General features: G+C 43.6%; 4 protein-coding genes across 4 annotated transcripts; 2 read left to right on the top strand and 2 right to left on the bottom strand.

Moving 5' to 3' along the window:
* Positions 1 to 26,829: 26,829 nt before the first annotated feature.
* Positions 26,830 to 27,454, bottom strand: LOC128719355 (general odorant-binding protein 56d-like). The gene is made up of 3 exons (XM_053812978.1): positions 27,332 to 27,454; positions 27,116 to 27,259; positions 26,830 to 27,042 (listed from the first exon to the last, which is right to left on the bottom strand). The coding sequence occupies exons 1-3, from the start codon at positions 27,407 to 27,409 to the stop codon at positions 26,830 to 26,832; spliced, it is 435 nt and encodes a 144-aa protein (XP_053668953.1). The 5' UTR covers positions 27,410 to 27,454.
* A 3,459-nt stretch (positions 27,455 to 30,913) lies between these two features.
* On the bottom strand, positions 30,914 to 31,393 carry LOC128719228 (general odorant-binding protein 56d-like). Its single transcript, XM_053812851.1, has 2 exons — positions 31,343 to 31,393; positions 30,914 to 31,258 (listed from the first exon to the last, which is right to left on the bottom strand). Exons 1-2 carry the CDS (start codon positions 31,391 to 31,393, stop codon positions 30,914 to 30,916), a joined length of 396 nt encoding a protein of 131 aa, XP_053668826.1.
* A 3,837-nt stretch (positions 31,394 to 35,230) lies between these two features.
* Positions 35,231 to 35,799, top strand: LOC128719949 (uncharacterized). The gene is made up of 3 exons (XM_053813592.1): positions 35,231 to 35,296; positions 35,380 to 35,496; positions 35,572 to 35,799. The coding sequence occupies exons 1-3, from the start codon at positions 35,231 to 35,233 to the stop codon at positions 35,797 to 35,799; spliced, it is 411 nt and encodes a 136-aa protein (XP_053669567.1).
* A 785-nt stretch (positions 35,800 to 36,584) lies between these two features.
* Positions 36,585 to 37,273, top strand: LOC128719948 (uncharacterized). Its single transcript, XM_053813591.1, has 4 exons — positions 36,585 to 36,659; positions 36,734 to 36,850; positions 36,934 to 37,041; positions 37,151 to 37,273. Exons 1-4 carry the CDS (start codon positions 36,585 to 36,587, stop codon positions 37,271 to 37,273), a joined length of 423 nt encoding a protein of 140 aa, XP_053669566.1.
* The last annotated feature ends 34,421 nt before the right edge of the window (positions 37,274 to 71,694 follow it).

The raw sequence follows: 71,694 nt of genomic DNA on the forward strand, positions 1-71,694 counted from the left end.
CGAAGGTTCGGCAGGGACGTATTGCGCAGCCGAGCTATTTCCATTTCCGCACTGTTTTTCCCTTTAATCGGAAGGTTTCGCTTAAGCGTTGTACTAAAACCCCGTAACCGTAAGAAGTCGTTGCATGAGCATAAAGAATGGAAGATTTTGTTGTGTTGTAAAATAAATACACTCTCGTACACGCTTACACTTTCACCCCCGGGGGACGCTAATAGCGAGAGGGAAAAGTAGAAAAGGAAACGAAGAAGGAAAAAAAAAACAACCACCGTGGGGAAAACGCTCAATAGAGTGAATCAACAATGGAATTAATGAGAGTGCACGCACCATAAAAGTAAACGAAACGTACATGTGATGGGCCGATGGCCAATGGTGGAAATCGTCAAAAAAAAGGAAAGGAAAACATAAAATGTCTCCCTCCCCCGCCTCGTATCAAACGTTTCGGAGCGATAAAAACTTTTTCCCGAGAATTGAATTCTGAAGTGGAGTGAAGGATTTTTTCCTTCTTCTGATTCTTTCAAATTATTCCGATTGCTCAGACACATTTTGCTCATTTTTGTCGGGGTTTTTCCTACTCCTGTTCGGCTAACGTTTGTTGATTATTTGACCGGTTTTAAGGGGTGGCCTGAACGCCGTTCACCCCGGGAAAGGGAAAGCTTTGGTTTCTGCTAGCGGAGAGAGCGGACAGGAACCGATGGTGGTTTGGTTAATCCCCATTTGTTGTATTGTTTTTACGGATGAAAATTCGCTCTTCACTTAACACATCACCGGGGAAATGAGCAGCGGAAAATGGTGGACATAACATTAAGAGAAAAGTTCCCTTTCGTTGCAGGGTTCGTTCGCCGGTCTACATTGCGTTCTATACTGTTGTATTAAATTAAACAACATTAAACCTTTAAATGAGCGACTTCTATGTATTTGCTACAGAACTATGTTGACCAACGTTTATTGATGAATGCAACAAATTAAAACGGTATTATTCAAAGATAAAAAGGAGAATCAACTGCTATAAGACTCTTTTTGTATCAGAACAACAATATTTTATTGAAATCAAATCTAAAAACGTAATGAGGTTTAAGAATAAATGATAAATTATTATATGTTTAGCGTTAATCAAATAATTGTATAATAATCTCCTTTGGGGCGGCCCGATGGCATGATGGTAGCGGGGTCGGTCTTCACACAAACGGACCGCACCAAAATCCTATCCGGGCTGCATAGTAAAATCAGTCTATATGGCCGGGTCGTTGTAACGAAAACAAAAAATTATTATCCTTTGCAATATTTACGTTCATCAGCCTACAAAAGAATTTTGAACCACTACTTTGATTATGGGTATTCAAATAAACGAATTTGATAAATTGAAAACTTAACTTCAACACACCTGTTTCATTGCTCTACAATAGACTCCTAAATGTATGCAACTCGATGCTGGAGCGTATGGTCAGTGTCATGTAATGCTTTCCTATATTATATTTATTTTACTAAAAAAATAGTACTGAAATAATTATCATTATTTCACAGAGTGTTTGAATAGAAGTAGCTTAGATCTTTAGATGCTTTCGGGAAAACATTAAAAATGTGCTCGCCCTCCTCGAGTAACCCTGCAGCATCATCTAAATTTCCCCATCTTATAGCTGCGTGAAGCAAATGGAGAGAAAAATTAAATTTGCTTTTTAGAAGATAATTTTCCCACCATCTCCTCCCCATCCCCATCCTTCCTCCGTTCCCGATTTCCCTACCGCCAATGGACGTTGCTTGGTCCGTTGCATTGTGTGCGGCGCTGCCCGGCCAAATGTTTGCGATAACGTTTACAGCAATTACATTATGTGCGACCTCTCCACCAACACGGATCGATGAAGGATGTGCCACACACACACACACACACACACACACACACACACACACACACACACACACTCGCCCAAAAGTGAGCGTTCGGTATGATTAAAGGTACACATCGACGTTTGTCCCTATCACTATCAAACGGCATCAAAAAGGAACGAATCACGGAAGCAATGGCGATGGCGACCGGAATGGCATACAAACAGTACATTTTGCGCTCTCCGGCACGGGGAGCCGGTTTGTTTGTTTCACTTTAGTAAAATCAATATTTACCTTGCTCTCTTGTTCTAGGAGCGAAAAATTTACATTATTCATTAGAGAAAACCGAAATGCCCGAAATGCCGGCCGCCCGACGGCTGGTGTTAGAGAGATATCACCAGCAGCAAGCTGGGACGGTGAGGGTTGGGAGCGAGCTAGGTTTTCCAATTTCCTTACACCACAGCACGGGCCCGGGCTCTGACTAAGGACATACGTGTACGACTGATTTGTTTCTTGGCAATTTAATTGGAAATTTTAATCGCCTGTGCTCTTGAGCATGGTTCGACTTGGCGAAATAATGTTTACTCGGCTGCCAATGTGGCCCCCCTCCCCAGCTCTTTCCAGCGCCATGTGAGTGGGTGTCTGTGTGTCCTAGAAAACGGAACCAATTTGTGTTCTAATTAAATGGGCTGTTGAACAATAGAGCGAGTGTTTGCGGAGCGTTGTAGCAGTAATGCTAGATTTATTCCCGAATGTTGATGTTTGACAGCTTAAGCGTAGTGTTTGATTTCCGGCTTGAAGCCGTTACTTGTTAAAGAACATGTTCAATGTTTAAAGAAAGAAAAAGATGAACCATTTTCATATACTAAAATAGTTTGCTGCGAGCTTGAGCTTCTCATTTTGTGGCTGATTTACATGCGAAACCACTTTTGCTGTGCTTATCGAACGACAACAAGAGCTATGATTAGCTTTGCCAATCGCATCTGCCTTTCTTGGAACGCTTGAAGGGTGGTTGCCAAATCCTTCCCAAAGTTGCCCACTTTTGACGGAACGAAACACACCGAGTTTGAAGCAAAAAAAGCCGAACCAACAAAAAAAAAAACGAACCTTTTGTTCCACCCCCATTTTAGCCCGCTAGAATGTGCGTCATGCCGGAAAGTGGACGAAAGAAGCAGCCAACTAAAAACGAAAAGTCCGAAGTGGAAATCCAATTTGATTTATTGGAAAAACATCGATTCGGTTTGCAGTCGCGCAGCAGCAGGCTTACATTTTTCAATAAATTCTGCCGGACTACCCGGCACGACCATTCAATCATTTCGGTTGGTTAAGTTTGGCGCAAAGGGCAGAAGTTTTTAGATGGAACCACGCGAAAACGGTGGACTTGCCAGTGCGTTTGCGGGAATACGCTGGACGAGAGCACCCCCCCTCTGTAAGAAGCTGGAGTTGAGCTTTTGAAGGAGCGACGCCGAGGAACGGCCGCCTGGAAAACCATCTTTCATCAATCTTCAACGTACCGTTCCGTTCGATTGGCAAACATTTTTCCAGCGATATCGAGCCCGCTTCTTTTTGTTGTTATTATTGGACATTTCTCTGAGCGTTCTTCCATTCATTGGTTGCAGATTTCAACGGAACTGTGTCCGGTTTTGTTGAAGCGCTCAGCCCACGCGCCAGCAGCCGCTGGAAAGCGATTCCATCTGGCGCATTAAATAATGTATGCTTATTTACTTACACATTCCAAACCAACCGGGCCGGGCCAAGAGTGGTCGTTCCAAGTACCGTTCGGGGAAGTGCTGGAAGAAATAGAGATGGAAAAAAGTCCTGCGGTTGTGCTGGACGTATGCAGTGCACAGCAAACAGCGAAAAAAAAAATCTAATCTTGAACCTGATAAAGAAAAACTTTCGAGCACCAATTCGCATTTTTACGACCGACTACCGACTCGTACGAACGGCGCAACGGTTTAATCCTTTTGCACGTATGGTAAAGAACCTGACCGGTTGGAAAATGCACACAGGCAGGCAAAAGAGAAAAAGTAAACCGGCGTTGAATATTCATCATCCGGCCTTGAGTGCTCGTCTGGAAGGCACGAAATCGGCATGCACCTCAATCAGATTGATTTGTTTTGATAGATCTCGTGGGTTTGGTGCGATTTTCCTGAGTGGGCTTTCGGATCTGGTTGAGAGCTTTTGCGAGCGGAGGAAACGATCGTTTGCCTGTGAGTGTTCGTGTTTTGTCGCTTTGAATAAATTGTACAGAACCAGGTAGACTTTAATGGAATTATTCCATGTCTGGACGTACTTAGCAAAGTAATTACTGTGGGAGCCTTTTTTCTTGTCCAATAATTTTATTCAATCGAATTGAAAGGTTCGAATAAACGAAACGGTTATGTTTTCTTTATAAAGTAAAGATATGATTTGATTCCACCTTAGTCTTTGAAGACTACGGATGGTCAAAGTGAAGACAACGCAACATAGATGGTGAGGCGCTTTCAATATTATTATTCGATTTTTGTGAAACTTCTTCGTCGACAGCTCGTTCCCCGAAAAGCCTTGTTGTCTAAACAGTCAGGGATTTATAAACATATAGAATACATTTATACAATTGTCAAGAAATGCAGCGCCAGCGAATTGCTGCTGTCAACCATTGATAACTTGGAGGCTGGAAGGATCGCAAAAGAGTATTGTCCAAGTAAGGCAGTTTCTATCCACGTATTCTAGAATATCCAAGCTCTGGATAATCTTTCACTTTTGTGTTACGGGGAAATGGAGTTGCGTTGTCCAGACGAGATCAACTCTTCACTACGTGCAACAATAGAGTTGATCTCTCCTTTAGCGCTCTCTTTTTCTCGTTTTCCCTCCAGGCTATATGAAGTTCAATCGAACCCCTCGGCGAATTCGTCAAGCGTCGCTCTTTGAAATTGACAATCAAACCTACCAAAATTAGTGAGCAAGATTATTTCGATCGTAGGAAAATTCGACACAAGTTCGCAAATGATTCCCATCTGTTGTGGGAAACTACAAGTTCAGATTTGCAAGCAACAGCAAATTCGATGTGTGGAAAGAAGTTATAACACAGTACAGAAGTTATACACAGTGAAGTACAGAAGACTTCAACGATATTTTAGCGTACAAAAAGGAGTAGCACAGGCGATCTACAAATCATGATGGCATCAACATGATTGTCACCAGAAGGTTATATTTTAGGACATTACATACATTACATCAAATTACCCAACCTATTGACATTATGTACTTAGGACCACCATTAACATCAAAGATCCCTTTCGCATTGGGAGCCCATGTTATTGCAAGGCTTCATCATTAGATTACTTTAAACCACTATTTAAAAGAGCTCAACTAGTTGTTAAATGCTATTTTCGACACATAGTTAAACAACTAGACCACCTCGGAGGGATAAAAGATACCTCTCTTCCCCGATACAATGTTTTACTTGGAATTATCGCAGCTTCTCAAGGATGGTTTCAAAGATATACTTCCTATCTCTGGATGACTTCTAATATACATCTAATATACATCCTGTTGCAAACTTTCGGACTTATGTAATATTTTTAATAACCTCGATTCGGTTAGAGACGTTCAAAATTAATTACTGCCTTTTTGTGTGGTCTGCAACAGGAAAGAACTCGATCCTCGCAATGCATCCCCTTTTATCCTACTGACGGTGGCGCCCTCTTCCGTCATTCGTCCCGAACTCCTATCGTTGCTAATGGGCAGGTTGTGTCAATACTTTGACACATCCCGTCCAATAACGATCCCTTACATGATCTACGATCTAAAGTATTAATGTGGGGATACCATTACAGTTTTTGAAAGAATCGTCCATCAACAACTTGTTCTTCTCTGTGGCTAAAGTTCTTGCTTTCTCTCAAGTCTCAAGTAGTCTTTCTGTATTGTCCTACAGGTTTTTTGATAAGTAAGGGGCTTAAAGATATTCAAGTTGATGTTCCTCAATGTGCTTCAATTGCCTCTACAATATTCTTATCACAATGTTTTGTATACCAAAAAAAAAAAATCATTAGAAACATAAGATGTAAATTATAAATGTTTTAAAGTTATTCCAGTTCTTGTACAGGTTTAGATGATAAACATTAATGGCAAGAGTTCCTGAACTCAATAAAGATGATAAATTCTTAATGTACGTTTATACATGGCACGTTATGTTGCACTATAAGCTTGCACAGCTGATCCAGCTAACGTAAAATGTTATCTTCCCTTATCGTTTGAACAATATCGAACCCGGTTGCCATTGAATTTTGCCTCCGGAAAACTGGCAACTGCAACGAACATGTGCATCTGCATAAGACGACTGACATAAAGGAATAAAAAGCAAAATACACGAAACTGAACGAGACGGGAAAAGAAAACTGAAACTCACCAACAAAACTAACGGTGGGCAACAATTTCTTACACGCGGAAGCATCTCACCGTGCACGCCGTGCAATATTGAAAAGTTTTGTTCCACTTCCTACCGCGGACCCTTTCTTACTCCCGCATGGTCCCCCGGATTCATTGCAAGAATAGGGCTTTCCTTTGAAGACCACCGGTGTACCGGTGTGCTGGAAGATTGGCTGTAAAAGTGGCTCCAGTTGGTAAGGATAAAAAAGGCGAATCCCAACACTGCCGACACCAGCACGCGATTCCGGAAGCTGAGTCTAGTGAGTGTGCCCTATTGGCATGGTACTTGCTTCTCGCACGGTAAAGAAACGCGGGCAAAAGGCGAGGAAACGAATGCTTTACAAAAGGAAACGAAAGCGAAACCCCTACACGGCGCGGGACGGACGGGATGTTAAGCGAACCAGATGGTCGGAAGTGGTGCAGTGGATAGTGCCAACATGCCAGGGATGCATATAGACGATGCAACGAAGAACAAGAGGTGTTAAGAATGGGACTGAGGATAGTAAAAACCTGCGACCAGCTACCGGTTACAACCGAGAGGGAAGACTTGTTCCTTCGCCGATTCCAAAGCACAAGAAAACTAAAGCGAAATGCATAATTCAAAAGTTTTCCTACACTTCCGGCCTTCTTTACACTTCCGTGCCGCTGGGTGAACGATGCAATCGAGGTTTTCCTTTTTTGCTTTTGCCGGCTCGCCCTACCGGGATGCTGTTGCTACTGGAGCGAGACTCGGCGAGACTCGGCGAGACTGGGCGGCAAAAGCTTGCTGCCATGCTCGGTGCAGCTTTTCGCTTCCGCAGTAGCGTAAACTTTGATGGAATTTGTACACAGCTGCGTTTTTGTTCGTGTTTTGGCGCGCCTTGTCCTCGGTTCCGGTTTCACTTATCTGTGTGCTAGCGAGCAAGGCAATTTTCATCATTTGCAGCACTAAATGATGGGATGATACTTTCATGGATGGATGCGGCGACGATGGTGGAAGTTTATCGATACAAAACACACTAATGAAGTTTCTGTCAATTGCTTGAATTTAAACGTTTCTTCGTTGTTTTTTTCCTGCGAGACTAGAGACAGTGTTTAGACAGAAACAATTGACTGTGGGCACTGAGTTCAGTAAACTAATGTAAAAATTCGGAGTGATAATTTATTAATGTTCTTTTAATAGAATAATATTCATAATTCTTTCTCAGTTTTTAATTATTTTTTTAGTAATTTGAAACCTTTTTAAATGCACAATCCCACGCCATACACTACTTGAAGCAGGTCTTTGCAAAAAAACGCCTTGAAGTATGCAAAACGCATAGCATGCATTATGAATTAATCGGATAAACGTTTCATCCGTTCAACTATACAAAGAGATTGTATTAACATCATATGCCAAGCACCTTAAAAGCGATTTTTTTTATTACGAAATTCAATACTTTTCTATAGTAGTCGAAAATGTATGTTTTGTTGTTCATTCCTAATTTTCACTCAAGAGCTTGTTCAATTGATTTCGTGCCAAAAGTGCAAACGAATGCTTTACTCTAAGTGTTCCAGAGCGTCACCAACATGTGGATAATGCGTGTCCCTGGGAACAATTTGCGTCACCCACTATTTGGCGTGGCGTGGTATGGAAGGTATTAAAGCAGGGCCGACTACTGACTGAAAGCGCCATGTATTGGCATTTCTAGCTAAAGGAATGAAAAAATAATTCTCCACATCGCACAAGTGGATGGCAATAAAAATGATAATTAATCGAGAATACTGCAGTAATTTAGTGAAATCACGAGCCAATTGATGGATTGGGTGTTGAAGTATGTATTTATTCATTAGAGATACACACACACGCGCGTTTAGCATATCTCAAAAAGCACTGACCAGCACACCAACACACAATTGGGACACGCGTGGGCAAGTCCCCAGATCGATATCCTTGCGAGGAGGCTTTCTTCGCACGAAAACCGGCCACAACAAACAATCTAAGCCACCGTGCATTAATTGCTCATTTCAAGTCCGGCCGCGGCCGGGTTTTGCATTTCACGGGTGGCCCCCCTCCGGGCTAATTTATGGCTCGATTGACTTATCGCCGTGCGACGGTATACGGGCGTGCGTGGGTCGTTAATTTTACCATTTATTGTTTCATATTTCGAACAAATGACTCCATTACGCGACACACACACACACCCACACACAATCATACACGAGCCACAAAATGTGGCACTTGAATATCTGCACATTAATTTCCAGCGCAAATCGTGACGGAGAAAAACCCCCATTCCGGTGCGTGTATGAATCGGTGGGCCAACCAACCATTGACACGCCATTGACCGGGTGCGGTGTGGGACCGATGTGCGAAAGGAATCACGCATAATAAACCCATTCAGGAAGGCGTCTTCGAGGGATAAAAATTCCCGAAGGTTGGAGGTGCTTCTGAAGGGGTTTTTTTTTGGCGTGGTCATAAAAAAGGGCCAATTATTTATGCATTCCATGACCATTCCTTTCTTTTTCTCGGCCCTAATTAACATGCTTGAAATGTTGTGAAGCTCTCGATGGTGGGTCATTGTTTATTTCCGTGGTGGTTTGTGGTCGTTCCCTGTGACTCGTCGAGAACTCTTCAACCTACAGCCGATTTCCATTGCATTAGGTGCATTGCTATCTTTGGCTGGATAATGTAGACGTCCAGGTCAGTTCTGGCACTAAACCCTGCCAACAGGGGAGGCAAAGACGAATTTTTAAACCCAACTCTTCACGACTCAAGTGGCCGCACGTTGCTCTTGCACGCCACTTAAATACCTGCTAGGAATGGAAACGATGACGACGCACGAACCCTTGTGGGGTTGGTTTGGGTTTTCTTTCTGCCCCTGCACCAAGATTAGTGTATTTATGACGTGCAGGGAGGTCAGGTTCAATTTTTCAACTTCCTGCACACAAAGCGATACGGATGTCGGGGGCGCAACAAGACAAAAAAAAAAGCAAAATAAAAGCCCCCCTTGGTTTCTCCGTCAGCTGCCCAACCCAACGCTATCGGACAGGAAATAGCATAAGGTGTTTATATGCACGTTATGCCGGGAAACATTTCATTTCCACCCGCCCGAATGGGGCGCATTGTGCGCGTGAAGTGTAACGCATCCAGCGGTCAGACGAAGGAAATGCTTGAAGAGTTTACGTTTAGGGTCGCATAGACGACGACGGTGATGAAGGATATCCTCTCGCAAACAAGGGAATAGTTTTCTTCCCGGAAAGTAGGAAAGCGCCACCTATCGGAAGCTCCGAAAACCCGCCATTAAAATGAGAGTAATTTATGTATTTGTTTTGCAACCGCCGTCGTTCACAGGCCTGCACGGTCCCAATTTGGATACGGATCGGAAATGGACCAAATGCTTGCCAAAGCCCGAACCTGTCTTTCGATTCCCACCACCCCCAAACCACGAGTAGGAAGTAGCTCATTTTTAGTCGTCCAAATCGACACGAACCGGCGGTATCCTTAGGCCTTAGGTGGCCTTCGTTCCTGGTGAAGGTATTTCCCTTCCAGCATAGCACGTCCGATTTTGCGTCCCTTTGGCTCGCCATAAATAATCGTCCATTCGTCCTGCGGAATGGAGTGAGCGCCGGGCGAAAGCTCGAACGCTTGTTTCCTTTCCCGGGGTTTCATGTTTGCCTGGAGACGGAAATCGGAATTCATGGGTGGCAAAGTATGAGCGCACCACTTCCGGCTGTGGTTTGCTTAAGGTGGCAGTGGCAGGCTGAATGGATTTCTTTGCAAACAATTTTCCCTCCTGCTTGTGGTGTGTGTGAGTGGACGTTTTTTATATTTATTGTCCCCGACACAGGGCTAATTCTGTGTCGAAAATATACCGCATTGTCCATAATCAGTCCAGACGGCGTCTAGCCGTTTGGTGTGTGGTCGACCATTTTTCTTGGGGCGGATGATTGGTGTACAGGGTGTTCGAAACTATCGGCCACTTAGACAAACAATGCGAAAAGCTGAACGGAAAACCACAATGAAGCGTGCAAGGTGGAATTGACAAACGGTAAAAACGGGGGTGAGCCCGCTTGCTGTGAAGCTTATTAATTTCTGTGCCGGTGATGCTGAAAAAAAATGGAAGTTTATTTGGAGAAGCGAACCTCACACAAACAATCGAAGGAAAACTGGAGGTGGTGCTTGTTTTGTAAAAGTAAAGGGGTTTTTTTTATCACTTTTTGTATTTGTTTTGCCAAATTTGTTTGCCCTTTGGCACAAGTTTATGAGTCAGCTTATTTGCTTGCGCCCTTCTGGGTGGGTATAAAGTGAGAGTTTTTATTGGAACGGCCGAGAGCACTCCTAGAATTAACCAATGTTTTGCGTTCGAAAAAGAAGAAACAAAACTCTTCCATTTAAATGTTTGATAAGATCCGAGGCTTGGGCCCATTTTGGTACACTGATGGGATTATTTATATGTGCACGTAAACTATTGCTCTATTGGACAAGATGGAACACCCTTTTGTGCGGAGGAAAATGGAGAAACTGTAAAAAGAACCATAATTTTTTAACAGCTTTAGCCTATTGTTAAATTGTTTGTAGTATGAATTTGAATAAAAGTTTAAATTTGTCATAAATTTTGTATTAGTTATTAGCAAATCATTAGATAAACATTGATGTAATGACCCAAATAATAACATAAACATTAAAAGTTCCAAATGGAGCTGTTAACTTTGAGTCAATAAATTAAATTTAATTAAAAACCATTGATATTTAGCTTACAGGACTACTCATCGATAGTTAGTTTGACCGTATGAAAATAGTCGTGATATAACTAGTAAACTCTGTTATATGTTCAATAACTAATTTAAAAAAAAAATTGTTCGAAACGGTCCTATCGCCTAATTCCCTGTAAGACTAATCGTCTAAAAGTTATAATTTTTTGGGAAAAAACAGCCCGAAACTTTTTTGTGAAGTTTTAGCTTTCTGTTTACTATTTATGTTTTCGAGATTTTAAATATATTTATGGCAGATTTATTGTATGACGGCTTCTGAATTACCAATCTTAATGGTTACTAAATATGTATGAAATCATTTGGATTTGTGATTTTCACATCCTCCATATTACAAGTACCTATCGAAATGCTAATAGAAGCTCACGTTAAAATCCAATCGAAAGTTCTTTTTGTCTTTATAATAAATAAAAAGTTGTATACTTCATATTGGTATACTCAAAAAGAGTTGTAATCAAAACAATTTCATCGTATGTAGAAATAATACTTCAAGCAAACGAACTTGAAACATTTATTTATTTTATGCGATTACTCACAAATAATTCTAAATGAACAAATAACTGTGACTGTATTTATTTCCATCACTGTAGCAAGATTAGAAATTTCGAAGGATCTTTTGTTCGAGAGTGGCGCTGTAAAGAATGTTAGTTTGGCTGGCCCTCCTCCGAAAAAAAAACAACACGGCAAGTACTTTTCGCATTCAAATGCAAAGCGATTTGTAAAAACGATTGTCAACGGAAGCTTCGAAGCACGTCCATTATTGACTGCTGAATGGGGCAGCAAAACTCTTTCCAGCGTTCCATTCTAGTAACGGTGTGGTCCTACGGTCCAAGCAGCACTGGTCGGGATTGTGTGTGTGTGTGTGTGTTGAACTCTTGGTCGGGGAGGTTTGCGTGGAAGCAAAGGCAGCAAAGCACTCTTTAAGCTGTACAGCATCCCTTGCGGAGTGGGTGACCAGGCGACTGCCTAACTAAATATTTACCAGCCGATTCCATTCCCAGCGAGGGGGGGGGGATCCTTGTTCGAATGAAGGTTAAATGGAAGTAAAACGATTCTGGCAAGGTGTTTTGCCAGTTCTCGGTACGAGGGGTTGATGTGTACCGTAAAGAGGGACCGTGCTGGAGGCACCAGCCGCCACATATACGTCAGAGGAAAAGAAAACGGACATTGGAATGGTCCCTTAGTTCTGTTGGAAATTGGAAAAGAAAAGCAAAAATACAGAAAAAATAAACCCCTCAACCCCCGCCGTACACAGCATAGTTACAAATCGCCAGCAGCGTTTATCCTTTCTCATTTGCCTAGCCTTTATCGGGTGTTGGGCGGCAGCCGTTTTCTTCGAGTGGTACAAAATACACCCATGGGAGATGTTTTCCTGTTTTCTCTGCTTCCTTCTGCACGCAAAACCTTCACGCTTTTGTTTGCAAGCTTTGCAGGAGTATGGTGGATTTTGTAAGGAAAAAAGGGTTCTTACTCGCTCTACCCACTCACTGTGCAAACAAACACACGGAATAGTTTTGCTCTTGGTCCGAAATATGTAAAGAAACCAAAAAAAAAATCCCCACCAAAACGAAATACACACACATTCGATTTGTTAAATAATTTCTCATGTTTGTTTGGTGTGGGTGCAGGAGAGTTTTAAAAATTAAACACTGTACTACACATTCCTAGCGTCAAATACTCGCTAGAAAAAGGGCCCTTGGAGATGAGGTTCTCTTTCAGCATGGTTCCTTAGTTCGGTGTTATACAGGCAATAAGCTTAAATAGGTGACGGTCGCCATTTTGATTCATCGCTGTCAGCATGTGTTGTTTACACTTCATCTTAGTAGGCTTCCGGTTAGGCATACTTGCTTTCTACAAACATTCTAGTTTTATGCATGGTAGCGAAACCTTTGATAACCCCTGCTTTTTTTTGTTCGTGGCCTTGCTATTAAATAGAACACTCACACACGAGAAAAATGCAAAAAAAAATGAAAAAATCTTCTAGGTCGCCTAGCACCGATAACTTTCAGCACGCGCCTGTCATCAAGTTTTGTTTGCACAAACTTTTAATGTCACCAACGCACACGAAGGCTTTGCATTGGGCCGGCTTGCTGCCTAAACAAATAGATAATGCTGTTTAATAATTTGTTGACACACTTGAACATTATACGCCTTCCGAAAAACAGTAGCACACAATTTCGCTTTGGTGCCACCCAACACACAGAACTGCATCCAACTGCTGGAGCAACCTTATTTGTAGCTCAGTCGCAAATGACAGGTTGATGGGTCTCTCAATTGTGCCGTCGTTCGTGCGCTTGAGACGAGTTTTAATGATTGCAGTCTGCAGAATTGTGCGGTAAAGTGGTCTCCATTGGAGCACTGTAAGTTTTTGATTCCACCCGGGGACATTTCTATATCCACCGAGGGCGGAGTGCGTAGTATTCTGAAGCACCGGTACGTTTCCTTGAGGTGCGTTTGAAAAGGTTCTCGGATGTATTGAAATCCTCAGCAGTACTTTGGACGACATTGCACAGGCTGGAAGCTGGAGGCTGGTAGGGATATTCAATAAGCGCTAATATGAGCACTGGCAAACGAAAAGGATTCACTTACAGTAGTGGTGTCAATGGGTCCCGCAGGGCACTCACAGCGATCCGGTAACGTCTGTTGTAGCAGTTGTTGAAACAAATAAATAACTCGCTCGCGCTGTACAGGTGAGGTTTTATTTACGCCACATTGCCATTCGACTGGCTTTATCCGCAGCCGGTTGTAGTTTGAAAACATTCGCAGACAGATTTCAAATTACGCGTATGACTTAAAGGTAGGATGTCAACAGAATGGGGGTATTGTAGAACGGGTAGAACGACTTCTTGCCCGCGTTTCCCCGTTGTCTCGGAGAAGGTCGACGCGACAACAACGGCCAAGATGACGACGGCGCGATCTTCTATCCGGTGTCGTAAGCCTGCCGGCTTTACCCGGGATCGGCTCACTGACATAGTGTTATTATTTACGGGTAATTTATGGCAACGGTGGGATTTCCACACGCTACACCGGTATGCATTATCGCAAAAGCTTCGCCTGTCTTCGACCCGGGTGTGCCGCACATCGCGCACCCGCAATGTTACGGGGGTTAAGGTTGAACGATTGTTGTTATTCTACCACCGGCAGAAGATTCATGTGAGTTTTGTGTGTGCCACTCAAAAGTGGAATTGAATTGAGCCGGAAAGTCGTCGTCGTTGTCACTGTGCAAGCGGCACCTCAAGAGGCACCTCGGTACTGCGCTGACGGTCTTCGGAAGCATGAAAGTTTAATGAAGCACAGCAGCATATGCCAACGGCGAATGGAGAAGAAGCCGCTGTACGGTGTGACATGGTGGAGTAGATCGAAACAATTGTATTTGGCTTAAAATATGATGTCACTTGAGTGTTACTTTCGCGAGACACATGTGTCAGCGCGATGACGTGTGCTGGGTAGAGAAGAAAATTAATTTGCGCCAAAGAGTAAGTAACGAGATGAAATGTGAAATGGTGTAAACATACATGAAAAAGTGTTCTAAACTTTTATAACATTATAATAGTATTGGTAAATATAAACGCGAAGAAGAATTACACACGGAAAAACATGTAGATGATATACGGATTGCATACTTAAATACGAATATGACTTTCAGGATAAACTATACTAATCTGCTCATCCTGTTGCCTACATTTAGGCGTACAAATTGTTTCAGCGTCAATTGCATGTTTATGCCACAATCCCCGCAAACCGTGGATAATTTTTTCTATTTTGAATGTTTATTAAATATTTTCACAGTTAATTCATGTGTAGATTATAGTTCAATGATTCGTTTTTATTACGAAATATAATTGAAAACTGAAGGTGCATATTTTAAAAGTATTTTGTATTCATTAGGAATGAGATAATTGCAGTCGTTTTGTTTCAAAAATGCAGTTATTTGAGATATTTTCGATTCAATTATTTTTAAGTAGAATGTATGAGGCACGATTATTTAATTTATTTATTTAATTTAGGCGTGGAAAAAAAAATCAGAAAAGGAATGTTTTCCACTTACGGAATGCCTTAGAGTGCAGAGGTCACTGACATCGGTACTTGCGCACCGAATTCTACCGACTCGTGATTCATACTAAACGATGTCAACAAACGAATGCAGTTTTATGTTTTCGCTGATGGTTATTTATGTTGTTTACGCTACATTCTTGACAAAATGATGAAGCACCAGTCGCTGGGCCCGGACTGTCGCCGTAACGAGGTCCCAAAGCGTTAAAGTTGATGGCATATGATGATGGTTAGCAATTTGTCATGACGCTTTGTTTCACGTCAGGGGACGTTCCGCTAGCGAAAATGAACAATCAATATAAGAGACCAAATGACGAAGAAATGAAGATACTTTCGCTGTGTGTGTGTGTATATGTTTGTGTGGTGGCAAAGGTTCACCACTTCATAGAAAAGCCGATTTGTGCCCGTGAGACGTGTACTGTAAAGGAACTTGTCTCGGTACGATTGGCTTGGGCAAAAGTTTTTTCCGTCTGTCTGTCTTTCTTCCCACCGCAGTACCGTTCCCTCCATTTTCTTCCCAACCAAAAGCGAGAAAAAGGCTTAAATCACTTTACCGTCATCATCATCATCATCGATATCGAATCGGATAGAACGTCGGTACGCAATGAGAGGAGAGGAGCTTAGAAGAGGAATATTTCAGTCTGGCCGTTGTTTGTGTTTTGTTTTGCCTTTATTTTTTTTTTGTTGCGTTTCGTTTGCCATCAACTTCCGGTTTCCGTTAAGCCACCCGCTTGGGGAGCGAAACCGATTGAAGACGATCCGGAAGAGTGACTCTCGAAAGCCATCCACCTCGCTTGCTCTTCCTTCCACGACTGCCCGCTGTCGAGGACGACCGTTTGCTGCATTGGGAATACTTTGCAGAACCTTTGCCTGCAAAAGAACCAAACGAACGTGTAACGGAAGAAAAACATTTCTCTGCTTCAATCCTTGCTTATTCGCTTTCTTTTTGCTTCTGTTTTCCCCTCTATTCCCAATCGGAAAATTCCGACGGTGGACGCAACGTTTTCCGGGGTTCATTCCGTTCTTTTTGGAAACAGACAAAAATAGTCAGATTTTCTGTGTTCTTCCTAGCCAGCGTTCTTTTGCGCTACTCGGCAGGGGTGTATTAAAAAGTTTCAAAACCTGTCAAAACTGTACGCTGTAATGAAAAGTATTAGAATTTATTGGTTTTTATTGTTATTACTTGAGTGGTACGTGGGCTTCCTGTGGGAAATTTCATCTTTCATTTTCCATTTCCCGCGAGTCCCGTTTGTCGGTTGTTGTTTTATTTTCATAATACTGGAACGGAAGTATGAAAAAGAAAGTGTTTTTTTTTTGTTATTGATGTTCTTGCTTTCTTTTTCATTATCATAAAGGTGCTAGTTTCAGATTTGAAAAATTTTGATCAATATTTTAGAGTTTTTTTTATATTTTGTTTTGCTCGTCGTACTTGTCTTCTCAAATTATCTTATTTATTAACTCATATTTATTAATTGATTTAGCTAATAAATGTAACTTTCTTTTGCATTCGTCTTTTTGTTTAGCGTATCTTTAATCGAAAATTCGTTTAGTTTTTGTTATTTGTCTGTTTATTGTTTATTTTCCGATAGGTTTTGAATTATTTACGACTGCAGAAAAAAAACAGATTCATGGTTTCAAGGGATTTTAAAAGTTTGTTGGCGAAAATGTACTTGAGAGATAAACAAGGGAATACTTGAGAAAATTTTCAATAACTACAATAATGTCGTCTCGAAAAGAAAATGATGGTCTGGATATAAAAGAAAAGAATAATATTTCAACAAAAAATACCAAAACGAAACCGTGCACGACGTTCAACTCCCAGGAACGGTCTACTTCCGGTGTGCAGAGATGAAAAATTGCCCGAAAACAAAATTTTGCACTACAGCGAAAGTACAGCAGAAGCGGGCGGCCATGTATTGAAAGTTGGTTATCCCAACGAATTATGCCGGAAGTCTGCCTATCGGTGGGATGGAATCGAGCTCCATTGCCTACTGCAAACCGTAAGAACGTAGAAGTTTGCTGGGCTGATGAGTTTTGTAATTTTCGTCCATTGGAAGATTGGGAGGAAAAAAAAAGATTACTGTCCCACTCCAATGTGTTTGTCGTGCGCTTCCGAAGAGACAAAGGCTGTTGATGGGTTCGGAATCATAATTTGATTGGAAGAAAGTTCCGACGGTACGGTCACCGTTGATGAGTTGTTACTGCAGGAAAGGGACTGTGTGTGATTTGGGGGCGACTTGGAGAAAGGGATTCATTTGAAGGATCAAATTGTAATGGCAGTCAGTCACAGCATACTTAGACCAAATGTTTATATTCTGCGTAGTACAGTGACGCACGTGCAGTGTTTTCGTAAAAGATCTTAACAAGAGTGAAACTCATTTGAAGGCTATTATTGGGGAGCATTTTGGAGGATGTACGAGGAGGGAAAATAATGAGGCGAGGAAAAACTTTATCACAATTCCTTTCTTCCATGTCTGTCGATAAAACATCGTTAATGATCACATTCATAGATTATTAGAGATGATTGTCTTTCTCCAACATATTTGTTGACTTGGAGCCGGGTATATTGCTTCGTAATGGTTAAAGTTTGAAACATTTTAAATCATAATTTTGACATTTTAAAATTTAGTTTTTTGCTTAGATTCTTGTTTACTAACACAAATAAATATTCATAAGACATTTTTGTTATACAAATGGCATATCTTCAGGCGAATTGAATACCTAACGAAACAGAGGGGTCTGCTATAACTTCAGAAATTGTTAAATGCGTGTTAACCTTCAATAATAAGTTGCTAACTTTCCATTTTAATTAAAACAACTGTCAGTGTGTAAATTACATGTTTCATTATTTTCCCCCATTAGATAATTGATTTACAAGAACCGCTTGACAAACAATTCAACAGAACATTTTGTGAATTGGTTTGGCATGTTTGGTCATGTTTTCAGTAGTGCGCGATAGTCATAATAGTTAATTAATTATAGTTAATAGTTAGCGATCAGTTATATTCAAGTAGATAAAAAAAACGTACTCGAAATTAAGATAAATTTGAGATAAAACATCCCTGTCTGCGAGATTCTTTGTCAAATTGCATCTAAAAATTTTAATTTCCTTACTACAATTTTCAATAGCGCCTAAATGCATGCAATCAGCATGACATTATCATCTTTTGTGTCAAGTAAAGCTACTGAAGTATGTACTTTTGTAGTGTAAATAGCATATTGATGAAATAATGCGTCTTGTTTCGGCATTTTCATTTTAAATTCCTGCTTTTTCTATGTAACTCCAACCCTTAGCATAAACCGTAAGGAATTTGATTTTGCGTGTGGAATGTTATTTGAAAAGTATGTACCAATCAAGAGCCCTTTACATGTCGAAAACGGACCGTTTGCACCGATGTTCCCTTTTTTGCGTGACACGTACATCGTTGTACGCATGAATGAGTAATAATAATGCGCCACTACCCGGAGGCTACTGGCTGCTGGAATCTTCGAGCCCATCATAAAGACGTTCCCGGATGTTTAATGCATTATCCAAGCGACAGACCAAAGCCGAAGGGGTCGATTTTCTCCCCGCAAACCGTGTGTGCGGGGCGTGCTGTAGGGAAATCTAACCCCAAAGGAAGGATCGATCAGTGTGTTCTGACGTGCCGGTTAAAATTTCGTCGGGCAGAAGGAAGGATAGGAAGGTCGTGCCGTTAGCAGACAGTACTTTGTATTGACTTTCTTGCGAAAGGTGGAAAAATCCATTCATAAAAGGGGAAGCAAAAATGGCTTCCTCCCCTCTTAAAGGATTGACTGTTAGGCACTGGTGCTGATAGTGAAGGGTGGAAAGTTTCCTTCCTTCTCCTTCTCTAACGCTATCACTCGAGATACTTTACACGGGACGCGCACGCACACACATCAGGTGTTTTGTGGCTCTAATGCGATTATGATGAGATTTAATGATGATGATCGAATTTGAGAGGATTTTTTTTCTTCCTCGTTGCAATTTTGTTTGCTCCCACATTCGGTGTTGTGGTACTAAAGGGGGAAGAAATCTTGATCACCACCGTAATGGGTGAAATGGGATACCGCAGGCGCGCGGAGAGAAGTTGCAATCGAACGCAGTTTTCGGTCGCTTGGAATTGGCTTCTTTCGATACGGTGAGGGTTGAAATTGATTTTGCTTCGTTCAAAAGAAGACGAGACACAAGCTTCCGGTGAAACCAACCCATCGGAATGTGTATGCCTGCAAAAGAGGGGCGAAAGCCATCGCTTCCGATACAAACCCAGGTGGTAATGCCGAATAGTGTTGAAAGAATAAATCGAGCAATGGTTTTTGTGGGATGATAATTTTACTCTGCTCACTGTGGCCGTTCAATATGATAAGGCTGGAAATTGTGATAAAATGTTGAAAAATGAATTCATCCCTCGTTTGTAGGGGGTATGAGTTCTGGGTATCGGTTTCACAGATCTATCACTTCAATGCAATCCGGAAAAAGAAAACTGTTGGATGACAAGAAAATTGATGAAGGACCAAAATGGTCCGGTCGTTTCTTCCCCCCCCGGTGTTGATGTGATTCTATTTGTTTTAGTCTGTTTCTGAAAGATGGATCACTTTCAGCAGTAACCGAGCCTACCTGAGATGATACGAGGCTGATCTATTTCCATGGTACAGTTCCATGTAAATGTGCGTGGAAAGGAAAATACGAATGAAAAAATCAATTCAATACGGCCGTGTTAAGTGATAAAAAAGGCAATGGAAAATTGGACACCGAGTGTGAACGATATGGCAGTGGTTAACAGATTTCCTGCGAAATGAATGCTATTAGGAGGCTTCTTGAGCAGAAAGCGATTTGGCAGATCAAAATTTCCATTATAAATTTCCATTCCTTTAATACATTAAACCCTATATTTTTTTGCAGAAAGAAAACAGTCTAACGCATCGTTAACGGGCTTGGTACTGCACACTAAAAACAACAAAGGAGTCTCGGCAAAGTTAGCCCTACTCGTTGGTAAGTTAGGAGTTTTCGCCCCCGAATGATGATTCCAATCGGAAGTAAAAGCAACATGTCTTGCCTCCCATCAACATCCCGTAATGGATGACAGTAACCATCAATCCGTCCGCCGGAACACAATGTGTCACATTCGCTGGTGTGCGTTTTGCGCATTTGTTTGCTGCCGCACCGGTTCCATTTTTCCTTGGTGATTCATTTTCACCTCATTCATCGTGGTGGCGGTTCGCTTCCCAACCACCAGGCGGCTCCATCCACGCTGACGATATCAGTACACATCCGCTTCCCCTCGTTTGCTAATCAACGCAGCGAACATCTAGTCGCCCAGCCTAGGGCCTGTTCATCGCATCGAATTATGTTTGGCAAACCTGGACCCACCCCGGTCCCCGCTGCCCAAGATGCAGCAATAACGAACTTTCATTATCCGCAACATGAATTAGCTTTTATAAGGCTCGGTACGCAGCACCCAGGCGTTGGGTACAAGGGCCGGGAGTTTTAGAATTTTATGACTTCCATTAGATAAATGGTTCCGTAATAAAGTTTCAATTAAAATTATTTCATCTCCTTTTTCGGTTGGGGTGTTTTACAACGCGAGACCAACCGGTCCGGTTAGGACTGACGATGGGTTGAAGTTGGCGGTGTTGGTCTCACCTTCCCGGCAAGTGGAACTTCTTGCCGGTTTCCTTTGTTCCGCAGTGAGGAACAAAAGTGAAAGATTTGGGTTAGCAGCTATGCCGGTGCTACAATCCTTTCCCATAACAGCTTCTTACGAAACTGACCGACCGAACGGTACCAGAATGCGTATTTACGTCGGACCAGTTCCGATTCACTCGTTGGCCGGGCATTGTCTAAACAAAAGGAGTAAAGAACTCCCCAGGGAGGGGTCGGAAGATGTTTTATAGACTTTCGTGAGGTATTCTCTTTCAAGCACTCAAAGAAAGATGACAACGAGTGTCTACCTACGTACCTCTTGCTATGGGAACCAACAACAACAACAAAAAAAGCCAAGTCCTCCACAATGATTCCGTTTGTTGTGGCTTTCGGTGGCGAAATCTGACCTTTAGAAAGTGAGCTCTAGCTATAAATTATGATTCTTTGAAAGTTCTTACACGTGCGCGCGGGTTGCTAGAAAAGTTACCAAAGGAAGAGCGTAATTTGTTGTGCTACGATTGCAGTGGCCAGTGGACCGGACACGGGGAAGAAGGACATCTTCTTTGCGGCTATAAATAGTATCGGATTACGGATTGGGGGTTTTTTTAAGCATTCGGAATGGGGACCCTGCGGCCGGTTCGCCGTAAATCTATTTAATGGTTTGCTGATGAAATATGAACCAGATTGTTAGGCCGGATGATTTGATTCCCGCAGATCAGCAGCTTACAAGAGCTGTAAGACTTTTCATTGTAAACATAATATTCAATCTTGTAGTCGGTAATGCGAGGAATCAACTCTCCAGAATTCCCTGTCCAACAATGTCCAAGATTTGGAAAGCATATTCTGTCCCTCATTTTCTCGATGCCTTGTATAATTTTATTTGTTTTATTTGCTAGTCCCACCGGAGTAATGTCCCATGAGCGAGAAGGATCCCTCCCCGCCCGCATTAAGCCGGTGATCCAACCATTAGGAGGAGTTCCCGTTTTACTGATAGCCATCCGCATCCATACCGAGTACAGCAAACGGAAAAAACATGTTTGGAGCTGGAAGTTTTATTGCCCATGTGCTCGTCATAACAATCAGTTTGAACAGGGAAGATATGGGACGCCTTTTTACGACGGTGGGACCCATTACGATCGACCATCTCTACCACCTTTAATACACTATTGAACGTGATGACAAATACGGTGCGGTTTTTATCGACTTCTGGGCCAGTAACTACCATGGGCCAGTGAGTGGAGTTTGTTGTGTGTGCTCGGGTGCACGATGTTGTGAAAAAGTTTTGCTCTCTCTCTCTCTCTCTTTCTCACTCTATCTCTCTTGCTCTGCTGTTCGAAAGTGTGTCCTGATGACGATGATGTACACCGGGTAGCCGAGAAGTTGTTCAACAGGATGTGCCAAATTACGGGGTACACCAAATATTGTGAACACAAAATTGACTAATTCACCCAAAGTGCTCCCGTTTGGATGTTTTCGTCCCAGTTATGCACCAGCTGGAAAGAGACTGTATAACAACTCTACCGAAAAAAAACAAGCGCTGAAGGTCCCTCTGGGCCACAAACAACAACAAAAAACGTGATGCGACGAGTACAATAAATCTGTAATTGAACTACTTTGGGGCACTGTTGTCCGGGGCTTGTTTGGCAATCAGCCCATAGCTTCCGCCGTGCAATGTGCGGGCGCTTGCGAGTAGCGACTGGTACAATGTTTGGGGTCCTCATTTTCGGAAGAAATCCACGGCGACCCGCGGGGTTGGGTCGAGATGGCAGATAATGTAGCAAGCAGGGCCGAGAATTGCCGTTGCGTTCACGAAAAGTGCAAACATAAACATATTAAATTTGAATAAATTTTTCGAGTTTTTCACCGCTGGCTATAAAATGTCGGATGGGTCCTCCCAACAACTCCCGGCGGTCCACTGGAGAACTCTGAAATGAGAAGATGGAGGCATTCGATGGTTTTCCTTTCGGTTTGGGTGGTTTTTTTTTTCTTGATCTATTTGAGCGGAAGCGCATTTTGGTTGGGAGATTTTATGAAACGGCCGAAGCGGTTTGGGGCAGTTTCACGGGAGGAAAACTTTTAATTCGATTTCACTCTGAACTCGGATCGGATCGGACTGAGCCGGGATGCTTGCTTTGACTGGGATGGATTCTCTCTCCCTCCCTCTGTTTCTCTCTCCCTCCAATTCGTCCAGTGCCTTTCCAGCCGTGAAGTTCACATCCTTCGAGTGGAAGATAAGCTTAACAAACACAAAAGGCGAATTGATGCCGGTGGCGAAAATGAGAATTTATGCTGCTTCTTTGTATGAAGTCCTGCCACCAGCACGTCCTCTGCTCCCATCCAGAAAGGGGTACAAGGTGCAAATTGTGTGCGCTCCAGTTTTGGCCACGAGCAGCTTTGGCGTGTTGCAACTTTTCCGCGCAACTCTGTTGCGGGGGAGGGTATCAAACTTGCCCCATTGGAATGGTTTGCTCCATGGGAGTTTGCCCCACTGTTGGCAGCGTTGCAGCGTACGCGACTCGAGCGTACACGTGGGGAATATAAGGGGAACCCATCAGGAATGGTGGTGCGATTAATTTGACATCATTTGTTTGCGGTACGGTGATATATTGTTTATTACATTCGGCAAATAGAACGGGAACGCTGGGTGGCTGGGTGGGTAGGAGAAACTCTCTTCAAACTTCCGTGCTATCTGTACTGTTTCACCCAGAACTCATTAGAACTTTCGCGAAATGGTGTGCGAAGGTGGTAAATGAGTGTACATTTTTGGTGCGATTTCGATTCTTTTCCGCTGTTTCTCCGTTTTACAATACGTTCATTACGTTTCACCATCTGGTTTTTTGGCTGCGGGGTGGGATTTGTTACACAGGCCGAAAGCTCATTTACTGAGGGAAAGCTTTTGGGTTTTTGTTTGCAGTGAAGTTTGTAAATTATTATCGCTGTTCAATTTGGGGTTGGCTTGGTGGCCGGTGGGACACGTGGGATGGTATGTTGATTTAACTGATTAAGCCGATTGTTACTTTCGCTTACGTGTGGTATCGTTTTAGGGAGGGATTTACAACCTGCCCGTGGTGCTCTTTTTACATGTCGAAAAATACAAAATATTACGCTCTTCAAAAGGATTTCTGAGCGTTGCAAAATAAATCCGACGATGGTTACAAAAATAAGCACACTAATTAGATAAAAAATCATTAAAATATTGCTTCAAAGGAAAACCTCATCAACGTTTCTTTTGAAATAATCAAACAAAAATTGAAAACTCCTTTAATCAAATGTACGCCGAAACGGTAACCTTTCCACCATACCAATTCATTAAGAATAACGTGCCGGCAAACGACATTCGCTGGCTGGTAACGAATTATTTAATACGATTAACAAATAAACCCACCCTCCGGCAAAACACCCGGTCTCTATCCGCGTGCCGAAATTAATGCCATCAGAGGCACAGGTTTGAAGGTCGCCAGGTTTTGCCAACTTACGCAGCCGTGCAACTTCAAACGACCTGTTTCAACCTGCTTCGGGGGAGGGGGAGTTTGAGCACGCAGGGTTCCCCAAGAGCAATCCCGTATTCTACGTACATTTTGCTACGTACGGGAAGCCGCATCGGTTTTCAACCCCGTGGGTCCTGGGTCTTAATTATGATCTAATCCAGAAGTGCAAAACTTTTGGGATGAGCTCTGGCGGAATCTGTGTGACAGTTTTTTGTTCCTTCATTTTTTTTTTTCTGTGTCTAAATCTCATTCAAGGTTAGATTAGTTCGCTGGAGCGGGCCTTGGCTGACTCCGTGCCACACTGTCAGGTTCGCATCTGATGTTGGGCGTGAGCGTTCCACTGGGAACTTCTGTTCGAGGCTGTTCGAGCTTGACAGTGTTGTTCTGCCTTCGAAAACACCCAGATGGTAAGCTTTTTATCGAAAGCAAAACAGTGCTTTAAAAAGGTAGTATTAAGGTACAATTGTCGTGCGAAAAGCATTACTTTAGACGCATTTTTACTACTAGCCATAAGTGTAAAACGCCTAAAAGTATGCAATCTGCAGGAAATGTGTTTTTTCTCGCGATCCTTATCGTGTTCCTGTCAACGGGGGGTAGTTGGGGTAAAAAAAAACTCATCCACAGATTGTGAGCAGATCCAGTACCGTCATAATTCGACAGCAAAGGGATGAGCATGACAGTGTTGCTTTCCTGCAGCTGGCGAGAGTTAGAATAGAACTCACGTGCAAATCTCTCATATGGGATTTGTGCGGGCATGACGAATTTTAATTAAACGAAAAGAACTTTCGTGCCTTTTCGCGTACGGGAACTGCGCGAGTAGCTCAGTGCGGGTGCCAAGCGCTTTCTCATCAAGTTGTACGAAAATTAAGAACTAAATTTTTAATAAACTACACACTAAGCGATGATGTCCACGTGATGGTTACTGGATTTTTTTTTTGCACCCCGAACCAAATGTTTCCCGCGTTCCGTATGCAAGCTTAACGCTGCCTAGATGTGCTAATAAAAGTTTTATGTGCTGTTGCACGCGCTCCGTGTTGGAACGTGGCTTCTAGCACCAAAGCGACCAAGTTGTTTAAAATTCGATTTGTTCTGTCGCACGAAGTGTTGCCAGCGTTTATGTAGCGCTTGCCGATAGGACGAAAAGCATTCCAGCGACAAGGATTTCGGTTACAAGTTTATCTTTTTTTACGACCCGTTCCAGCCCCGCCAAATGCTGTTCGGTGGGTATCGATCGTTGGTTTTCTTTTTTGCGCACATAAAACATAAACAAATCGGTGCCGCACCATTTTCTGCGCTTTGTTCCACAAAGCGAAGCGATCCGATTTATGAGCGATAACTATAAAGTGTGTGACAAATTTGGTCGCTTCTTTGGCAGCGTTCGGGCAAGCGCATGGTTTAGAGGTTCTAAAGCATTTTGGGGAGAAATTTTGTAGAAAATCAGTGCGTCCGCCTTTTTTGCCCGGGGTTTGTCCGTTCATGAAAACATTCGATCAAAACGTTGGTTTATGGTGGGATGTGCTCATAAATTGTTTCTGGTAGGCCGAAAGGTTTTGCCATTGTCTTACGGGATGGTGTTTAAAGTTTATCACCATGTTGCCACGTTGACGTTGGCCAGGCTGCAAACCGGAAGCTTTTGCCCTGTACCGGGATAAAATCATTGACCGAACTTTACGATCGGTAATGGTACGGAACCTAGGCAAACTGGGGGGTACGGCCGTGTTTGTACAGTGACTCGTGCCATTAATCGAAACGTGCTTTGGTTGATGGATTTCGCCACACGCCAGCCGGTGAGGTTAATTGAAAAATTTAACCCTCCCAAAATGGGAAACGAAGTCATTCGGGAAGAAAAGAGCGTTCGAGTTTGTCTAGCTTTATGAGTTGTTAAAGTGTATTTTGTCAATTTTGTATTCTTTGGGAACTTTCGAGAAGTATTCGGAAGCCAGAGTTACTCATTTCATCAGCAAGATTGATACGTTTAATCGAATCAACAAATTTACTGCAGATAGTAAAAAAGGTTGTAGTACAGAGTGCTGGATCAAAAACTGCTTAAAACCTTCATAAAGAAAGGTGTCCCGTTTCCGGGGGATCGCTTTTTTTTACAAAATAACAATAAATATCCCTTTCCGCGATTGTTAGCACGTTCGTCTATAAACACGCAAAGGGGGTTTTACGGTTTTATTGACAGGTTGACTCACTCATTACACACTGCTAATCAACACGCCATTAGCAATTTTCTCATTTGCTTAAACTGTTCGGCAGACAATAATGACTATTTTTCCATGCCAGACAAAACCGAAGCACTTTAATTGTTTGCGTATTCGGGAACCCTTTCTGTGATTGCGAGAAACAAACAAATTGGCTTCATTTCATAACAATCTGAATCATTGATGAGAACTATCCGCACACGCACAAGCACCTTACAATCGCCAGCATTTAATCAAGCTCATTAGCGTTACCATTCTCGTCGGACCAGTCGGATGAGTTGCGGGAAAACCCCGCATAGAATTCATCCCAACACACAGTGTGTGCTAGTGACATTAGCGCACATCACAAAACCCACCTTATCACACGTAACGCACACGTCACTCATTCGCTATGGAATTTATTGAGCTGAAACACATATAACACAACGATGGCGTAGTGCACGCGCACCTCAATCACATGACTGCACGGTTCGCATCAGAACAGACCCGCCTTATTCTGGAAGTAACACTCCGTCACTTTGTAGGCCGTTTCACACGCATCCGGCTCCTGGAAGTTGCAGTTCTTTACGAGCGACTCGATGCGATCACGCGGCATAAACTTGGATAGCTGGTCCGTGATGGTTTTCTCCTGCAGCTGACCCTCTTTGTCCATGAAGCCCGTTTTCTCGTAGAAACATTTCATCATGCACTGGACATGGGGGGGTTGCCATTTTAGTGGTGATGTTTAAATCTTTAAGCTTTACGAGGCTCAAATGTCTTACCTTAATCTTGCCTCCGTTCGCGTCTAGATCGCTGGCGGAGAGTGATGCAAGCGAGTCCAGCTTGAGCCCACTTTCAATTAGACACTCCAGTGCGAATGCTTCCCCGTTGGCTATTTTGCTGACATCTTCCAGATTTGGAGGACCCTTTTTTTTGTGCAAAGAAAACCGTTTAACAACACATGGATTTTGGAGATATCTCCTCCACTAGACGCTTACTGTTGCTGGGTCTGCCGCATGGACGAGCGTATCTAAGCACACCACACTTAACACACTTGCAAACGCTAAGAACTGCATTCTAGCGCATCTGTTGCTGGAGTATCGTCCGGCAATGCATCTCTCGCGCACTTTTATACAACACACACACGCACCCCGCCCTGAACCTGCAAACCTTGGACGAGAGACATTCGATGTTCTTTCTCACCACAATACAATAACAACAATGGAATCGAGAATTTATTCTAGAGCTGCGTTATCTTAACCGCTTGTTCCGTTGCCTAGAGGCAACGCGGTGCAAACCGTGGAGAGTAACCTTCCGATCGCGAGTAGGGGCATTGGGCCATTTGCATTGCAAGTGGCCCGTGAAAGCAGCAAAAGGTGTTTTGCGAGGAGAGAAGGAGAAAAAAGTAAACCGGATCCATCTTCAATAGAGGAGAAATAAATATACTAACCTGCAGCAAAACGGTTTCAACATTGATCATGGTGGCTTTATCATTGCAATTATTAAGCAATGCATTTTAGATTTAGCTGAGATTAAGCACAACTTACAGCTGATAACCTGCGGGATCTGTCTGATTCATTTCTTAATGCAAATACGCACAACCACAGTAGCAAAGTGCACGTGGAAATTAAAGCAAACATGTTGTTTTAAACGAATCTGGTACATTCAATCAAAATCGTATCATGCACACAAACATTCACCATTAGAGACGTCCCGGACGAGAGTTGACTGTTACATCTGGACATCTGCGTTGTACAAAGTCGCATTCCCAACAGCAAACTTTCGCATGCGGTGATATGCAGCGACGAGGTTCTTCGGACCTCGTTACATCGTTGCACAACGATTTACCTTCCAAAGCTCAAAGGCAAAGGTGACGATTAGACCGGCACTCGCCTGTCGTCCATTTCGGAAATTAGCTCTCACTGCACTGTGCCGAAGTGCGTTCACATTCGCCGATCTAATTCTGCAGTTCCGAGCCCGAAGATTGGTGAGTGGTTTCATCTTGGTTGTTAAAATATTTACCCAACTTCCCTCCGGATCTTGGTTGGAAATTGGTGCCGGACAGGCTCTTGGCTGTCATCTGGAATACATCATCCACGTGGGGTAAATTTCTGCCTGTTTGGCATCTTGACATCCGACATCGGTGGCCGGTCTTGGGCGGTAGCGTAAAGTTACCGAGCTGGTTTGAAGACTTTCCATAATCGGCGGAAGGATTTCAAGGAAGACCGAGAGACGACCCAGCGGACAAGTTGCAAGTAGGTAGGTGTTGACTTACCCTTCCCTGGGTTCGGACAGTTCAACGAAAGATCCGAATCCTTCCCGCCGGGATGGAAACTTTGACATGCGATTCCTTGCCAGTTATCAACGTAACTTCCCGTTTGGACGCGTCATGCTGGAAAGGTCCCATCCAAACCGTGACACGGTGTAAGCGTTTTATCTTGATGAAATATATACATATTGCGCCAAGCCGTGGAGCCTCTAATGGAAATCATGCCGATTCCGAGTAGGAAAAGTAAATGGCGGTTGAGGTTTAGTAACATGTTGCTTGCGATTGGCAATGGATCAAAGGGGCGGATCGGCGAGATCGGGGAGCTAAGGCCCGGTTGGTGGGCCATCGGACGAAGGGACAGTAAAATGGGCATAATTAATCAATTCAGGCGAAGGTAAATTAAACGAAACACGACAAGTCTAATTCAATCTGGTCTTTCCGGTTTTCGGACCGGTTCCCAGCTACGGAGGCCCAGGACCCGACCAAGCGACTCATCCAAATGGTTACTTGTATCTTCATCACGATGTTTGCAGGTGAATCGGTTTCTGGTGGGTTGGGCTAACTACCGTAGACAACGGTCGGCCACAGCCGGCACCATGAAGCTGACGGTCGTTTGAGGTTATGTTTGCCTGGTACGCCGATCCGGGTCCGGCACAAAAGGTAGCTCTCCGCCCGTCACGGCAAGCATCAATGGATCATTTTGAGGTTAGCGGCGGTTCCTACCGAGGGGTGGTTGATCGTTTTCCGGTCGACGGTGGCGACATCTGATGACAAATGATGTGCCATTTACAAATTGATTCGAATGGAATTAATTTTGCAATTTTCCAGTAACCTCCACAGGCTGTGTGCGTGTGTGTGTCAGTCGGCCGGTGATCGATTAGAAGGCAGCGGGCAGTTGATGACACACGGAAGACCCAGAACAGGTTAACGGTGGACGGCAGATAATGGAGCAAAACCCCGTGCCCGATAGCCGCCGGGTTCGGTTCGGTTGATTAAGGTTCGGTTTTGTGTATCTTTCCCTTTCCGGAAGTGATGGGTCCGGGATGTAAAGGGGTACGAAATTATTGGCTGTTGCTTTCCCGGAAGCCCCGATTAGGAAGTATCTAGTCGATAAACGGAGTGCAGTTTATTCCCATCCGCATAGTGTATCAAGGTTGGAGAAAAACGGATAAAATGATCTCCATAGATGATGTAAGTCGATGAGATTTTAGTTCGAAATTACTAGTTGTCTAAACAGTTGGTACTAACTGTCAAATTGAATCGTTTTCTGAATTTGACATTTCAGAATTTGACAGTTCGGAAAGCGTAAACATTTTGACACATTCTCCAATAAATCTCCAGATTTCGGCACAAAATCACATTCATGGATAAATATGCAATGGCGGTGACTCCATTGGGTTGGAGAGATATTGCCTGTCGGAGTTCACATTCGAAATGGACATCAGGCTTGTCCGAATATCAGGTAGTAGGCACACTAATTTAAATGCAAAAAAAAAAACACCCTCATCGGTCCCATCTCTCATGGGAGAACAACACTGCGGCATAGCATGTGGCCTTTACCGAACCAACACAACCAGCTCACCCACTCCCGCTTCCGGCAGTTGGTTGATTAGTTTCTTATCGGTGCTGATGCGACACGACAACAATGTTGAAATGTTCTCGTCCTTGATTGATGGGAAGGTTTGTATTGGTTTCGTTCGCTTCGTTTCTTTCCTCGGCTCTCTGCAGAACATCTATCGCTTTTGTGCAGAAATGTGATTTCGGTTTGGCAACTGTATTGCTGTTGATGGTTCCCAGAGAACGCATGCAAAGGGAAAAGGAAAAACGCAAAATCGGAAAAAAAGAAAATTATTCCGAAAAATGTAAAACATGGCACGGGATGCTGCCGGAATGAACCGTTCCGCAGATGAAGGTGACTTCCGGCAAACCGATCCTGAGTGGATACCGTTTTGATTGAAAGGAATTGACAGTTTGCTGTTTTTTGGGGGGAATGCTAATTAAGGCAATTGGGCAATTTGTGGTTGGGAGAGGAGTTTTGGGGTTTTCATCGTATCTGTAACAGCATGAAACATGTGTCACTCAAATGAATGTTGATGTTCTTGGGTATTTGTTGATGAGTAAATTTTCCCTTTGAAATAAAGCACCTTTACGTCATTTTGATGTGGATATGGAAGAATAAAGCGTCCATTTCGAGTTAAGAAAACCATTTTTTTTTAAATTATCACAAACGAGCTTTTAATAAATAATTTATCAACAGAATTTCAACAACCAAAAACGAAATATCTTACGGGACGTGTCGGCACCTGATGACTTAGACGACCGAACCCTTAGCGGCGTAGATGCACTGGTACGCCTTGAAGGCCGTCTCGCACGGGTTGGCCTCCTTGTGGTTGCACTTCTTCACCAGTCCCTCCACCTTCGCCCGATCGTGGTCGACCGACAGCTTCTCGATGATGGTTTTCTCATCAAAATCGCCCTTGTCCGTCATGAAGCCGGCCTTCTCCAGGAAGCACTTGGCGAAGCACTTGGTCTTGTCGTCGGCACCGGCAAAATCACCACCCTTCAGCTTGGCCGCCGTCTCCGGCGGGACACCGGTCGACTTGACGCATTCGGCCGCGTGTCCTTCGGCCTTCTTTTTCTGATCAATCGTCAGGGCCTGTGGGAGTGAACACAGTAAAATGGGGTAATATTGGAAGCGAACTTTGGCTCTTCCCCACCCCCGTGGTATTCTATTACTTACGAAAGTGCCAGCGATGAGGGCAACGACAGCAATAGCGACGAATGTCTTCATGGTGGTTACAGGGAATGGAGTTTGCGATTCCGGAAGCAGGACTCGAAGCTAAAGCTTATCAGACGATTGCTGGTGGATGACTGATGCTGGAACGAAGATTTATCGTCGCTTTATATAGAACCAGGTCGGCGCAAGACGAATGATTTACTGCGCGTGCTGTAAAGATTCTAAACCTGACGTGCTCAAGGAATCCAACCGGCACCGTCAAGGTGGCCCACCCAGTCCCCGGACACTGTCATTCCAACTCGGACTCCCCGAGAAGTCACTCAACCTCGGCTAGCTAAGCTGTCATCGGGCGGGAAGCTGTTGCATTTCCTCCATCACAGTTGCATACTGCACGTCGGTCAAGCGGAAGTGAACTTCCACCGCAAACAACGGGGCAGAAAAATAATAAGTCAACGCGAAACGCTTTGAACCGCTCAGAAGCTACATTGTTTCAAAGGGCCAGCTGATAGCGGTGGAACGAAAAAACTAGATAATTAACTTACCAAAGTACAAAACCATGTACAGACAACCGGCACGGACCTTGAACTTGAACTAGTAAAAACTTGTGCAGCCGTTTGCGTATGGAGTGGGCTGGTCACGCGGGTCGCGTGATTGACGCGGTTAGCCGCGAAATTCACTCATATCGTAGGCTATTGGAAGCAGGCGCCGGTCTGCTAGGTTGCGTTTTTTTTCTCCTTCCATCAATCTCCACCGCAACCACAGATCACCTCGCTGTGAGAGCAATTACCGTTCGGCGCAGCATAAAGGGACTGCAGCGCCCAGACTTGCTCGAGCTAACCTACATCCGGCTGGAAGGCAATGAGTCGTAGATCGGAAATAGATGAGGCGTGAAAAAGATTAACGAGTGCTGACGTCGGAACACCTACAAATGACATGTAGGAGGTGGTTAGGTTTGTTGTTTCTTATACTAAACTAAAAATCTCCTAAAACTAAAGGGTATAATTAAAGAAGGTGTGTAAAATAGAGAACATCGACAAAACAGGGACATATTTTAACGAAATGATACATTACTTAAGATTAAGGATCATTTTACTTGTTGCTCATCCACTCAGTAAGTTATCGTATTAATTTCAATTTGGTTTCGATTTCAATTTCCAAAAACTCAATAACTGCATCCGATTCCGTAAGCCACAAGCGAGTTTAAATTACTGGAAAACCCATGAAAGGAAAACCAATATCCTCGAAACCGATAAACAGTTTGCGACCGCGGAAAACACGATCCGCCCATCGCACTCCATCAGCCTCATCATCGCGTTGGGCGATTGGCGCCAAGGGAAAACCGACCAGTTTTAATTAGGGTAAGCACGGTTGAAAAACGACCCCCGTCCCGAACAACCGATGCTGCTGCATCATCAAACCCCGTTGGCAATGGTTTAGCCAACCCCTGGTCAAATAGACTTGAAAAATGTGCAACCCGCCAAACCACGAACGCGACCAGCGCGAGGGAACATCAATTATTGTCGCGCTGGATAATCACACAAATTATGCACAACAATAAATTGCACCCCGTAGGAAGAGGGGGGGGATGGGGGGGGGGGGGGGGGGGGGGGTGGGACATGAAAGGTGATCCAATGTGGCACGGTATCGGGTAGCAATCGGTTCTAGATTGTGTTTGTGCTAAATAAAACACCCCCGGAGACTGATCGATTGTTCGGGGAAGCGTGAAAATGAACGTTAAATTATTTAAAATCCTGGTCACGGCACCACCCATACTATCATTGGCCAATGCTCACGAAACAAGGCCGAAAATTGGTTGTTAAAACAGAGCAGATGCTTACCTTCCCAAAGACACCGCTAAGGGACACCGCTTGTGAAGTTCATCGGGCGAGCGGTTCCCAAATTCGAAATCGATTCAATGTAGGTCAACGTTAAACGTACCACTGTGCCCGCAGCGCCAGATCCATCCATCACAATAATACCCGGTCTCGTACGTTATGCGGGGAAATGCAAATTTTCCATCAACATCAACATTAGCTTCTGGTGGTGTAACGCACCATACACACATGACCCGGTTGATGGTCATTTTGCAGCCAACGCCACTGCAACCGTTCGCTTTTAGACGATTCCACACAGCTGGAAAGTGCATGACGATTGGAATTATATTTTCATTAGAGTGTTTTCTGTCGGGGGGTTTTTTTTTGTCATGGTTCTCTTTCTCACCGACCCACACACGGGTCAGGTGGGTTATCGCAAAAAAAATGGGTATTTTAATTCTATTTTAATCTTCAACCCAACCCAACTCCCAACCGGAACCGGTTTAGCGGTGGAAGGAACCGCTGTGACAGAGGTTGTGGCGTCAGGCGCGTAATTACAGCGTAGTTGCAGCGTTTATCGGTTGCTAATCGTTCATCAACGATTTGACTCTCGAAGGTGGATCGTACGGTGAAGCGTGCTGCCTACTGGGGAAAATGGGAAAATTCGCTTTCACTAAGCGAAAAACGAAGATGTGTGCGTGTGCGAAAATGGATCGTTTAGCGAACATTTAAGTGGGGGGAGTGCGTACATCCGAAGAACAACTCTTTCTCGATATCCCGCCGGGGCCATTATACTTAATTGCACCTACAATTTAACTGCAGCTCTAAGGATAGCCAAGAAAAAGGGCAATTGGTTTTGGGCAGCGAATCATCAATTGAGAGCGAAATGTCATGATGGCGTACATTTCAAAATGGCAGAAACAAAATGGAGCAAACACACACACACACAATTCGGAGAAAATTCTTAACGACCTTTCCGAGCGTGAGTCCCACGATCATTTGGCTCCTTCCAATATGGAGCCATCGGGTGAAGTTCCATGCACTAAGCACTCTATCACTGTTGCAATTGTAATTACCGACCGACCGTGCTCGATTGCAGTAAATTTTCATTAAACCTTTCTTTCATAACTGCACCGTTCTTCCTGCACGTCGATGAGTTCTTATCAAACTTTTATGGCGGTATAAAAGGGTAGCGACAGGTGATCGCAATACATCATACAGCAGTTTTGCGTCTGAGCGTACTGAAGTCTCAACCCAACCGAAACAATGAAAACGATCGCTTGTCTAGCGTTTGCCAGTGCCATCGTTGCCTGCGCCATGGTAAGTTACCGGTCCCGCAAGCAATGGTTCCCAATTCTACTGATCGGTTGATCGCCATTGCAGGCCGCCATTACCGATGAGCAGCGTGATGCCGCTCGTCAGCTGGCGGGCAAGTGTATGCACGAGACGGGCGCCACGGAAGATGACGTGAACCGGCTACGGTCGGGTGACACGGACAGTGCCGATCGCAACACGCGCTGCTTCGTGCAGTGCTTCTTCCACGGTGCCGGTTTCGTCGATCAGGACGGCAACGTGCAGACGGAGGAGCTGACCCAAAAGCTGGCCAGCGAGTACGGCCAGGAGAAGGCGGATGAGCTGGTCGCACGCTGCCGTGACAATGCCGCACCGGACGCTTGCGAGCGTTCGTTCCGTCTGCTCCAGTGCTACATGGAGAACCGGGCCACACTGATGTTCTAGTAGCGACAGTGGTACCAGCGTACCGCAACACAAAACTGATCACAAATCCCGCCTGTTTGGCCTGCTCCAGTAACTTGTTCTGCCCCCGAAAATAAAAAAAAAACAAAACCCAATAAAACGAAATCTTGCACCTTGAAGCGATGGTGAAAGTTTACTGTGCTGTGCGTGTGTACCGACGGGTCCTCTTTCCCGTGTGACCTAACTTGGGGCGCTTGGTGCTTGGAAGTTGCCCATGAGATCCGGGCAGGTTTTTCGGTTGGTTTTCGTCACTTCCAAAACTTGTGGGTCCCAGCAAAAGTGGGCCCAGCATCAGTTTTAATTTGGCCTTCGAAAGGAGAGTATGGAACGGTTACATCTCGTCCGTCTACTATCGGTGGGCACGATCGTGCTACTGGTGCGAGCCTGCGTGAGTATTTCCGTGCGGGGAGGGGTCCCAACCTGCAAGCCCCGTATTGTTGTGTCTTTCCCAATTTCTCTCCCTGGAAATAGAGTGGCCAAGATATTCTCGGTTCGTACTTCCGGTGTCGCAATGAGTTCGATATCGATTCGAACATCTTCGAGGCGTTGCGTGCCGGAGACTTCTCCGTGCGGAACTCCTTGGTGGAGGTAAGCAATGCTGGCGATGCTGAAGCAAAACGAGTGAAGTAATGCTTAGTGTTGTAACTGATGACTTCCACACAGTGCTTCGGTGAGTGTTTTGTGAAGCGTGCCGGCTTCATGAATGATAACTTCACTTTCAACCGGGACACGATCATGCGCTTCATGAGTCGGTTCGTGTCGAAGGAGATAGCGGCGGGCGTGTACGGAACCTGCACCGACAACGTGACACCGACGTACTGCGTCACCGCGTTCAACGTGTACCAGTGCATCTACGAGAATGTGTCCAAGAAGTGGGACAGCCGAAAATAGGCAGCCAGTGTGATTTACGGTGTGAATATCACGCTACTTGTATGTCTGAAATAAACCTGTTTTTTTTTTTTTTGGTGTGCGCAGGAAGTGTGCAGTGTCGTGTAGCTTACCGTGATTAAGGTGATCTGAAAGAAAAGAAACGAAATGGAGTATCGGAAAGCGTTTGCATCTGGGGGGGTGTGCAGTGGAATTAAGTATTCCAATTTTGAGCTCATCGCCATCCGATCGGTATCGGGAGCATCGGTAGAACCGTTATGTTTCCTACATTTTCGCGCCCCGATCGTACCGCTCAACCTAACACAATCCGATCGCAACGGATGCAAAAAAACAAAACGAACTAGAAGAAATAACGCGAGAAGGCGAGACAGCTAGGCCGAGAGAAAGAAATGAAAACCGGTAGTCAAGAGACGGACCGACAGATCACCCCTCACGCAATGTTGTTGTGTTGTGTGATGGGCGGGCATCACACGCACGCCCATATGATACATTTGTACCGATCACAACCCCCGGGGGCGGGGGTTGAAGGAAATGGGGGTCGAAAGAAAGCAGACCCTCAAAGCGTCATGTGGATGCCGATGCGTTTGGTGAAGAAGATTTCCGGGTTCAGGTCGGCCAGTCTGCTGTGGACCACCGAACGCTGGACATCAAACGTGCTGGACTGTGGGGCTCTCGCTGCGCGAACGGCCACAGCAACAAGGTTAGCGGGTCAAGGTGTCGTACAACGAGCGTTGGACGAATTGCGCAGAAGACGTGCTGTATTTGCTCGGTGGAGAAAGTGCTAAGTGATGGGTGTTTTCGAGAGCTGGTGCTTGCTGATGGTTGGGTTCGGTGTGGTACTGCTGCTGGCGGGACGAGGTTCTGTAAGTGTGATTCGACGTAACGAGTTCGGAACAGTTCTTGAAGATGTTCTGACAGAGGCGTTTTTGATTTACAGCAAGCACAAGACTTTAAAGGCGCGATAGACCACTGCACGAAAGACTTCGAGATGGACATGGACATTGTGGTGTCACTGAAGTACGGCGATTTTACGGAGCGTGATCCGCTTATTGAGGTAGGGGCAGCTAGCTGGCTCTCGGGTCTCAGAATATCTTCGAATTCTTTCTCTCTTCTAACTGCCCGTTCTCGCAATTCCAGTGCTTTACCGAATGTTTGATGAAGAAGTCAGGCTTCATGTACGACGACTATACCTACAACAAAACGCTGATCATCGGTTTCGCCGGTCGGTATCTGGAACCGGAGGGGGTACGTCACTACCAAAAAAAGAAGACATGCTTCTGTCCATGTCCATCAAGCTCATCTTGTGTGTGTGTTTTTTTTTCTGTTTCCTTTTCGGCCACACACACACACACAGGCACAAGCAGTGTACGATAACTGCATCGACCGCTTCGGGCAGACGGTGTGCGTTACGGGGTTCGAGATGTACCAGTGCATCCATGAAACGGCCGTGTCGGAGTGGGTCTCCAGCAACTTCTAGCAGCCGCCACGACTCGTAAGCGACCGGAAGATCATGGCCATGGTCAACCTTCCGCTCGCCCCGTCATGCCGTGAGCGTTCTTGCTCGGGGCTGTTGCATCGTGCTCGCACGCATCTGATTACCGGTGTACAGTTGAATATTTTTTTTGTCTAGTGCATATTTGATTATAAGATGAATCGTTCATTCCCCCATCCCGTAAACCCCACTCGCTATGTTAGCTTTAAGTGCAACGTGAAACCAAAAAAGAATGACTTTTGACTATTTCAACGTTAAATAAAGCCGGACCGCTGGAGACGTCCGCCAATGTAATTGACGGCTATTGGACATGGGTGTTATTGGGCCGGCAGGCGGGGTGGGTTTCAAAGTTCTGATGAGAAGTAGCAAGACACGCTCGCCAACAGAACGGACCTACCTGCGTCACGTTGAGCCCGGGAAGGGGAGGGCAAGCGTAGCTAAACACCTAAATAGCAACAACGAACCGCGACGATCATCGCATGCAAACCGAAATGTAGTTGAAGGTCGTTCTGGTGGTCTGGTCGATCCGATGCGCAGATAGTAATTATTTGCCCATCATTCGATGCGTATGATTGTTGCTTTACGCTGCGAGAACGAAGCGCTGCATTAGTTTTAGTGTGTGCTGGGCAGCGGCCTATAAAAGGGGTCTTGAGATGGTTTGGAAGGCATTCGTTTGGTGTTGGACACTTGGTAAAGATGAAGCTGCTGTTGGTTCCCCTTCTGCTCACCGTTTGTGTTGGAGCTCAGGTATGTTGGATGTGTGTTCCGGTGCCGAATTGGCAGCAGTTGCCTAAATCTTCCATCCATCCGCAACCAGCCTCTAACCGACGATCAGATGAAGAAGGCGGAAGGGTTCGCGCTCGGTTGCTTGGCCCAGCATAAGGGACTGAGCCAGGAACATCTGGTGCTGCTCCGGGACGGTGACTTCTCGAAGGTGGATGGCGAAACGAAGTGCTTCCTGCGCTGTTTCCTGCAGCAGGCCAACTTCATGGATGCGTCCGGCAAGCTGCAGAACGACTACGCCGTCGAGCGGCTATCGCTGAGCCGCGAAAAGGCGAAGGTGGAAGCGCTGGTCAAGAAGTGTAGCACCGGCGTCGAGGTGGAGGACAGCTGCGAGACGGCATTCCGGGCGGTGGAATGCTACCATCGGGAGAAGGCATCGCTGCTGTGATATCGATGGCGCAAGAACGATCGCCAGCTAACGATGGATGGGCCGTGGTAGGCGAATCGGCCAAGCCTGTCCCAATCTGTTCCGACAACTGTGTGTACATGTGATTAAATGTGATTTTTCAACAAAATGTCGTTGTTATTTCTGTGGAGAATGTTCTCGCTTGCCGGAAGGATGTACAGAATGGCTTCCCTGGATGAAGGAGAAATGTCTCATTACGTCACAAGCATGTCCTGCCTTTGAACGTCCGGACGAAGGGGGAGAGTTGGAGTTCCCTTTTCACAGTGTAAACTATTTCCGTTGGACAATTCCAGCTGTACGCCCGCGGGCAAAAGCTCCAGGAAAATGCCCTTCCCCGGGCCAGGAGCTGGGGCTGGTTGTTATGTCGGTCAAGATGGGTTTTCCTGTGGCTTTGGATTCTGATATCCGGTCCAAGTGCGTCCACAAGAAGCAATCACCACAAACGCCATTGCTCGAAAAGTCCATGCTACATCCGTGGGCATGGTTCCAACATCAAAGAGGCATTCCTGAGCGCATTAAAGGTTACGCAGCGGAAAATGATGAACCGTCCGGTGTGGGCTTTGACTGCACAGGCACAGGAAAGCAAACAGTGATGCACGAAGCAGCAGCAAAAAATGACAAGAATGACAAACTTAAGTAAGTTATCAATTACCGTGGAAAGATTTCCTGTTTTTGCCGCAATTCCCATTCCCATTCGCCCGATTCATTCCACTACCCATAGGGACGCAGAGAGGGATTTCCTTTTGCTGGTGCACAATTTGCGTGCTTTTTCTTTGCTGCAAGGTCCCTCCGAGCGTACAAAGAAACCACTTCAGTGCGAAATATGGTTGTCATTTTTCTTCCGCCTTCTGTCACAGTTTGCCAGCACCAGGTTTGGGGCAAGATAATCTAACGATGCGGAATACCCGGAGTATGGAAGGCAATGCCGAGATCTTCCACTGCTTGCGGGGGATGAACTGCGTGAACAATGGACATTCAATTATTCGCTCACAGTGGACGTCAAGTGTTAATGTTTTTTTTTTGTTGTTGTGTATTTTATTGTTGTCCAGGATGCGATTCTGAGGTTTCTGGTGTATGTTTGTGTGTTATGGATTGTAAATAATGCCGCCATTACTGAATGTCCTGCGGTGTGGTTCCAGACTGATGACGATAATGATGATGATGTGTTTCTTTCGAGCGATCTTTTCCTGCTCCAATTGGTTAATGGTTTAGGGAAAAGCCTAGCAGGAAAAAGAAAAGCACCGGAGGAAATGTACAATGACGTTTTATTCTGCCTTTTGTCCGTACCAACTTTTCATTCGTCTAACCGGCAGCGGACGGCTATTCTCAAAAGAAAAACAAAACGCAATAAATCAGCCACGAAACGAACCGTTTCGCAGGCAATGAGAGAAAATATTCGCATGGCTGACAAGCGTTAGCATAGTAATTGGATAGTTTCGACCGAGTTTCCCGTTGCCACGGCTGTTTTGCAAAAGATAAACACCGAAAAATAATCCCCAGAAACAAATTAAAACCCTTCGGAAGTCAGTGTGCGAGTGTATCCTTCGCGCGCTGACCCCAACACTAATGGGCAGTCGAGATCGTTGCAGGTTGCATCAAAGTGTTTTTCTGTCGGCGTGTTTTGCCCGTGCTACCGTGAGTTGAACGTTGAAGAAGCCGCCTAATGTCGGTCCGTCTTGAGGGAGTTGTCATCGGGAGAAAGTAATTTCACGGTCAGCAATTTTCTAATCTATTTACTTCGCCACGTTGTTGGGGAACCGAGAGAATGGAGGTGCGAAAGTGGTTGCTTTTTTCTTGAAGGTCTCATTCGATCCTAATGGACATCAAGCGACACGTACATGTTGTTGCCATTCATCACGAATGAAGTGTAGGGGTGGTGTCTTTTTTTGTTTAACAACATTTAAGAAACAATAGCTTTAACAAGGTTTGACGTTTAATAAGATTCGAACACAATGCAGTGGGAGATATTCAGTATTTATCGGATTTCCTGCAGCGACACTAAAGTAACGAAGATAATACTGATTGGCTTAAGCTGATGAAGAATTGCACGAATAATCAAGCACATCGGGGGGTTTTACTCGTGCAGCTTAACCTTGAATCAGCTGTTGAAATCAGTCCATCCCGAGAGCGAAAGGACATCATATCGTTATGCACGTCTTGCTTGCTGTGCAAATGCACTTAAGCTTTTCTTGGTGCCCACCACTCCCAGGACGGTTAGAATCGTCCGCGCTCGAGAGTGTCCCTGGTCGGTAGTCAATGGCTTGCGAGAACGAACAACGTGCAATTCCCATTCTGCAGCAAGATCCAGCCGGATTATGAAAGTGAACCGTGGGTGAGTACCGTACGACGTTCGGTCTCGACATGTCATCAGGACCAATTCGGAGTCATCTCGTTCACAATTTCTTGCAGATGCATCGTCAGTGCAAATAAATCACAATCGCTCTCCCGCTCCCCCACACACGCCTCGCTTCTTGAGCCGGACTTGAAAAGACGCTGGATCGATGCGGAAGAAACGAACCGGATCAGCCCAAGATGCGGACTTTCCAGGATCTTCAGCTCAGTACTTTATTAAATTTTGATAAATCGATTGTGGAACAGCAGCATTTGGGTGCTGCGGTGCAGCCGGTACCCGGTATCGGTGTTGTAAATCTGATTTACAAGAGCGCTTGCAGTAACCGGGGAATGCCGCAATCAAGGCAACATTTGAGCATTACAGCTCAATTCGGTGTTGCACGAGCCGAGAACTTTGCCGGTAGGATGGCGGAGCGTGCGGGCTTAGAACGTTAACCGATATGTTTCCGTCCGAAGGGTGGGAAAGCGTTTTTCTGTTGCATAGTAACATCGTGCTCGAGGTTGGATTGAAATTGCAGAAATTGTTGGGATGTGTGTGTGTGTGATGGTGGGTTTGAAATTGGAACAAATCACCAATATCGACAGCTGATGCGGTTGGACCGTGGGAAAGCCGGGAACGGCGGAGGGGTTTGTCGATATTGCAGGTATCAGGTTATTAGGGTGAAAGTCAACTGGCGTTGGACTAGTTTTATTGGGCTATCGAATGTTTCGCCTCCACAAATCTGATACCGATTGCAGGGTTATGTGAGAGAACCGGTACGCTTTCGTGCTGAGCAATTTGAAAGCGATTTTGATTGGGTTGGCTGAACCGATGATAATCTTGTTGCATATATTGATCGAATTGTTTTTTTTTCGGACAAATGGAACATGTTGTGAAAATACTTTGGAATTTTACAAAACTATTCACCCCAGCTCGTTTAATTTAATTGGTTTGGATTTTTCGACATTAAACAAAATCGATGCATTTTATTTTAAATGTTTTATTGCCTTTGAGCTAAAGTTCTATAACTATAAAAAAAGCATTTTGCATTTTAGGCGATTTCCTATTTCGATCTGATTTTGAAATACTCTTCCACATTACAAAAAATGTGAAGCTAGGGTAGTTAAATAAATAACCAATTTTTTCCGAACTTATTTGTATTATTTTGAACGAATTAGCTGGAATCTGACAGAAAAATACGAGTTTGTGAAAACAAGTGCATACTTTTAGGCGTTTTTTCATTGTTTTTCGGTGCGGAGTAAGAAGAGAGGTAATAATTAATATCCTAAATGTATGCAAAGCGCATGTCAAATTATTTTTTTTCCTGTATAAAACGTAATTATAAACAATATTTACAAAATATGAAGCATATTTGTATTTTTCACATTTAAAATAAGATTGATTGCTGTCTTCTTATACATGCAATGCATCATGCATTGTTTAGTGTTAATCAAAACTTGAAATTACACACCAAACGACCGGGATACCAGGGTGTTTTATTTCCAAAGTTTAACCTTCGCACCTGGCACAGCGGCAAACTGTCGTTTCCAAAAGCTTCAAAAAATTCATTGCAGCACCAGGAATTGGCCGCATACAGCAGAAAGCTGACCAGAGAAGTTTTTAATTGATTTCCTGTTTTTTCTTGCATCGTCCCCTGATGCGTTGCAGGCGATTTATTTATGTTGTTTTTTGCCTTGCATCGTCGAAAGTTGTTTCGGATCTCGGGGCAAGTGTATCTCTTGGATGGATGAAAATTGAGCCCCACTTTTGCGGATCCAACGCAATGCGGAGAAGGTTTTCATGCAGCACCCGTTCTGTCGGTACTTTGGCGAAAAACTTTTCCTAAGCTTATGTGTTAGGTTGTGTACCGGTGCTCGGACCGGTGACGTCGAGTTTAGTTTCATTTCATTATTAAGGACAGCGGTGTTTCTACCCTGTTGTGGATAGTTTTCACCATACGAAGCTGGCCGTAGATGGCCGTAATATCTTTCGCAAGAGCAAGTAAAACAAAGGGCGAGCTGCATTTTTGAGGGTTGTCTAGATCTAACTCTGGCTGAGAGTGAAATGTTTCACTAATTTCTGCAACACAATCCCACCAAAAAGGGGGGTGCGGGAAGGGGAGTATCTGATAGCAACTACTGTTACTTGTTGTTTTAAGGCCCCTGGAACGGGTGGTCGGAGATATAAATGTAAAATTGGCCAAAATTCCTACCATTCTCGGTGGTTGCATTCTGGAGGCTTCCCAATTGGTGGGTTTTTAACTGGTGGCCCAACTTTGGCCCCGGATACGTGTGGATATCGTGTTGTGTTTGGGTGTCCGGAACATATCTCCCGATGCGGCGTAGCAATGAGACCGGATAGCGGTTCGACTTTGATAAGGTTTTTTTTGTAGCATTTGTGTGGCAAATAAGTTATGGAGCCGGGCTTTTATTTGGGGAGTTTTGTGTCTGGAAAGTTGTGCTCGGATTCGTACAGCTTCTTGCTACGATTGTGGGTTGCGCGTGAGTGAGGGGATGTAAGTTGGTAACCTTTTCATTTTGGAAACGGTACACAGCAAGAGTCTTTAAAATAAGTCACTTTAATGCAACGGATAATGCACGCTTCACGACTCTTATTTAATTTTCACTCCGTGTGATATGAAGCTCCATATGGCTCACATTAATAATTGTTGCGTTTTGATGGTAAGCCTGAGCCTTCTGTTCGTCTCGGGTGGCCTTACGCTCCGCCATCTTGCACTACCGAGCGTTCGTTTCTCTGTGGACATTTACGCACTTTCCTCACGCCACGGGATGATCATAAATCATTCGAACGTGAGGAATAGCAGCAGGACGGATCTACGATTCTTTTCATACCAGATCCCGGTAAATCGGGCCGAGCGCCGGCAAGGATAGGGAGGTATGAAATTGAATCCATTGTCTGACGTGTCCAGGTCTGTGCCAGTGTTCCGGTGGAAGAAATCAGAAATAATCGTACCACAATCGAGACACCACCTCCACCAGGTTCGTTAGGCTATGGCCCGGAACCGGTGGCATTAGGTTTGGTGGTAGCTTGCGAAGAGGAAAAACAAACGCCACGCACGGCCACGGCACGTTTGGGGACGATTTTTCTCTCCCTTTTTTTGTACGGTTGCGGAAGTGTTTCTTCCATTAGCGACAAAGCAGAGCCCGGTCGCGCCACAACCGGCAACCAATGAACAGGCGTGGTTAGTGGTAGTGACAGTCACATGTGACGCGCTCAGTTCACCCTGAAAGAAGCTGTCATTTATCTTAAATTGTGCACAAAATTAGTTGCTCTTTCACTTTCCGTGCTGGGGAAAAGTTTGCCACTAGACCGATTCCTTCCGTGGGTTTCGTTTCCACCGTGTTGAAGGGTGCGGGCTCGGGCGAAATCTGACGCTGGTTCGTGAAGGGTGAAGAGAAATCAATTTACTTTATGAAAATGCGGCGGTGTACAGGGTAAGGGCAGAAGTTTTTCGGAACGAAACTAAAGCGACTTCTTTTCACGAGGACGTGCACTAGAGGATTTGATTCCCCGTGTCTACTTCGTTCGGTTCGGTGTTCCATTGTTCGGTGGCTTTTCTTCAACCGAAAATCGTTCCAAGTAACTACCAAACCCACTCGGCAGAAAGAGATGAAGTGTCGGTTGTGATCAACGAATTCATTTGTCGCATTTTTCAATCACTTAACAACCTGCCACCAATAACCTGGAACACCCGCACGGAGTTGGACGAAGGTTCGATTCATCACCTAACCGAACAAAACGGGAGCACACGCGGTAAATGGCCACTTGATTGAACTTTTTCGGGAAACGCGAGACCCGGGACGGGTTTTCGGGGGTTTCGATTGGGATTGATTACTTTGGAAGTCATCGAACTGGACATCCGTAGCTGTGGTCAACTCTCTCTCTCTCTCTGGCCTCCAACAACGCACTCCTCCCGCGATGTTCCGGTGGATGGTCCGGTTTTTGTGGGTTACCTGCGTCAGGCCGCTAGGGAAAATATAAACACGCAGCAAAACATCGACCACGAACGATGTTCGCAACAGAATGCCCTACAATGGGGGAGAAATTGAAACCCTACCAAACGTACCCGTCTTCCACGTTTTTAGTGTTTTGAAGGATGTACTCAGCCGAAATAGGAAAAAAAAAATCGTGGCACTGCAAAGGTACTCTCGTAGCCTGTACGTCACCGGACACGCATTGTGATGTTTGATAGGCAAACAGGACTCGTTTGATCGGAAAACAGCGGGCGGGATGGCAAATGAGTACGGAGTCCCATCCCGTGGACTCGGCTACACGATGCAGCACAGTCAACCAGTGCTGAGGGTTCAAATTACTCAGCAGGATCCCGTAATCGCCAGAGACCGACAGACTGCATGTGGTGCAGTTATTTACGCTTCCCTTGCCAGCAAAAAGTCAAATACGCGTTCAAACGTCGGAGTTGAGGTCAGTGAGTGCCGAATCTACCTGGCAGGTCGGCAAGGCATCCCTTGGAACGGGAACTTCGTTTTAAACGGTAGATTTGGCGGTGTATTTGGGAAAGTTGATGGGATCGTCTAGTCGTTCTAATGAACAGGTTCGCTTCCGTCGAACATCGTTCATTCATTATCGGTACATAATGGATAATTTCGTAAAGCTTTACTGATGAAACCAGCACTGCCATTAGTACTACCGTGATGAAGCCTGATCAGTGGATATAGCGGTGGATAATAAGCTTGTTATAATTCTTGGCTGGTGTGCACAATACGATAGCAAAGTATACGGGATTAAGGCATTGTGAACCGTTTCCAGGAGGCAAAACCTGTTAGCTTGAAAGTACTATCAAAATGCAAAATTTCTGAAGCATATTGCATACTTTAAGGCGTTTAACGTCATGAAAGATTCAAAATCGCCTCAAAGTATGCAATTCGAAGTACAAAATAATATTTTAAATGTTTGAAATTAGTTTGATTGTTTGATTAACATTATTTATCCCAAAATGTCGTGTCAAACCGTTGAAAACACTCAACGTAACCGCATTCCATTTTGCTACCTTTTAAATTGGAAAGTCAAAGTTCATTTTTCACTACACCCTCCGCTTCGGTTCCGGCAATGGACGGAATGAAAAACTCAACACCCAATTTTCCATCCATCACAGCACAGTGTTATGATTTGTGAACGTTTCTCTGGCGCTATTCAGCCGTTTCTTTATTTGTAACAATCTTTCAGTTAAATGTACAAAATCCGGTATCCCCAAACGGTGGGAGCAGAAATCCGTTGACCAATGCCCGAGGAGGATGCTTTTGTGAAGTTTTTGCCCGTCTCGAGCAAACCCTTGGGAAAGCTTCCGCTTCAAGAAAAAATGGAGAGGGGGAGGGGAGAATATTTGTATCATTCCTGGAGGAAAATGGCTGGGCTGTTTCTTTTGGGGCGAGAGTTTCTATTTTACGCCTCCGAGACAGTTCACCGAAACGTTGTTGTTTCGCTTCCCCAGGAACATCATTCCCCCAAATTCTTAAAACGCGTCAGCTGTCAGACAGACAGATGAATACCGAAAACGGGATGGAAGGAAGTTAAGTTAATTATCAGATGATAAATTAATGAAAATATAGCACCGTTTCGTACCACCAACACCACCACCACCAAGGGACGATATTTGAGGGTCTATTTTCGCGCCAAAGAAATGTCAGGATAATGTCCTCCATTTCTGGAGAAAATACACGGTGGTGGTTGTATTTCTTTTTTATTCACAATACCCAGACCGATGTTTCGCCTACGAAAACGATTTGCTCAAAGTGGCGGCTTTATGGTGCTGGCCGTAGCTTATGCTTTCCCTGTGCGATAATTATGTAAAGAGCCACGGGCCCGGGGTGCCGCGTGGTGTGAAATGGAAAAAGGGAATTCCACGATTCCGAAAAGTTTTACGAGACTACCGCGTGAAAGTGGCGGTGGCTCCAACAATTCAAACTGCCAGACAAGGCTAGCCGGTTGTTTGCTGACTTTTCCCCGCTGTGCACCAGCACGCCAGAGTGGGAAGCACGCCTTTGCCACTCTTCGCTTTATTTTGTCCCGCAGCTTTTTATCAACACACTGCAGACACGCGAAAAATGGGCCCCCGTGTCCTGGGTGGTGGTGCGTTTCGTTGTAATAGTGGAATTTATTTCGTTGCAGTTCATTAAAATTCTCCACCGTGGAATATGTTGCCTCTGTTGCTTTTCTTTTCACTTTCGGCGGGTGCTTGTTTCGTTACTCGTTGCATGCTATTTTTGCTCGCGCCGAAAGGAAAGTGCATTCTTTTGTACAGCTCGCACCCGGTTGGGGCATGGAATGGGAAGGAAGCTGCTGAGCTGAATGGTGGTTAAAAATGTTGTTAATAAGCAGCCGGAAATAGCTTCAAGTTGCATGGTGTGATGGATTTATTTTCCGAACGGAATGTAAGCTTTCAAATTTAGAATGAAACGAAATGAATTGAGTGGTTAAAGAAGGTTTTCTTGTTGCAATAATTATTCAAAATAATTTAAAAAAAAAACCAGCTATGTGCAACAAATTGCATACTAACGGGCGCATTTCTCTAGAAGCTAAACGTACAACAGTAAAATTCCACTTCCAAAAGCGTTGTGTTTTACCAAACTGATTGTTGACTAGGTATTATATGAAACTTTGAGAGAACCGCGATACGACAGGTTGTTTTTTTTTTATTACATTGTCCCGTTGGCCTTTTTACAACAAGGATTCAACGCCCTGCCGCTCAATCTTCCATGAAGGAACCGTAGTAAATGATTGTCCACATATTTTTTTCAATAGTTTCGTCCACCCGAAGGAACGATGCTGAACGTTCAAAATATTTGAACGATGTCTCTGCCAAACCCATACCTGATTCGTCTGCTTCGTTATGCATTGCTCTGGCAGAAGACTCTCTTCCTTGACACCTCGCTTTGGTAGCCAATTTGAACTGTCGTACACCGATTCACAAACACCGAACGGCAATCAACAACACTCCATCGTTTCTTCTCGCAACGATTGAATTTCACTTATTGGCTGGTTTAAAATAAACATTGCATACCTCCCAATATACATACGCTTCAGCATCATTCGCAGCCTTCTTCGATCGACGTCGGAATCATGGGTTTCGATTACCAATTCTTGGCTGCTCGGGTGCTGAATACACCCCCGAAAAATTCTGTTCCAAAGAAACGGCAGCAATACGCTCGGAAGGGAACAATCCATCTCACTGCGGCAAAAAGGTATGAATGGAACCTGCAACTATGCGAACACTGCATCACTTTCGCCCGGCTTTGGTGCTTTGGTGTTTTGCAATCGAACCGATACCGGCTCACGTACATTTTTCGCAAACCCGAATGCAACCTCCTTCCATAATGTGTCGTTCGCAGGCTTGAGATTGTTACTGTTGGACGTACTGCGAATAAGAGCGAACGAGAGGAAGGCCGGCTGTCGATGCCATTCCAATTCCGGTTACGGTATGCTGAGAATGAAAATCAATCCTTACCCCCGTTCGTGCGAGTTTGGAATGGCTTTAAAATACGGATAGATGATGAGGAGGATCATTTGTCGTACGCAGCAGGATTTCGACGCTTCCTTGTGTGCGCGTGTCTGACGTCGGGTGCACTTTGTCTGCCTAACCCCGGGTTAGACGAAGTGACTCAGTCGGGTTGTACTGACGGGTTGGTGCGTAGAATTTTCCGAACCCTTTTCTTGGAAAATGGGAAAACCCCCTCTGTTGCAAGTTTTCCAGCTGCCAAGCATTAGAGGATAGGTAAATACAGTTCAGTTTGGTAACACGTCCTAAACAACACTCGTGCCCTTTAACGAGCGTACCCCGATGTAGGTACACACAAGTTCTCAAACAAAAAAAAAATGCAGAAGGGTTTCCCTTTCGTGCTCGTACACACAAACACAGGCAGGTCACTTGCTTCGGTTTTGAGTGTGGCATTGACGATTCTTTCGTCCCGGTTTTCTATCTTCCCTATAGCGCAGTTGGAATTTTTCTTCGCTTTAAATTTTTTCCCTGTCCCCGTCCAACCATTACCTCCCGCAACCACAACTCCCAACTTCCTTCTTAGGGAAGTTGATTAAAATATGCATCTTTCATGATATTTACATTGGGCTCAGGTACTCGAGCGGGCAGTGGCACGTAGCATTTTTCAACGAAGCTTCCACGACCTGCACGCGGGGTATTGGGTACTGGGAAGCATTTTTGCCTTCCCCCGTAATGCTGGTGCTTCACCAATTACTCCTTGCACTTTGCATAGTGACGTAGTGGTGGCACAGGACGTAAACGAACGGCTTGCGATTGCGTTGCGTTCTGTTTCGTTTTCGTGTCCCTTCAGGCCCGTGTGGCAGCAACACTCAACACTTCGTCGCTGGCAAATGTGGACTCATTTGTATTGCTAATGGGTTTGAGAGGTTTTGGTCCGTACGTGCGGTTGACGGTGGCAATGCTAGTTGTGGGGACTATTATTATACGTTAACCCTTGAATGTTCCACCGAAGGCATGTACATGTTCCATGTGAGTACGTTGCTGATTACGTGAACGATGATTTAGAACAACAAAGGTATTATTAAAGTGTGCTGATGTGATCATAATTAGGCATTTCTAGTTCTAGACAAAAATCCCGAAATTCGTTTATTAACACGTTTCGCTCCTTGTGTAACCCAAATGTGGGTGACGCTCTTGTGCACTTGGCATAAAACAATCGTTTGAATTTTGTATACGGAGTCAATAGAACATAGACCTTAAAGTAAATTAGGAATGAACAGTAACACAGTAATTCTAGTTTTTTTATAGTTAAGCATTGTATTTTGCAAGAAAAAATAATTATTCCGCATATTTTTGTCGCACGATGTTTGAACAATATCTCCACATTGGTAGTGTTTTTGGGAAGATTAATTTGTTTTTGTTAGATTAGTATCCAACTTCGATACTATATTACCAATTTTGTATTATATATTTTAATATTTTTATTCGAATCGCGAATGAGATAATGATTTTTTTTTACATTGATTGGGGTTGTTAGTGCTGTAGATTTATTGTACCGATAACCAATCTTTGTTATTCCTTTCATACAAATTTTATATTTTCATTATTTTAGTGTTTTTGAACATTCTTTCCTTTATCGGCACATCAAACTCAAGAGGTCTAAGCCGGCCGTTTCTGGCTTTCTTTGACTTTATTTTTCCGTAGCCGGATAGTCAGTCCTGCGTACGGTGGATAGGTCCAGCTAAAAGTTAATTAAAGATTAAATTAAGAAAAAAAAATAATTAATATCTTCCAGAAAGATGAAGATTAAATTAAGATTCGTATTTATTTGCTATTTTTCTCCCGATATGATAAGAGAACAATCGAATGATTAATAAAATGTTTATTTGTATAAATATAGCATAACTTTGAGCGCTCAGTACAAAAATTTCCTTCAAAATTTTGTTTTTCCCAAACAGTTCCCCAAAGTAATCTTCACTCAAGGGTACATCACCAAAGGGTAGATGAATAATGCACCACATTCGATGCAAAAGGGTTTTTTTTTGTCGATTTCACCCCCCAAAATGTGTGATGGTAAAATATCACCATGATTATTTGCTGAAAATTATACAACTCGTCGACGTACACTTTCGGGGCCATCCACCGGGAACCATTCTTCTACGTCACACGAAACGAACGTTCTTGCGCTTCTGCCTTGCCAAAAGCGAAGGAACCCCAATAGGCAATAGGCCCATCCGGGTGCGTGCCCAGAATACGTCATCCCTAGTTCCGCACAGTAGCGGCACATATCCTTCTTCGGTAGCTTTAGATTGAGCTTCACCGCTTGCCACGTGGCCACGTGTGATGCGTTGGTCTTGCTTTGTTTCCAACGCCGATGGTTGAGGGTCCGTTTGGCTTTCGGAGGTTTTGGGAGTTGGCAAACTCTTCGCGCGAAAGGGTTGCAATGGTGCAGCGTGAAAATTAGAGTATCACAGCAGTTGAGATTGTTATCGAAATGCATGGAATATCGCTCCAAAGGACCACCTGCTGCGGCAGGATTGAATAAGCCTTCTTTGTGGGAAGGGATGAAAATTGTCGCTTTACTTTGCCTATCACTTCGTTCGTAAATTGGACCACGTGACTGTTGGCACTGCCGGTGAGTGTGTTGCAAGATTTATGAGAGGCCCGAGGTGATGGACCTCGAATGCATCACTTACCACGCATTGTTGTCGCTGCTTTGACGTTGGAGCAATGGTTCGCACACAATTTGCCCTTGCGATATGTTTGCACAACCGATGAGCTCTTGAAAGTGAGGCGAAGACCGTTTGTGTATAAAAATGCTACCCCGGCCACCCTGCACCAAGACCGTGGCATCAGAAACACAACTTTGAGTGGCTCTTTACGGCCATGCCTCCTTTTGATGCCACCATCCATGACGATCGGTGACAATCGTGCTGCACGGAGTTAAGGGAGAACCGTGCGTTATTGCGCATGAAAAGGATTTCGATGCGTGATGCGTACTGCGATTAGCGGCCGAGAATAAAATGGCGCCCCTACTTGCTTTGATGTCGTGCCGTACCAATGGTGTAAAAGCCGAACAAAAGGGTAACGGCGAAAGAAAGGATTAATACGCGGGGTATCGAAGAAAGGATTGGCAGAGTGAAAAATCACACAAACACATGCACGGGAATGAAGGGGTTATACGCACTTCACTGGCTTCGCGGGCCAGTTGCCTCAGCCGTGTCCGGGTGATAGGATTGAATACAGTAGATTTTTCAATTAGTCAACGAAGCGAAACGGATTAAAAAAAAGTACTTTAAATCGGTACCTTTCGAGGGCAGCGCAAAGTGGAGTGGAGATTCCTTTTTGTTCTGCCAACGTTCATTAAAGCGGTATTGTCACTCGTGAGACGGAAGGGTTGATTGTTGTGTGTGTGTGTTTTTTTACAAATCCTTTTCGAATGATTTTTGACGATGCATTCCGCGTAATTAAACTGCAGTTCGTTCCGCGTTGCGATTTTGTGACGTTCGATTGTTGAGCTTCACAATTAGACTGGATTGTTATTACGGCCATCATTAGCATTATGTCGATTGGTATGTGTCTAATGAGATACAATATTAGTGAGATTGGTAAAAAAGAGGTGTACTTGGATGTTATTTAAACTGGACAGAATTTATTTAAAGATAAGAAGTTCGGCCAAACAGTGTGAGGCGTCGTGCATCAGATTGTATTGGAGGTTGCATACATTTAGGCGTACGAGTTAAGCCTCAATTTTATATGTGAAAAACGTAATCAATTTTTGCGTATTAATTAATTACATGCTGCTGAAAAAACAGGTTTCACTGTTAATAATAGCAGTTATTTACTAAATAAGTTAATATGACACATTGAAAAATGTTCCCAAATGTCAAATGCTTTGTTTCAAATAAATTTACTTAATTTTAAGTTATACATCTTTTGGAAGCAAAGTGTACATTCACCCACATTTAAAATTAATCCATGCTTACTTTTTGTGTCAACGATTGTTACTCTCCCATTCAATTTGATTATCTTTCTTGTTCAATGATTAATGGTAGACTTTTTATTGTTTGTATAATAATTTTTTATGTTTAAATTAAAATTTTATCAACAAACAAAACAACTTTAATAAATTATGTGATTCCAATGGTTAATAACCATATTAGATGTACTGAAATATTATACAATTAAAACATTTGTGGTTTGAATTTGTGATGTGGCAGCTCTTGTTCTAATGACAATTTTACCGCTTTATACATGTATGCAAGGTTTGGCAACGATTGATTTTATAGGAACTTTCTAATGTCTTATCGATGATTCTGTATAATTTATAATTTATTGTATATTATCTAGTTTTAGGCTAACAATAACCTTACAATATTTTAACAGATTTTATTTTCTTATACTAAACTTCTAAATCATACGTTTAAATGAGGATTATTTGTTTTGTTTTTTATTGCATACTGATACAAATTCATGCAGCAAATATTCCCTCAAATAGGAAGTACACTGATCCTTCTAGCGTTTATTTTGACAGAGCCAAAAAGCGATCAGATTTATCAGCCTTTTTATTTCGGGGGAGGTGCCGTGATGTGATGGTCTTGTTGCTGCTCAAAGAGAAATTCCAAAATCAAAATTCAGCTTTCGCTTATAACGTCACTCCGGTTGGTTGAGAGACGGAATTCAAAAGCAACAAAAGCTACATTAAAAAAAAAACCTCTGTGTAATGCTATTGTAAATGGGCAGCACAGCGAGCAGAAGGGAAAGGAAGGATGCAGAAACGGGCAAAAAGTGTTCAAACCCATAACGAAACCGGTACTGCTCGTTATTTTTAACATTGCCTTTAACGCAAAACAAGAAGAAAGCAGCTTGAATCGTATCGGGAATCAAGCATAAAAGGGCTGGCAAGGAGTTTCTTTTTTCGTTTTTTTAGGATTGCATCCGCTCACACTGTTCAATGGTTCAAACAAAACAAAAAGCTGATGCCGCTGCTGATGCTTATCCTTGTCGTATTCTAGCGGGCAGCAGGGCCAATAGGGAAGGTTGTGAAGGCTGCCACGGTTGCCAAAATGGCTAGAGTTTAGGAGGGCTGTGATGGTGGTTATTTTGTTCGACTTTTTACGGGCTTTTCCTTTTTTTTATATTGACGAACCTCGGGTCACCTTCCGTGCACACGCGGGGTAAGGTTTGGTGGATCAACCCGTTGCAATTCACCCGTTAACAGCCCGTCACTTGGAGCTGGGATAGGGGGCAACATCCAACGTGGGAATAAAAGGGAAAACTGGGAAAGGAGGGAGGGGGGATAAATAAAAACGCACGGCAAGCCCCGAAAAATGGACGAATCGTCAGCCATCATCAGCCACGCTGGCAAGCATCAAATTTATCCAATTTATTTTTATCTCCTACAAGGCCCACGCGATTACCGCCCACAAGTGGGAAGCAGAGGCTTGGGGGTTGAAACAGGAGGAATTGGTGTGTTTTTCGTCGCTCACCCCCACACCCTGTTTTCCGTTGTCTGTTGCTCACAGAAGAGAAACACCGTAAAAGGATCATCTCGCTTGTGGCTACCGGTTTGTAGGGGAAAAATCAAACAACTTTTAAGAGGAAAAAATAAGGTTCGTGTGTAACAAGTTTGGAGTTTTTGAGTTTTCTTACTATTACAAAACTCACAATCGTGCGTGGTGCTAAAATAAAAAAAAGACAAAGGGACAAAGCCTTCTTTAGCGAGGGAGGATGGCAACAACAAAAGAAGCGAGAGAGAGGTTTCCGAAAGCGAAACGGACACCGATGACGGTCGACCTACTCGATTGGTATGATTTATGAAACTGATATGTATTTTCTGTCCGTTTCATCAGCAAACGAGCAAGTCCGCCTTATGCGTGGCAGAGCAAAGGAAAAGCCTCAGGAAGATAAATTCTCCTAAAAAAAAAGGGGGGAACCACCGTTTGCTGACGTGTTATTGTAACACCAGCGATGCGCAATGGATCTTGCGAGGCTCCCTGAAATGGATGCTTCAGCTAGTTGGATGCTCTCGGTTGAAAAGGGGTTGCGAATACTTGGTTTCATTTTTTTTTTCGCCGGCAATTTTCATGCCAATAAGGGGGGAAAGCGGAAAAGTTCAACCGAAGGATGGGTTGGATGGGAATGGAATTCATATTATGTCTTCATTAAAGCGAATCAAAATAGCATTCCCTGTCGCGTCGTAAATAATAATAGATGCACTAATATAAAGCAATGGTGGATGGTGTTGGAAGGCGTGTGGCGAGAGTTGGAGGAATATCATGCGATGGTGAGTAATGTCGACTTGTTACGTTCTCGGATGAAATGGCGAAAAAAGAGTCTCCCCTCGTATTGGATGCGCAACATCGACAAGATATAAACGAACGTTTTTGTCGATACCATTGCGTGAAATGAGCAGACCGATTTGGTGCACGATAAAGTAATGCTATTGGGTAAGTAGATGATTTTCGTTATTGGTATTAGTATACAAAAGGACTTTTTTTTTAAGGATGAATCATTAGAAAGAACCAAACCATATAAATGAACATTGAATTGCACACGTTCACATTATGCTAGGGTCGAACTGAGAAATTAATGAATGGTATTTAATTATTTACTTACCAATTTACTTAACTTTTGAGTAGTAAGGCAAAGAAAAAACCTAAGAAAACATGTATTTTAATGATATGCTTTGTTTGATAAAAAACAATTTTGCTTAGAAAAAATATTTTTATCCATGATCCATTATTGTGTAGTGTAAAGTAATGGTCAATGATTGCTTAAACACTTTAATAACACTTGAATCAAATTGCTTTACGAACTGCAGTTTAACTCTGTACTAATTTTCACGCCTATATGTATGCAATTATACAACAATGTGAGCGATGCTCTACACAGATACTTTTCAATTTCGTAAAGAACGGATTTGAATTAATGAAGTTATTAAAGGTTAAGATGACTTTATAAATAATTAACATTAATTACTTTGTGATGTTTTACCCAGAATAGTACAGCCAATATGGAGTTGATTGTCCATCATTTGCATACTTTTGGGCGCATATTCTCTAAAGCATTACATAGCTGATCGAGGTTGGTCGAAATGTTTTTTTTTACATGTTAACAATTACGTCTTTTAGTCGAAACAAAAGAAAATTATAGACTCTTAAATATTTTTGAATTGGTCGTTAGAGGATATATGTTTTCTAATCCATTTTAGGACTCAAACGCTTTCGCTGTTGTGATACAAGCTCCTTTCATCCTTAATCAATTCTTTTTTATCTGCCTACCGTCTGCTAAGGAATGTTTGGTTGGTTTTCACGATTAATCGTCTGTTCGCCTCTCACTAACCTCGGGGAAACAAACCCACCCGTTTGGGATCGTTTGTGGTTTGTTTCGAGCCTTTTTACGTAACATACGTACTCAACCAAACTCAATCAAATTAGCGTACGAGATACAAATACGTACAGAAAAACACATATGGACGCATGATGCGTGGAGCTGTTTGGTTGATGCGGTTTGCCATCCGTTCCCACCCGGACCGGGTCACAAATAACTCCACCCGCGATTTGAAAGCGTATAATCAAATCATGATGAATTTACGTCAATGGGAAACCCACATCCAACTGGGAAGGGAAAGCTTACGGAAATGGGGCTAATAACATCGGAATAGAGTACAAAAAACAAAACCTAGTGAAAAAACAAAATTGTGCTGGGAATTTCATAATTTCCTCTTCCGCCAATCTAACGGTTTTTAATTTGCTAATGAATCGGTTTTCGAGTCACACAAAAGCGGATGCTAGAAGCCCATAAACCAGCATTGGTTCATGAAGATGTTTTTCCTTGTCAGTTCAGCTCGTTTTCCCTTCGTTTGCATCCTGTTTTTTCAGAGTGTTTGTTGCCGTATTTCAATTGGTGTACAACGCAGGAAAATGAGGGAAAATATTTTTAACACAGGCACAGGTTGCATTAATGGCTGCCTTATAATATGAAAACCATGGTAGAAAAAACATCCTTGTAAAATTCAATGGCTTCGATGGCTTTCTTATATTGCTCGTTCGGTGTCTCTCTTTCTCTCTGCTCTGCATTCACATTCCTCGCACGGCAAGGAAACAGTTCATTCATTCGGTTGATTTAAAATATGAATTCAAAAGATTGTTCATCCAGTCAAACCACCTTTGAAGCGGTACAAACTAAAGGAAATTGTTCTGGGCGACCAAAAAAGGAAAAGAAAAGAAGTATACTTACTTTCCGAACCACCCTTTTAGCGGCAGGTGTAACGACGCAGTTAAGCTCTCACGACAGAAAGGATGAAAAATTAATTGGATGGATTTGCACGACGCAATGAGGATTATGAGTTTTATACTTTGATTTCGTTATCTCTTTATGCGTTTTTTTTTTTGCGGTGGTGGGTATTAGTAGTAACTCTTCCTTCCATTCGAATACAGCTGCGAAAATAGCTGCACAATGATGTTCTTAGAGCGAATAAATTAGCAAAAGGGCATAGACTGCGTTTGCTTTTAGATGTCACTTCACTCATTTGGAAATAATTAAAAGGTTATTACAGGGATGAAGTTGATGTAACGGTTGTCTTTTCAATGTGTTTTAACGCTGGTGGAAGGTTATGGATGAAACAAACATAAAATAATAATTTAAAGTAATTTAGAACACTTGCTTGGTATAACTACAGGGTTTACTAATTCAAATGAATACAGGGTTATCGAAATAAAGTGGCAAAAGTGTAACCGTTGTGGAATTTTTTTAAATTGTTCTGCAACATCATGGACAGGCATTATTGAGGTATTCGTTTAGAAGCTTAAGATTTGAAATTAAAACTAATGTAACTTTATGTATTTTATTGTAGTTCGGAATTAGATTAAAAATACTCACTGAAGTATACAATTTTACTGGAATTAAAATTAAAAGCTAGTTAAATTTAGAAATTAGAATATTTGTGGAATGTTGTAGAATACTTTCAACTTTATCGATCTAGTGGACCATGCACACATTCTTTATGCACGAAAGACTCTTAATTTTGAGAATCATCAAAGTGTAGCACACAATAAATTTCAGCTCGCAAAAGTTCCAGGAACTGGTTAGGATTCCAGTGTAACCTCAACACAACGAAATTGGAAAAATGGCCCCTAATTTGGCACTGAAATTTAGACACCTGGAATTTATAGAAGCCTTGCAAATTAACTAATGTAAAGTTTTCACCGCATGCAATTTACAGACTTTCATTATTGTTTGAAAACAAAATTATGGGAACAGCTTTTTTACACAAACATCGCTCTTTAAATTCAGAATGGTCGTTTATTTATAAAAAAGCTTTAGCATTCACAATTTGAATTGACTGAATTTTTTATCCTCTATCGTAGTAACCATGTTTTTTGTTGTTGTATTTTTTAAATGATTTCAACAGAATGGTAGAGCTTTTTTCCCATTTTTAAAATCATTAAAGCACCCATCGAATAAAGCTCAGCTTCATACCAACGCGATCCGTGTCAGTGTAATGATTTGCTTTAACACCACTGCCCCCAATAAGCGTACAAGCATTAAAAGCGTTATGAGATGTTCCGCAACGGGTGAAGCAGCACTCTTTTCCCCGTGTGAGTGAGACGTTTTGCCGAAGTTAATTAGCCACAGCACCCAAAACCCAAGCACCGACCAATAAATGAGCGTCAACCATCGGGCGTCTCCATCTCGTGTCGGTTGCTGTTTGGTGGAAGAAAATGGCTGACATCACGCTTGCGAGTAGTTTTCGTGCCGTGCACGCGGCTAGGGAAGATAGTAGACGGAAACGTTACGTTAAAGCTACAGTGTGCCCAAAAGCGTCTCTGGCCTAGCAATGTCTTGGAAAAAGTTGGTGTATTTCGGTGACGACGCTAGTGAAGCTTCATTGTAATTGTTGGCAGCGGCTTTGTAGTGGTGCAACCGTTCGTTTGGGTTTGTGGTACCGCGGAACGTCGTGTGGAAGCGCTGGTACATTATCAGTAAATTAATCACGAAGCAACAACCAGTCTCTTGCGCTAAAATGCCGGGAAGCGGCAGGCTAAGGAGTTTTGGCCGGTTAGGTGGGTAAGAAGCGGCAGGAAAAGCGGTTAGCGTGCAATGATAGTGAAGGGAAGAAATCAAGAAGCTAAACAAGATCCCGGTGCTGCGGAGACTACCGAGTGCCAGCGGAAGAAGTGTGTAATAGTGCTGGAAAGGAAAGAAAAACGAAACATTAAGCGAAACAGAGCGAAAAGCGACTATTTACTGGGTGGAAACAAGGGGCAAGGATTTAAGAGCGGAGGGTAGGAAAACCGGTAGGTGGTGGCCGTGGGCAGTCATAAATATTTCAAAACGCAACCCGGGCGCCTCCCGGTAAAGGAAGATAATTAAAATCACTTAATTAAAGATAAAGATGCCGCACGGTAGCTCCTGCGGGAATGTCCTTCGCTTTAACTGGGCCACCAACGAGGGAAAATGTAACATGTGGAAAGGTGGCGGGTTGGCAGGGTTGGCAGGAAAAGCGACGCAGTGCAACACAAAACCCCCGTCCTAGATAAGCCAAAGTGGGCCGCGGAAAACGTGACGCAAATTTCTGCCCAACACAAGAGGATCCCCATTTTAAGCCGTGCCAGTGTCGGGTTTCGGGTGTTAGCTTTCCCACCATAAATCATTACGCGTGCGGGATGAAAACCCGCGTGGACCCCCGAATGAAAGGAAGTGACAATTCGTGTAAATTTGAGGATGGATTGCTATTTTCATGCCAAAAAGGGGTTTCTTTTCTTGTTTTTTTTTTGCTTGGTTGCACGAAACATTCTATTCTTCTCGAAGGGAAACCCATTTGCTCGAATTGGTGGCGAGGGTTGAGAATGTGTGTTGCCTTAGAATGCGGTTGCTTAGCGACGGAAGAAAACGCTTTGCTTCGATGAATCCATCATCTGCTGAAGTTCAGTTTCGCGCGTATGCGAAAAAGCTTCCGGAGTCCAACACATTGACACACACACATACATCCACTCACCCACCGATGCCATTGTTCGGATAAGGGATGAGAAAATTTGTCACATATTTCGTACCGAGCATGGGATTTGGGAAGGTATTTTTTCCCCGGTGCGAATTCTTCCCGCAACCTCACTCTGCTCACTTCCCTCCCTCCTCCCTCCCATTTCGTGCCGAATGACAATCGTGGAAAATTTCTTTTGTTGTTACAGCAAGTGTGCGCTGGCTGGCTTCGTGGTTAGCCCCTCGCCCCCCCCATTCACTGGTAGCAGTATCTTGTGGCATATTTTATGCTAATATTCACGCTCCCTTGCCAGCAAACCGGGTGAATGTTGAGATGCAAATTTCTCGCATCGAACACATGGAACGAATATCACGTTACGCGAAGAGCTTGCAATCGGAAAAAGGCACACACTCACACACATGCACAGCGGAAAAAGCATTCTATCGAAAAGCAGGAATTTGCTTGAAAAATGCAAAAACGCTGAACTGTCTTCCTCTTTTCAGGCATCGTTCACCGATAGCAAAGGCGGGCACATAATAGAAAACGTTGCGCTTCGTCCGATGATCAATCGCATGCTTTGCAGCATAGTTGCACCGAGTTGCACCAGCGGATGCACAAAATGGTGGAAAGCACTCCATACTGCATGGCGCGCCAGGAAGAAAGTGACGAGAGAATGTTCAAATGTCTTCTTTTTTAAGGAACGCTTGGCCTTAACGCGAAATGTTATACATCATCGATGAGTGTAAACGATAGTGTTGCTTGTTGTTTGCCCGAGCGCAACTTACACAAAAGGGTAAGTATGGGAAGATAAAATTAAACAAAGATGGTACATTACATAAGCTGAAACATTCACTTTGAAAGGTACTGGAAAACTGTGGCCAACATTGGCCTAGATCATATTCTAGGTTGGGGTTTCTTGAGTGCGTTTTGACGTTTCCAGGCTCGTTTTAAGCTTCTCATACAAATTAGCAAGCCAAGCTAGCTAGCGGAAAAGAGCATTATATTGTTTTCCCAATGAAATCGTCCGCAAGCTGCTCGACAAATGTCCAAACAACACATTTTTAGTAGGTCACAAATAGTTTAGGTTATATTTTCCGCAGGCTAAAATGTAATCAAAAATTTATAATACAAAATCACAGAAATTTAAAATGTGACAATATTTCATTTGCTATGTATAATATTAATATTTTTAATAATATTATAACAAGTTGAATATCATTCATCCTTTATACACTATTATTGAACGAAAGCTCTCGAAAGTGGGCACGTAATCGAACTGAGTATCAAATTAAATAATTAATTCCATCAGCCCAGATGATAGTAGAAATCTTCCAGTGTTAAAATTAAGTTGATAATATAACATAAAACTGTTACTAATACAGTCTCTACAGCTGCACCCAGTTGTGGACATAATTTTTTTTTGCTCTTTCATATGAAAAGTACATCAAGCGAAATACAAAATTTAACTTGAACAGCTGAACAGCTGTAATCAATAAATAAATCGCCTCAAAGTATGCAATACGTATAACAAAATCGCCTTATTCCAAAGATATTATAATATTTGGCGTTTAGCTCGCAGTAAACAGCGATTTTCTTTTGCAATAGTATTGTTTCAACCATAAGGTCCTTCCCGACGTCAGGAAAAGCCCCATCAAACACATTTATTATTAAAACACAAAGCGAAACCATTTACCAAAATCACACTTCAACACATGGATCGCAAGTGTTTGTCTCGCTTTATTTCTTCTCCCGAGAATCAATACGATTAAAACAAAGTCATTTTGGGGTGGTTTATGGGAGGCAACATAAAGCATATTACCATGCGGCATCTTCCATCTTCTCACGAAAACACACAGGGCCCACACCATAAGGAGCGAAACAAGCATCATGATTTTACCGGGTGCTTCAGAGACTCCTTAAGGTATTCGAAAGCACAACTTCACCAGACGGCAGTGGTATCGGTGGAAAATGGCAACAAAACAATCCAAATTTAATTTCCCATCTCGTTCCCACCTCGTGCTTGCCAGTGTGGAAGCTTCTCGTTGGGCTTCCTTTCCGCGCCCATCCCAGGCCAGAACAAAACACATCCCATAAAGTGAGCACGTACCGTGGTAAAACATTTTCGTGTCACATTTGCATGCAGTAATATATACATTTTTTGTGTTATTTTCCCATTTTCCTTTCAACCCTCGGTCGGTACTCGCTGTTTTACCGGAAGACGCTTCTATCCCGTGTGAGAGCACCTGCATGCACCGCGTATCGACCAAATAAAGTGCCACCGCTTCTTACGAAAGGTTACTTGTCGTGTGCCCATTGCCCCGATCGCTTTTCGGACGGGAAGGGCCAAATTTACTGCCACCGGTCGGCGTGTAAAGATGGCCGGACAAGCAAACGTTTCCACCCACCCCAGCGGGAGGGCGCAAATGCCATTATTTGGCGGTGGAATTTATTAGCCAAATCAATCGTCTTTCGGCGTTTTTATATGCACATTAAAGGCGATGTGTTTTTCCGCATTTCACATGCGATTGTGTTTTTATCGGTTTGAGTTTCGGGCGTTTATAAGGAGTGGAACAAACTGCCGAACGAACCTTGCACGGGACGATGGGACATAAAAAATCAATTTAAGGAATTCACAATTTAGTCACCTGTTTTCTTTTCGGCATTATGCAGAGCAGGCTTTCGTCCCCTGTGCCAGTTGTGTTTTCCATTCGTTTTGATTCTTACGGTCGGATCAATTATTTTGAATCGTAAATGATGAAGTAGGTACGGGAACGTTACTGGAAGAAATCGAATCGAATGTGATGCAAATAGCCGATGTGTGTAAAATAACCCTTGAATGCTGGAACACTAGCAAAGATCGCAGTCAAAAATGACAGTATATTGCATACTTTCAGGCTAGTTTGTCATACCGGCTTACAAGGCAAAGCGCCTAAATGTGTGCAATTTAAAATATATTTGCAAAATTTAAACGAAGCATTTTCGCGATTGTTAGCATGAAATCTAACATACATATTCCTGAGGAAATGTTTTAATAGGAAACATAACACAATCAAAAGCAAAATGTGCAAAATAATGTTGAAATGTATTTTTTTAATGAGGAAATATCTTCTCGCGGCAGGACTCGTCCAAAATCGCATCCAGAAAAATCCCTCATACACAGGACTGACTGTCCTGCTAATTAGTGAATAAAGTCAAGGAGAACCAGAAATGGCAGGCCTACATCTCACGAGGTTTTTGAGTCGATTTGTGTCGAATAATTTTGGAATATAGAAACAATATATTATATGACATATAAAAATGAAATTACACTTGTAAAAATTAAAAAAAAATCAATAAGAGAATGGGAAAATAAACGAATTTTAAAATTAATTAAAATTAAATTAATTAATTTTTTTTTAATATTTCACATACATGTTGACAGTGTTTTGATTATAAAACCAACGTTAATTACTTAATGGTTAAAACAAAACTTTAGTCAATCACTAGTAAATGATGTGATAATCACATTTGGTTCAAATTTCAGCTGTTGCTTTATTCTAAGATATTTTTTTCTGATTTCTGAGCAACGATTTCATAAACATTGTTTTGAAAATATGAGTAAATAACTTTTTTTGCTTAGGAATGAACTCATTATTTGAGACGGTACTTGTTTATGAATGAAAAAACTAGCTATTTCTGGAACTGCCTGAATCAGTACCATAATTTTACGTAAACATAGATGATTTCGATACATTCAATTTTTAAATTTTTGGTGTTCACCTAAGGGTTAATGCAATGGATTATGTCATACGTAGATTTGAAAAGAAACATTGCGGTACAGAGGGTGACGCATTTAATGTGCACTTATATCGCCATTCCGCCAAACCATTCCAGTTAAATTCAACCTGGCCGCACACACACATACTAAAAACACCGCCCGAACCTTCCTGCATGCCAACACACTTCCGATATTATTTCACGTTTTATTGCACCACCACGCATGTTGATGATGACTATAAAATCGTGCAGTTTAATGCGCCAACTTGATGTAGTATTTATCCGCCCATCCACGAGAACGGGGCACGGTTTTGGTCATGCCGTTGCGTCGTGCAATATTTAGTTTGTTTCTTTCCTTTCGCCTCAACGGGCTGCTGTGGACTATGCGCGCTTTCCGCCTTAAGATTCCGCTCGGTAGCCATTGGTACTGGGCTCATTTGAAGCACTAAATCGTACGTTGGTTTTTGTTACAGTGCGACCAACATTGTACGGCGTTGCATAGGATTCACCTAGTTTTGTGATCGTTTCACCTCCATCCTTATTGGTGAGCACTAATTTTTCGCCTTTCTAGTTTCTTCCTCGGCTCGCCTGATGATACTTTGGCTTCATAAATATTCTAGCTTGATGCTCAGCTCGTCCTTAACCGTCGCCCCCACACACCCACACACACAGCAAACGACGAACGGACGGGATCCAGGGTGAGATGTACCAGCACAGATAAGGGAAGCCAAATGCGGCTTACACTGTGGTTGGTGCCTTTTCCACCGTGCACATTACTGCTACTGGCACGGGTCATCATCCGGATTCCGGTAAGGCTAGCAGCAGCAATCGGGCCTCCATTTTTTTTTCGCAAACTTTACTCTCACCGCCCCAAACAAACTGCCCCAAACGGATTCAACTTTGTGTCCCTTCGTAACCAAGAAAACAGCTACAAAAAAGGGGAGGCAAAACGGGTGTTTCATCCGGAAGCCGCAATACTAAAACCGTGCAAAAGACACACCGCAGCGGCCGAAACGAGTTCGTTCCGTGCTGTTGCCAAGTGGGGAAATGTATCGGAGGGGGGGTTTTTGCATCTTGTACATTACCATTGAGCGAAGCCAGTGGAACGACGGCACTGGGAAATGGGTGTCATAGTTTCCAACTGGCTGTGCTATTTGCACTGCAGATGGTGTCCCGCCATCTACCACTGCGCTTCTACCATTCCCAAATTTGCGAAAAGCGAATACCGATTTTCGGGACACGAGGAGCAACGAAACTGTGCCACATGTAAGCATCATACATTCATCACGATTTGAGGTTAGGAGACAAAGCGTGCAGCGCAACAGTTTTGCGCGCCCCACAAACGCTTTTGCTGCAGGGTGTCCTTCACCTCGCCACCAGTGTACGCCACGGGGTTATTGCTAGAAACTCTCATAATCCTCAAAAAACTTGCCGTTTCGGTGGTTTTCCGTGCGGGGTCCTTTGCTCCCACATACACTCACAGATGGTAGCATTCCCGGTGCGGTTTTCGGCTGGAGCATATGTGAAGGGAAAGTTTCAGCTTACGGGGTGTACGAAAGTGCAGCGTGTCGCTGTTATGTATGCTTCGAAGCAACATAAAGAAACGAGAAGTGGATGGTTAGAAGTTGAGCTATGATAACCGATTGCCAGGTTACGCTGCGTTAGTTTACATTGATTTTAAGAGAGTTGTTTGCAGGGAAAATGAAAACTTTCGTAATTCTAGCTTATTTTGGGCACTACTTGACAGCAGCAAAGATTATCATCAATAATTGAATACATTACATACTGGGAACGATGATTGGTTACCAACTGTTAACGGCCATAGTATAAAAACTGTAACACATTACGCCTAAATGTATGCACATTGAGACACAAAATAACTGTCTGTGAAACATTAGGAATTGTTCAGGGGAATCGTGCCTACTACGGGCTCCACAAACTCCTACGATCCAGAAACCTTCTCCTGCGCACGAAATGCACAATATACCGTACATTGATACGGCCGGCTGTCCTCTATGGTCATGAGTCTTGGACCATGCTCACAGAGGATGCCAATGCACTCGGTGTTTTCGAACGCCGTGTGCTAAGGACGATCTTTGGCGGTATCTTGGAGCACGACGGGTGGAGGAGGAGAATGAACCACGAGCTTGCTGAGCTGTTTGGGGGACCTGACATCCTCACGGTGGCGAAGGCCGGAAGGATACGCTGGTTGGGGCACGTCATGAGGATGCCGGACTCGTGCCCCACCAAAAAGGTCCTCGTCGGCGACCCGTTCGGCACGAGACGCAGAGGAGCGCAGCGAGCCCGTTGGCTGGATCAGGTGGAGCAGAACCTATCGGAGATCGGGTGCAGCAGAGGATGGAGAGCGGCAGCCCTGGATCGAGTTTCCTGGAAACGTATTGGTGACCAGGCCATGTCAGCACGACGTGCTCAACAATAAGAGCGGGCCAAAGAAGAAGAAGAAGAAGAAACATTAGGAAGCGCTTTTGGACGAATTTTTGCAACCGATTGCATACATCCAGGCGTAATAAATTTAACAAGCGTTAAACCGATGTTTGACTATTTACCTTAACCGCAGTAAATGGATAAAATTTATTAATTGCTCTTTTTCAAAAATCTTCAAACTAAATTATTAATAGTCTTCTTCCAGCCCAAACAATGGTAATTTTCGTTATTTCTATAAATAAATATGAGAAACTTCTGTTAAAAAAAAGAAAGTTGTAAACTCCAGAACATGTATTAGGTAAAATTTAAAATAAATCCAAATACAAAAAAGCTAATTAAGCAAGCACAATCGTCATTGCAGCGATGTTCAATGTTCAACCACGGAATATTTTATATTTGGTGGGACTAGAAGCGTGCCATATATTACGAGCAAACTTTGAATAATTAAACCAACACCGAGGAACATTGTCGAGCAAAGTAAATTCATTTGATACGTTCGATTAAATTAAAAACGGGCTGGAAAGGTTGATAATCATATAGAAAACAGAGTATGGACTCGATTTATAGCCCAATCATGGTACTATTTATTTACCACTTGTGTTAGTTGATAGAGATTGCTTCTATTTAAATTAGCAACTTTTTAGTTTAATGAATTAGAAATTAGTTCGTTTCATTCTTGATTTCCAACGACGAACTTTTGTAATTTTACAGAATGTGGGGAAAAAGTTATAGTTGAGATTGGGAAATCCTTTGCAAATAGAAAACTATGTAACAAATGTTCACAAGTATGCCAATATATTTGATGGAAATACTTCAGAAACTTACTTGCGCATCCAATATATTGCTTTAAGAAGCAAACGATCTCATAATTTCATTGCTTTAAACATTCCATTATCCCATTCATCCCACACACTTCCATTTAATCTCCATTTAAGGAGAACCCATTTACTTTACAGCACATCATATCAACTCCAATCTGTCCAATTTAGCGGTTACTGGTAGTTTGCTGCTTCTACCGTTCGGAAAAAACTTTTGCCACAGGTACAGCCAATATGCTGGCAACTAATTTTCTTTTCTTTCAAACCGACCAAAAGTCGATGAAAAGAAGCTTCCGCGCTGGGACAAAAAACTTTCCTTCCCTTTGAACTTGGTCCATCGAACCACACACCGAGGTACGTGCGATGCATTCCAGGTAATCTTTTATTTTGTTCCCGTTTTTTCTTCATCCGTTTAAGGAAATCGAAATTAGGTTGATTAAATGGAGAGCGAAAAGAAACTAGCCCGAACAGGACCCAACGCTCGGTCCGTTCCATTGGGCGAGGAGCAAATGCTTTACCCAACATATCAAAGCACCAATTTTCCTCTTCACCATTACGCGCGTGTGTGGAGGATGATAAACCCACACACGGTAAGCGGTACGCAAACTGGCACAGTTATAAAGGCAGCAGGTAAAAGAAAACTAATTTGATCACAGAATTAAATTCAATAATAAAAAGTAAAACGGATACACAACTTTCCTTGCTGTGGTCGAACTTTTACCCGATGGAATGTGCTCTGTTCCGTCCGGGTGAAGGTTGTTGGTCGTGTGCTCTACAGTTTTCTTTGTGTGGCACGGGAAGCTTGCCGGAACGCAGTGATCTTCGATGTGATTGACGTATCGTTAGTAACCCGTTGCAATGAATGTTCGTTTGGTTTCCTTCAATCGTAACGACTAATTTCCCTGTTTTGATTGAAAGCGTAAATACATCAATGAATTTTCTCCATTTATAAACCGTGACTCGAAACGGGAGGCCAACTCGTGGCAGCTTTTGTATTTTGTTTCATCTTTGTTTTTAGTTTGTTGCGCTTACTTTCCGTCAAAACGCAAAAGCGAAACCGGGCACGAAGGAACGAAATTTCCAACCCTTTGGGTTCCCTTTTGGTAAAGTGACTCCCCGATCATAGGGAGCAAAAGTTCTCCCATTTTTAGAGCTCGTATCCCCGGGTTTGTGGTAGTCTTTTGATAAATTAAGCTTTTCGAGAGGGCGGCAAAGCAACCGATCCGTGCCCGCTTCCGAAAGGCTTTGATCTTTACGCTCCTTCGCTTTTGTAGCCGAGGGTGCCATTTTTCCTCGAAACCGTGTTCCATCGATGAATCGATTGGAATCTCCGAAGCACAAAAGAGGAAAACAGGACAGAATGAACGCCAAAAAAAGCAAAACCACTCGCACCACCGATCTCAGTCAGTGAGCGTGAAGTAATTTTAATGAGTTTTCACGCTCGCGATTTTTACCGGAAACCTTTCGCCGGGCTGGGAAACTTGAACTTCCGACCCAAAGCGTGATCGTTGTTCTGGGCGTTCTTTGATTCTGGATCCGTCCTGAAAATGAAGGTAACAAACTCCGTCATAGGTCATTTGCAGCGCAGCTAAATGCTTGTTGAATCGCAATTGATTAATTTCGACCGGCGGTGGTCTAATGTTACCTTTCCGATCGGAAGTTGATTGGTTGACGGGCAATTTTAAACAACATTCAGCAAGAGTTTGGAGAAATTGTTCCGGAATAACAAAGAACGTTGCTGTTTGTTTGAAGCAGGCTTGAATTCGTTATCCTTTCGCAAATTGGTATGGCTTGAATGATTACAAATATAATGTAACGAAGCAATTTATCAATTTGTACCGCAAATTGCATACTTTAGGGCGTTTTTGATGATAGAGGTCTGGTAAAGTAAGCAACCTGCTTTGACAGATTGGAATGTACTGAACAATTGATTTCTAACTCAATTTCTTACGAAGCTCAAAGTTTTTTCTTCAATTGCATCAATCCACATTGCAGCAGGTTTTTAGGGGCATGGCTTCTTAAAGGGTCTCTTTAATGCAATTCATTAACCCATTCATGCTTGATTTGCTGTGGAATCTTTCGGCAAGCCTTACTCATTTCCCAAGTACTGCAATCCCAGGCTTTCCCTCTCTCTCACTTTCTTTTTCAGAAGAGTACACAGCAAGAGCATTACCACTTCTTGCATACAAAGACTTCCGGCAAGGTGTGGCTTATAAATATTTATTAAATCAGATAATCTTCCACGAAGCATCCCGGCCAATGTACGCAGCAGGTCTAGATTAGGTGGATGATATTCCCCTCTGGTAGCACATACCCGAGCGATTCGATGTTGGATCGTGAAAACCGCGAATGTTGCGTTGATTATGAAGCCGATACCGATGAGCTGGCACGTTCGGGCAAAAGATCGAAAGTCAAAGATTAAATGCCGGGGTTGGTTTTTCCACCTCCCTGATGGTGAGATCTGGTCCGTGTGGTTGTGGTGGTTGTGCTAAAGCGAGGGTGCGTAATGCATGAGGGAAGATGGCTTGAAAATTTCCTGCTTGGTGCTGTAGCAGGAAGCTACGTAGGTATCTTTCAAGCTAACCCACAGGTTGAACGTACTCTTAATGCAGACATCAATAGCAGTAGCAGTGCACAGTAGCACAAAGCTCAGCGTTTCCCCCAGCGGAGTAACTAGAATCTGTCACTGATATGGACGGAGTCATCCGGATGAAGGGATTTCTCGTTCTACTTGGGTGTATTTTGCGGTTTCCTTGCGAGACAACCTGGCCTGAATTCGTGTCGGTTTTGTAGCAGTGGTTTTAGTACCCTTCGTGCCCTCGTTGTCTTCGTACGCCAGCTCGTGTAAGGACTTCACCTTCACCGCAAAATCGGACGGCATTGCGAGGCCTCTACCGTAACACACGTAACAACGTTACGAAATGTGTGCGTTTGTGTCTGGCCGTGTCTGTGCTCCCCCTTTCGGAAGACGACTGTGCCTACGATTTTGCGTGCGATTTAGACAAAGTATTATGTTCATTATACTTTTATGCGCCACAACAACCTGGGCGAACCCTCGTCGGAGGGCCAGATACCGGAGCGTTTCCACGATTTCCATTAAGGAATATCTTTTCTTCCCTCGCGGTTCGACGACCGACGACGAGGTTTGCCCAGCATGCATGGTAGCGGAAGGGATGCGAGCCGTGTGTCATGTTGTTGGTTTTATACTGCTTTGGGGCACATTACCACAACCTTCCACAGAGCTACCCCACGCTTACCCCCAACGAAGTAGAGTTATTTTTACATTCTGCCACTTCTACTTCCGCATTTTGCAGCAGGGCTTTTCACCTAATGGCGCGTAAGACCATCGGGAGGAACCGTCGGAACCGTGAGGCCTTCGGTCGGGCTCTTGGGCACTTTGCTACATGCATAAATGTAACGGTTTGTTGTATCCTCCCTTTTCGGTGAGGCTCCATCTCTCCACCATGAGATGTATTATTTTTTCTTGTTTTCTTCACCAGGAAAACACGAGACTTTTTCTCCCCTCGGTTTTGTCTAGGCCGGGCAGGCTAGAATGATTTCATTCAACCACGGATGCGATTTGTTACTGCGCCCTCGTCGCTTGAGGACAACTTTAAGTGCTCGGGAACCCCGTGCTGGTGGTGCATGTGTAAGGTATGTAAGGGAACGCACTAATGCACGAATGTCATCCCCTTTAAACCCGAGTGCACAGGATTTCTGGAGGAAGAAAAATGAAACACCCAAATGTGGAGCCACAGCAGGCAAAACTCAAATGAACGTAAAGCGAAGGCATTAGTGACACTTTCTACGTCGGCTGGTTTTCCGGCATCAGTTGGATGTGCTCTTAGCGTAGGATGTCCCCCCTCCTCCCCCTCGTTTCTGCTTGGTAGTATCACGTCCCATTTGGAGTAATCTGCTTCCGGTTACATAATTAAGTGCAAGCAGTTCCGCTTTTGAGTTTTCCTTTCGTCGAGAGCGTACATGAAACATAACTGGATGAGTAAATGCATCTGTCAGGCATGCAACTGAAGAATCAGGGGGAAAAAACATCATCTTAAGGTTAAAGAACGAATGATAAGCAAAAAAACATTATGAATTGGGTATGCCGTGTACAAACTGTGCAAGAGAGCATAAACATATTTGTTTGTGCGTTAAAATGTTAATTGTGTTACGAGGATAGTATACATTCAGGCGGGTACTAGTGATTTTCATTTTCAATTTGATGAAGTATGCAATCTGCATCAATTTCTCAAGTTATCTTATAAACATTCTTCTGATCGTTGATATTAAACATCAAATGTTGATGTACGTTTCATGCCAGCTACAACAATCGTATTGTTTTATAATGATTAGTAAACGTATTACAAAACTCCGTTGCTGCATGCGATTGCCCACTCACAATGGGATATAAATTTGTTCATCTGATTCCGCTCTTTATCTCGTTGCATAATATATTACGTTTGCAGAACTGCAAGAGATCAATCAGTCCGCATGAGTACTTCTCCCCCCGGGGGTGCACCATTGATAAAAGTGTCCGTCAAGATTCTTAAAAGGAATCAACCACTAGACCCTTCCGATCGTTGGAAACCCACCACAAGCTCCAGAAGAGCATGAACTTCCTGTGCAATAAGTAACCGTGACTGGTAAAGGATTAAAAAACCGAAAGCCATCAGTGAAGTGTAGTGGATCGGAGAAATCTCCGAAGGCAAACAACCAGTCCGCAGTTGCAGGGGCGATCAGGAAACGATGATGGATTTATGCACACTCTTCAGAGTGATGCTGCGGAGAAAAAAAAACCGGCAAAAATCTGCCTCAAGGGCAGCAATTTCTATAATTCCTCGCAGCTGAAGAGATGCTGAATGGTGGATTTTGCTCGCTAGTTGATGCAACTGCTACTGTACGCTAGTATTGCTCACCATAATCGCACGGCCATCGCCGTTCCCGGACGGCAGATAGTGCAAAGAAACCCATCCCGTAGTGCTTTTTCTTCGGTAGAATTCTTCGGTTTTGGTTTTCGCTTGCCATTTGCTTGCTCCTTTCCTGTACGGGCACGTCGAAAAGACTCCACCACTGCAAGGCTGCGCGAAAGATGGAAGAATTTATTGAGCTGTAACCGTAATCAATAACACACTTTCCGTTATTAGAAACCCGGGCAATCCTCCGGACGGCAAAAGATGATGACGCAACCGATGGCAAAGGGATGTACCGGAGTTGGGGAGTTTTTTTTCGATCGGAACACAAGGAAAAGGTTTCATCCAAACGTGCTATAAGTGAAGGAGGTAAGGGAGTTTTTTTTCGGGGAGTTTAAAATTCAATTTGCGATATTGTCGTCGCGCCGTTATCGACTTCCACTATGTACATGCGATCCAGGTGAGGGCGATGTCTGGGGCGTTTTTTTTTGGTAGAAA

This window comes from Anopheles marshallii, chromosome 2 (genome assembly GCF_943734725.1).
Source record: "Anopheles marshallii chromosome 2, idAnoMarsDA_429_01, whole genome shotgun sequence".
NCBI classification, from domain to species: domain Eukaryota; kingdom Metazoa; phylum Arthropoda; class Insecta; order Diptera; family Culicidae; genus Anopheles; species Anopheles marshallii.

Bases quoted from the DNA above. Each gene is read 5' to 3' on its own strand.
- LOC128719948 (XM_053813591.1), top strand. From the start codon at position 36,585: ATGGGTGTTTTCGAGAGCTGGTGCTTGCTGATGGTTGGGTTCGGTGTG. The intron at 36,851-36,933 runs GTAGGGGCAGCT...TCGCAATTCCAG, and splicing joins AGCGTGATCCGCTTATTGAG to TGCTTTACCGAATGTTTGAT. The intron at 37,042-37,150 runs GTACGTCACTAC...ACACACACACAG, and splicing joins GGTATCTGGAACCGGAGGGG to GCACAAGCAGTGTACGATAA.
- LOC128719949 (XM_053813592.1), top strand. From the start codon at position 35,231: ATGGAACGGTTACATCTCGTCCGTCTACTATCGGTGGGCACGATCGTG. The intron at 35,297-35,379 runs GTGAGTATTTCC...CCCTGGAAATAG, and splicing joins TGCTACTGGTGCGAGCCTGC to AGTGGCCAAGATATTCTCGG. The intron at 35,497-35,571 runs GTAAGCAATGCT...ACTTCCACACAG, and splicing joins TGCGGAACTCCTTGGTGGAG to TGCTTCGGTGAGTGTTTTGT.
- LOC128719355 (XM_053812978.1), bottom strand. From the start codon at position 27,409: ATGCAGTTCTTAGCGTTTGCAAGTGTGTTAAGTGTGGTGTGCTTAGAT. The intron at 27,260-27,331 runs GTAAGCGTCTAG...CACAAAAAAAAG, and splicing joins ATGCGGCAGACCCAGCAACA to GGTCCTCCAAATCTGGAAGA. The intron at 27,043-27,115 runs GTAAGACATTTG...CCCCATGTCCAG, and splicing joins CGAACGGAGGCAAGATTAAG to TGCATGATGAAATGTTTCTA.
- LOC128719228 (XM_053812851.1), bottom strand. From the start codon at position 31,393: ATGAAGACATTCGTCGCTATTGCTGTCGTTGCCCTCATCGCTGGCACT. The intron at 31,259-31,342 runs GTAAGTAATAGA...TCACTCCCACAG, and splicing joins CCCTCATCGCTGGCACTTTC to GCCCTGACGATTGATCAGAA.